Source organism: Carex rostrata, chromosome 31 (assembly GCF_964058835.1).
Source record: "Carex rostrata chromosome 31, lpCarRost1.2, whole genome shotgun sequence".
Taxonomy (NCBI): Eukaryota; Viridiplantae; Streptophyta; class Magnoliopsida; order Poales; family Cyperaceae; genus Carex; species Carex rostrata.
In genome coordinates, this window is record NC_135948.1 from 4,391,431 (window position 1) to 4,454,071 (window position 62,641).

Genomic DNA, 62,641 nt, shown 5'->3' on the forward strand with positions numbered 1-62,641 from the left:
ATTTCAATTTATATAACACTAACTCCAAAACTTACTGAATCGACTACAAACAGTGAATCTAAACCGTTCAAACTGACCCACTTCATTAGTTGTGTGTTTACATGTAAAATTTATAACTTTTTGAATTTATTTGATATCAAGTCAAGCGGTCAAATATGTGAGTTTTTAAGTTAATTTTAATACATTTATTTTACAACATTTTTCCTGCTCGATTTGATACTAAAATAACTCGAAAATATAAAAAAATTGCATGTAAACGCATTACTCATAAAGTAAATTAGTTTGAACGATTTGGATTAGTCGTTTGAAGTCTATTCAATTAATTTTTTAGTAAATTTCTGCAGCATTGAAATCAGCGGTTTTCAAACCAGCTTAATAAATAGTAAAAAAATTCCAAAAAATGTAAAATTTGGTCTCCAAGTAGATTATAATATAGATTAAACATCTAATGGTTTGAATTTGTTGTTTGGACATCACACGGCTAAATATAGCTCCGGCAGCACTTGGGCAGAACTGCTGCCAGTGCTGCCAGCAGCAATTTAGCCGGACTATATATATATATATATATAGAGAGAGAGAGAGAGAGTTAGGCTGGGGTGCTATGGATAGCATAGTGGCCTCTATGCTACGGCTCAATATTTGAGTTTTCAAAATTCAAACGGTCGATCCGAACCGTTCATCTTATTCTCCATATTAATATCTGCTTGGAGACCAAATTTTATAATTTTCTGAATTTTTTTACTATTTATTAAGCCACTTTGAAAATCGCTAATCCAACGGTTTTACTGTTTTGTGCAGTCACCGTTGGATCAACAATTTTGTAAAATACTTAATAAATAGTAAAAAAATTCAGAAAAATGTAAAATTTAGTCTCCAAGCAGATATTAATATGGAGAATAAGATGAACGGTTCGGATCGACCGTTTGAATTTTGAAAACTCGAATATTGAGCCGTAGCATAGAGGCCACTATGCTATCCATAGCACCCAAGCCAAACTCTATATATATATATTCAAAAAGTAGATTGATCAAATTCTCTGTATTTGACTGTCAGATCCTGCGTTCCTTGTTTCCATTGGTTATCATATCGAATTACACATTTTTTTAGAACAATTGGGAGACTGAATTGAGGGGGAGTCGGTTAACAAATCTATACATATATTTATATAATGTGAAAGTATACTGTTAGATGCACAAAAGTTATATTGTTAGAACTTAGAAGTTGATAGTGAAAATTATAGTATTCTTTTTTTGAAGGTTAGAAAATTATAGTATTCGTATACATAAATTTTTTAAACTTGTAGTGTGCAGTATTTTTCTATTTATGTACGGTTGTAGCCATGGTATTTATAGCTAGTGATATGTAAGCACATATACTTGAGTTTTACCTTCAAGCATTTAATTATATATTTTTTAGGGGTTTATAATCAGTCAAGTATATCATATACAGATATTAAGCTGCACCATAAAGGGTTTAATTTTATACTGCTTGGTTTTTTTTTAATGTTTCTATATATTAAATGACAAGTTTTTAAATTCAACCTGGAAACAAAAATATACAACCAATGAGATTATTTATTTTGATTCGCAAATTAGTCTACAATCGGGGGGTTTTTTTTATATAAAAAACACCTATTAGCAAAAAGAAAAAAAAATGATAACAATTTTGCAGAGAATATCTATGAATATGTTTATTTTTATTTCAATGTCACTATTTGAAATTTCGTTTTATCACTTGTTTTGATATTACTTTGCAATAATTTGGTACTTGCAAGAGAATTAGCACCAAAACCGAAATTTGTATTTCTAATATAAAAAAAAAAACCAAATCACTTTAGTTCTGGGAGAATTCGAAAAATACCCGGGCCACATAGGCGTTATGCGACTTCAATTACTGAGGTCTGGAATCTGCAAAGTGGTTCTGCGCCCCAACATTTAAATGAGAGAGAGAGCGCAGATTGATTTAGAAAGCTACGGTAAAGGAATTTTTTATTTAAGGCAGTGTGGGAGATGAAGTGCGTGAGAAAACCGTTGCCGTTAATGTCAGTTGAAACCACGTAAAAATGGTAGGCGGGGATTTTCCGGGGACTGAACGTCGGGGGACGTTACCTTTTCTCTTAAATATAGGTCCGTTTGATAAGCTAGAAAATAACGAATGAAATAGTTTTCCGGAAGAAAAGTTCCTCTGCTTCTTCAAACTTTCTAAGAAAAAAGTCTTCGTGAGTAATGGATCGATTCAATTGGTCCTCGTTTATTTTTAAAAAATTTGTACTTGTTATATTATTGACTCTTAAAATTTATAATTTTTTTCTTTTTTCCTCCTAATTAAGGGGCTCCTTTTTCTGGAGTTCCTTAAATCTGACATCTCTTTTTCACAGATATAGAATTACAAACTTTAGATTGAAGAGTTAAAATTTAAAATGTATAATATATATAAAAACATAATATTATTATTGAGATTTAAACTCAAGTCTTCATAATTATAAAATTCCAATTACTTAACTATAAACATATATTTTATATTTCATAAGGATAACTAAATTACATAAAATTATAAAAATTAAAATTTCAATTAAATTTGTATACACATAATAAAAAAAATGGAGTGGCTTGTGCTTCTCTTCCTTCGTCGCCCCAGAATAGCTCCAGGGCTTAATGGACAGTATAGTTTCTCCTGCATCGCTCCTTCAATGTATCTCTTTTATTTTATTTTTTAATTTGGGAAGAAAACTTAAATTGTGAAGGATTTTTTTTGTATTTCTCTCTCTATTCTCTTTCGCTATCTTTGTTAATACAAAAACGAACGAAAAGAGATATCATCTATATCCCAACAATTCAAATGAGTTTCTAAATAACTGTTAATCATTTTTAAGAAATTTAGTTTCTAACTCTCACATCCGTGAAACTCATTTTAGAGTTTCTATTAAGCCACATCAGCAACAAATTAAAAAGGAGAAACAATTTGAGTCAATCATTTGACCAACGTAGAGTTTATAAACAGTTTTTTAATAAGAAACTTTTCTGCATAGTTTCTAAATAAGAAACTCTCTCACATCTCTGAAACTGAATTAGAAACTGCCACATCAAATTAGAAAATCTAATAATTTCAGGAATGTAGATGCTCTTACTGATAAGAAATTGAGGTGTTGAGAAACAAGGTTCGTCAATTTTCTCATATTGGTCTGTCTAATAATCCAATTAATCAGACAATTTGGGATATACAGAAAATTAGAGACGATACTACTAGATTTAGATGTGATAATCGAATTTTATATGGCAAGCTTGTGATTGAAATGAATAATCTGATAAGATCAAGCTATCACATAGTCTCTCTAATTTCTGATCTGTCTCATCAGTACAAGTTAACACATGTAAATTAGTCAACAAAATTCTTATTGGAATTTAGTTTTGAATATTAATGATAAAAAATGAAAGACTAATGGAAGACTGCGAGATTTATTCTGGAAATTATTATACAGATCTATAAATTAATTGTAGTCAACTGCATCTAGGATCAATCTAAATCTATTAAATAATTCTGACCAGGTCATGAGCTCATTATTTTTCATAGCCAGCGCTGATAGTACTAAACAAAATTCCCAAGCTCTGGTAACATGATAAATGGGATTTTTGTTTATCCCAAAACCTGATTGCATACTCTGAAAGACTGGAAATATAAAGTTCAACTACACTAGATTACATTAGCATAAACATAAACCCACTAACAGAAAGTTCAATTAATGGAAGTCAGACTTAAGAAAATCAATTTTCTTTTTGAAATTCACATGTGTACGTATTTTAATAATTTGCTTAGTCAAATAATTGAAGTTTTTTTTTTTTTTTTGAAATTGAAATAATTGAAGTTTTTACATCATGCTGTTTACTAAATGTTCTTTTTTCTTAATGAAATTTGATTGCTTCACGAACACTTTCGAATTGTACATTTTTTCTCTGTGTTCTATGAATTCGTGATGGAGATTTTTCTCTATTTTATAGGATGCATTTTGAAAATGTTCAAATTTTGAAATATTCATTTTGAAAACGAAATTGACTAATATACTAAGCTCATTTATAGGCTTATGCTAGCCTCTATATTAATGTCCATTAACGAAGATGAGTTAATGAAATTAATGGCAAGCTGTTTTTTTGTATTCCAGTTTATTTTTTTGAATTGGAAATCTAGATTTCGTATTGATTTCTAATTCAAAGTTTTTAATCGCATATTTTTTTATTATAATGATTATAACCTTTATTTTTAAGATAATCAAAAACTTTTTTGATAAGTGAGAAAATCTTTTTGGAATAAACTATGATATGATAAATAATAAGATTTCGAGTATTTTTATATCCCTAAAACTAGTAAATAAGACTCATAGTTTTGGTGATGGAACTAGGGGCGGAGGGAAGAAGAGGGAATGGGTTCAATTGATCTCCATTTCTATTTTTATATATTTCTGTATGATTTTTATATAATTTAGAATAAAATAATATAGTATTGTAAAATTGATCCTCATTCTTCACAAAAAAATTTATATGATTGACTTCCATATGTGTTTGACCCCATAATTTGAAAATCTAGTTTCGGTTTCGCCATTGCGGCCATGGTAACCATGAAGATTAAGTAAATTTGCATTGAAGCTTCTTACAACTACCTTGGTCAGAAATGTGTGGAATTTTAATACAAATTTGTGGAACTTTCTATTTACATATGACCCAGTATTACTATGATGCTAATTTTTAGTTTCTTGTGGTACTAAAAATGTTAGTTGCTTGTGGTGGTAGTTTTTTTTTATTATTTATATATACACACACATATATATATACATGATGGTGGTAGAACTGTTGAATGTGTTAAACTGAACCGATTACATGTTCCCTTCCAACTTCCTTTAGATTTTATATTTCTATCATATCAAAAATCATAAAGTATTTTCTAGGAATTCTAGGTCTTAGATAATAAATCTAAAAAAAAAAAAATTACAACCATGTATATAGAAGATCGCAATTTCAAAATCTCAATAGAAGAGTGTTTTGTATATTAAATAGATGTGTAGTTTAACCTCAAACCCTTAAAAAAAAAATACAAGAATGCTAGAAAGTAGAAACTCAGTTTTAGTATTTTTCCGGGAATCCTTCCCATACACATCAAACGGGTCGATAAGGCCACAAGTGATAAAAAGTTTTCTGGCCGACATTGAAAACTCCGCTCCATACTTTGTAAACTCCGCTGGCCGATTAAAAAGAGATTTTGAGAGTCGTCTGTGCTCTCGGCTCCTCCGCCTCACCTCGTCTCCCTCCTTCTCTGTCCGGTTCATTTCGTCTCACTTCATTCAAGCAGATGCTTTCGTCTAATGGATCTGGTTACTGCTTGTTGCTTCGTTTCATCGTTACTCGTTTCGTCTCGACTCTTCGGATTTGAATGAAGGTGTTGTAAATTCGCTCCACATCTACCGTAGTATCTACTATATCTACGTATAAATAAGATATGTTATGGTTAATGATGATGATGATGATGTGTTGATGTTGACTCCTTTCCTCCTCTCTCTTTCCTTTCTTCTTCTTCTTCTTTCTCTGTGTTTTATTTTAAAATAATCCAGGCACAAACTTCATCTGAGCACAAAGGCTCTCCTCGATATCCCGATCTCACTTTGATTACAATAACGTTGTATTGTGCTAATGACAAGAAGTTATGCAGGCTCACAATCTACCAATCTGAGCATGAGCACAGAAAATCCTGCAAGCTCAATATTTATCTATCGACCTGAGTGCAGAAACCTCTGGTTCTGCTTTTATTTTCTGTTTTTTCTTGTCTACTTTTGTAAATGGGTTCAGTTGAAATATTTTATGTACTAGTATAGATGTTGTATGTACTGGTACAAAATTATGTAACTAGTTTGTTCTTATTAATGAAAATACTTACGGGTTTTTAACCAAAAAAAAAAAAAAGTGTTAGAGCGAATTCAATTTGCAGGAAATCAGATTCCTACTTGACTTGCCTCGTGTAGACCTAACCTGATGAGATATAATAAAGCATCAGTATTTTGGTCTATATAAACACACACATACATATCGGGGAATTTGATAGAATACCCTACCTCCAAAAATTATCAAATAAAATACCCCTCTGCAAAAATTATTGACAAAATGCCCTTGTGGGTCCTACTTTTGCACCCCCTCTCCTCCGCCTCTTGTTTACTCCCATAAACTTTTTTAATGCACATTGAATGCCATATCCGGCAATCAGTTTTGCCATTATTAATTTATTTATTTAGGCAAATCATCACTTTGTCGATGTGGCAGGTTCATTTTGTCAATGCAGCATTCATAGAAAGTAATTATGTAAATTATTTAACGAAATTTAGGGCCATGAGTAATATTTTTTTATTATCTAGTAATTGATCTTTCTATAGCAGATTCGCTCATGAATTAATTAGTATTGATGTAAACATTTCTTGTTAAATTTGGATCAGCTCTTTGTTGATTTATTGAATTCCTATAATGACGTCTCTTTTTCTTACTCAACCTAGCTAGTATTCAGAATAATTATATTATATTTTTTGAGGAAAAATATAGACCTCCCTCTCATTGAATTTCATTAATTAGAATAGTTACAAGGGTTTTATAACAAACAAACAAACAAAAAATTGGCTCAATTAGAGCTTTTAAAAGAGAAACAAAAAAAGTTTTGTCATGAAAGTAGGGCACACGGTACTAGTGTTGTATCATGCAAGATGTGATCCCTACTTTTTTATCAGACCGAAACCCATTCATAATATTTATTCTCCTACAATTGAGGTTAGTCTGGGTTGCACATATTTGAGCTGTATTAGTACTTCTTGTGCAAGGTCGATCCTTTATGTCCTTCGTTACCTCTCTGAATATCTGCAAGCACCTCTCTCTCCACACCACAGTGACAAATGAATAGTTCGGGTTAGGTTCGGCGGGCTGTATCAGTGGCCGTATGCTCCACACTACAAATTGTGTTATGTGATTGTTGCCTCCTTCTAGGTATCTGTATCGTGCATAATTGCCATAGAGGGCTGTATCAGTGGCCGTACTAGCTTTGTTGTGTTGTCAGTGAGGGCTTCAATACGGTTGTACAAGGCCAAGGTGTATATGCATTCATTGAAGAGGTGATTAACACTCTCAGAATCAGTTCTGCATAGTATGCATATATTAATCAAGCATATGGCTCTTTTCATCAAGTTTTGAATCGTCATAATTTTGTCTAGAGTCATCAACGACCCAAAGAATTTTACTCTATATGGCACCTGCAACGACCATATATACCTTGTGTTTGTGTAACTTAATTTGGTATGGGGTCGTTCTTCATCGTAAAGTAAGCACTCTTGACAGTGAACTTGACTGAGGCAGTCCATTTCCATGATGCATCATCCAGTATTCTAGGTGTGAGTGATAATTGTGCCAGTATCGTTTGTATATCCTGTGTAACTCTAGCTAGTTGTGCTGATTCAGATAGCGTAGGTCTAAAAAGCAATGTAATTTGGTTTGTCTTTTTTGTACGCATATATAAATTAATAAAGGCAGAAATGGTTGCCAATTATGGGTCATATGGAATTCAATGTGCATTAAAAAGGTTTATGGGAGTAAACTAGAGGTAAAGGAGAGGAAGGGGAAAAGTAGGGCCCACAAGGGCATTTTGTCAATGATTTTAAGAGGAGGGTATTTTGTTTGATAATTTTTGGAGGTAGGGCATTCTATCAAATTTCCCTCCTATATTATTGCAACTCAGATCCCTCAGGAACGGTAGGAGAATTCATTGCAATTTACTTCAGCTAGTTAGGCCTTGGGCCTCAGTTCATTTATTCCTGGCTTCAATTTTTATTGGAGGCGGCCCAGGAAGGAGATGCATTGTGACCATTGTGTAACTGAAATGTGGGCCCAGTCCAACAGATTGGTGGGTGACGCAGGAACCACAATTGAAATCTCGTTTGATTTTTTTATTTTCTTTTAATAAAAATATTGTTAGCAAAGAAAGAGTAAAGCAGGCGAACTAACAGCGAACTCTTCCCTCCGAATCCATCTCTATCTCATCTCTTCCTACTTCGTAACTGATTTCTCCTAAGCTTGCGAATCTCTTTATTCATCGGTGTTGCTTGAATTTCTTTATTAGTTTTCCTAGATTACCCAATAGGATCTTTGTTAAAACCGTCGATCTCCACCGTTTCCTAAAGAAAAAGGGGAATCCTCGATTTGGTAACTAAAAAGCTATGAGCGAGGTATTCGAAGGGTACGAGCGCCAGTTCTCGGAGATCTTGGCTTCTCTTTCCCAGAAATGCACCTCGGCGGCTGCTTCAGATGGAGGTATTCACTTTTCGCGGAAACCACGCTTCCAGGAATTTTCTATTTTAATCCGCTTTTTAGTTAATGATTATTTGACGTAATTTGTAGAGCAAAGGAGGCAGAAGGTTTCAGAAATAAAATCCGAAATTGAGGATGCTGAGTTGCTGGTATGTTTTTGTAGAAATTACTAAATTTACAAGCTCGATTTAGAGAGTATTATAGTAACTTCATTCTTTGAGATTGAAATTGGATATAAATCAGATAAGGAAGATGGATCTAGAGGCTAGAAGCTTGCAGCCAAGTGTGAAGGCTGGATTGCTTGTGAAATTGAGAGAATACAAATCAGATTTAAATAATATAAAGAATGAGGCAAAGAGAATTACAAGCAGTAATTCGAAGCAGGTTACAAGAGAGGAGTTGCTTGAGTCAGGGATGGCTGATTCTCTTGCTGTGAGCTCAATATTTTTTTTAAATCATATCCAAAAGCATCAAAATATTTCTCTTTTTTCTTCTTCACTCTGACAATTACTGACTTCTAAACCTGTATGGACCCAAATTGACCTAGTAAGATAACCAGACCATCCTTTCTTCTTACATTCTTACATTAATATTACCCCTTTGCCATGAAGTTTTGAACCGTATAACTATTCTTTTGATACAAAAACTGTTACTCTGGTGTATTGTTGTCATTAAAATTTGGATTGGGCTGTAGGTGACGTCGGATCAGAGAGGAAGGGTCCTGATGTCCACGGAGAGACTAGCACAGTCGAGTGATAGAATAACAGAGACCAGAAGAGTTGCCCTAGAAACAGAAGAACTCGGCAGTTCCATCCTACAAGACCTTCATAACCAGCGCCAATCTCTTTTGCACGCTCATAATTCTGTACGTTCATCTTTAGCTCTGTTCTCTTTTGCTGACTGGACTGATTTTTGAGTGGGTCTGACAGGAAAATAAATTGCCTGAAGGCCAAACCTATTATACAGACCAAGAACATATGTATCATTTTTCTGAAAAACGAGTGGGTAAAGAGTTCTCTTTGCATTCTTTCTGGTAAAAAATAAAACAAGTACCTGAGTAAGGATATTGGATTATATAAAAATATAGTAAGGAAATCAGACCTAACCTATATTAATTTCGCTATTAGTTGGGCTTATTTTTTAGCCAAAATTTGGTTGACTGGCATGATCTCCCCTGGGTCATGACTTGTTCTTATCCTGGATCTCTATTAACACCTTGTTTGGATGGAGAGTAGAGAAAGGGAGAGAATGGAAAGGAACAAAAACTTTCCGTTGAATCGTGTTTGGTTGTTAAAATTATGTCGGAGGTGAAGGGTATAGGAGGTAAAAGGTTTAACCTTGTATCATTATAATTAATATAACCGGGTTCCCTCCCAAATTGGGGTGTAACGGATGGAAAGAAATTTTGTTACAAATATTTTTAGAAAAAATAATACAAATGCCCAACCCTATATTTTACATGTATAATTCTTATACAAGATTTTTTTCCTCAAACTTACAACAGTCACCGAATTTCTCATTAATCTCTTAAATTTTAATCAACCAAACAAGAAATAAGACGGAAAGGAAAGTTAAATTTATTTTCTCTCATTAATCATCCAAACACGAAGAGGTTAAATATGTTAATCTTCCCTTCTATTCCATTCCATTCCATTCCCTTCTATTCTTAACCTCCCATTCCTCTCTCTACTCTCCATCCAAACATGGTGTAAATTGTTGGGTATGAGTTATTTGTTTTAAAGGCAAAAATTTCTCTAATATAGCTTCATGGAGTTGACGAGAATGTTGGGAAGAGCAAGAAGATATTGGCAGCCATGTCAAAGAGAATAGACCGCAACAAGTGGATAATAGGAGGTGTGATTGCTGCACTTGCATTTGCCATTATTGTCATACTTTATTTCAAGATATCTCATTAGCCAGTTGTTAGTAAACATCAGGTGCATCAAGGGGTGATGACTTTCCAGCCAATATGTAAATCTCTGCTTTGATATTGGTTTACCTATAGAATATATTATTGTTATCGGTTGTACAACTCAGATATCATATTTCTCATATAATACTGTTATTATCTTATAGTTGTTATGCTGGTTCATTGATTGCTCAATTTACTCATTTATTACATTTAATTGAAATGAAGTAGCATGCATCGCTGTAGTATATTCCCCTGAAGAATACAGCTGAATCTTGGCTTGGTATACTGTGCAGATAAATTGGTACCATCCTTGTGTGGATTTGTACCGTGTACAAAGCAATACCAAGTTTATACCAGTCTGTCGGTACACTGATTGGTCTATGTTTGTACAATCGGAAAAGCTTACTTGTCAATCTTCGTTATACTGTGGGGGGACTTGCCGTCTTGGGTTAGGTCCATAGGCAGATATAGGTGTAGCGAATGGGGTTCAATGCCCCTCGTTCTTTTTTCTGATCATGCACGTATATGTAGTATTGTAGTATATTAAATGTTTTTATAAGAAATGTCATATGTGACCTCCATAAGTATGCAAGAAGCGTTTTATTTTTTACCCTCACGGAGTCACGGTTACAAAATTATGCTTTTAATACGGCCAACCCCTGGCGAGGTGGAATGAGTGGGATATATGTGTTAGCCTGGATGTATTTCTACTTGGTTCTTCTCTGTACTATCAGTGCCTTCTTTTTCTTGGGTTTGAAGGTGAGTTGGCAAAGTTGCAACTAAGAGTGTCAGTACTAAAAAAAGGAAGTTTCAATCCTGCAGTTTACTCAATCAGGTAAGAGCCATTTTCTTGTTATTTTTGTAGATTTCACTTGGGCATCCTCCCAAATAAGGCAACTATGTTGTGTTTCTCAATGGTCCATGGTCATTTCAATCAAATGTTACTAGATAAATTCCACTTGGCTCCAGGCTTTGTCCCCACCTTGGGTGATGACTAAAATCCACGACAGGTGTTTTGACCTATCCCTGGACATGTGGGGATCCTATTGGAACATAGTATCAATCCCCTCCGAAGTGGAGAGAGATAGAGAGAAGAGCAGAGAAAGAATAACACCGGATCTCATTCCTGCTGCAGTGGGTTGAAAATTGCTGCGGTGTGACATTGTACACTGTAGAACACAGTACCAAGTCTGTACCAGGTTTCTGGTACTGGTGGGTTTCTTCATTGTGAACATTTAAAAAAAAAAAACCACAAGTTAGTTCTTGTTGTACCTTGAGAAAATTGGGTAAGATTGGAAGGGTTTGGGTAGATTAGTGTATAGATAGATTTCTACATGGCTCTCTTTCTTTTGCTATTAGTACTTTTTTTTTTTTGGGTTTGAAGATTAGTTGGTAAAATATGCTTATTGGCAAAACGTGCATTATTAGTACTAAAACTAAAATATGCTTCGGTACTGCACTGTTTCAATCAGGTAAGAGGCTTTCTCTTCTTCTTTTTTTCAAATAATTCATTTAAATGTCCTCCTAAATAAGGCCAACCATATTGCTATTGCTCAATGGTCCATGGTCGTTTCAATCAAACGTTACTACCAAAAATGTACTTGTCCCCCACCTCCAGGTGTCAAGTAAAATCCAAGCCAAGTGTTATGTGACCAGACCCAGCGCATGGTGGGGGCTAACCTTGGAACAATGTATCAAACCCCTCAGAATAGGAAATGACGAGGTCAATACAGCACAAGATGCAGTTGTGATTTGAAAAATGCATTGAAGCAGGAGTTCTCACAAGAAAAAGTGATACTTTTTAACTGTTCAACTAATGTACGCCAATTGGGATGGGCCGTTGGTGGATGCTTGACAATCTAACAATCCAACCATTAATGACTATTTAAGCCCAATATGGCAAAGGCAATAGTCCCCACTAAGCACTAATTCATTTGACAGTCTCGAGCTGTTAAATAGGCACACTTGTGAGATATGTCAAAACCTTAGCTTGATTACACAGTTGCTCTGTGCCTATTTGCATAGTATTCATTCGCATTAACTTTATGAGGGTTCTTTGTTTGCTGCTTCTTGAATTGAAAGAGGAGCACATCTTAAACTTAGATTTTTACATCTCAGAAGTGGTGAGGCTCAAATTTATGTAATAGAACGGGACCTTGAGAGACAGATGTGATATATCCTCTCAGTCTCAGGGGCTTAAGCGAGATTAGTTATTACTAGTGGGAAAGGATCATATATTCAGAGGTGAGACAATTAGGGGATATTTTCTTCATTTTGTTGTCTATACCCTGTTTTTCAAGCATATTGCGATTAAGTCTGCTCGTTATCTCAATGCCTACTCCAAATGGTCAAGTCTCATTGGGATCACTTTAGTCAAATCTGATTGCAACCACAATGGTATAAACTGAGAATGACGTTCATGTCAGAAAGACCAGTCCCTTCTTTGGGCTGTTATACTTTGAATGACGAACGAAACTAAAATGTGAGCCTATATTGACCATGCATGTTCGGTGTCACCAATCGGATACATTTCTAATCGTTTATTTTGAAGACTGGTAAATTAAATATATATAAAATAAGTTATGCTTGACTGATCAGATAGTTATAACAATTGCTATATTGAAAGAACATAGCTTATGTTTCGTTTGATCCGTCTGATCAACTTTTTGGGTAAGAGGTTGTGTTTTTACTAATATCCCCGATAACTTTGCAAATACCGGAGAAGAGCTGAACTTTGTTAGGTTGATTGGTAGTCTTTCCACCATGCGTTTATCAAATTGCACCCCAAAAGCCGTGAAATTGTTAGGTAGCTAGGTCAGTATATTGAAATCTCTTTATTATCTCAATCGAATGTCCACTTTTTCCAAAGTAGATAAGACTGCATCCTGCTAGTAGCAGTCAGAATAATATCCTAGTTGGATTTAATATCTTGCTATACATATCCAAACCACTAAATTGAATTTTTAATGTTAACATACCCAAGTAATAATTGTGTTGATTTGCTCTGGCAAATGATTGTTCTCAGACAATTACATCGATAGAAAGATCGAAATTGGAGTGTACAAAACAAACAAGCAACCTAGAAATCAATACGCTGGCATAAAACAGTAAATCCAAGCAAGAAATCCGCGCCGGGTCTCCTCAATCATGAGAAAAAACAGCAACCAACTCTAACCGTAAATAAGCATTAAATGCAATACAGTATGATGCACAAATGGGTTATTACATCTTTTGCAATGATACAACAAACCCTTTCTGGCTTTCACTCGTCATTCACTGGAAAAAAGGAGCACATGACCAAAAGCAAATTAAACAAGTCCTACTTGTATATTATATATTATATAATTCATCAATCAAAATGGCTGCTCGTTTACATCATTTCTTTGCCAGCTCCGTTACACATTACAAAAACATATCCAATTCATAACCCTTTTTCTTTCTTGGTCAAACCCCTCACCCCCCCTTTCCATGACATCACTGTTTGTTACATTTTACAAAGTTAACTTCTGAGATAGGAACAGAGATAGAGAGAGAAAAAGGGAGAGATGGAGAGAGACAGGCCAGGTTGTGATCTTTAAGCATGTGAAGAGCAACGAGGGTAGCTTTTGGTGGATTTCTCAAGAGCACGCTTGGCTTGAATTAAAGGGAACATTTGCATATAGTGGTCTCTGCCACACATGGGTCAGTCCCAAAGGAATGGCTTTTGGCATTGGGGCTGCCCCAAAGAGGTTCCGTTTTCGCCATTGGAAGGCATCCACCTGGACTCTAATTGCTCAGAAAAAAGATTTCTGGTACACCACCCAAGAACCCAATAGGGGACCCAACTATTCTAACAAGGCATCTCTCATGTCTCAAGAGTCAAGACTCAAGAGGTTGATGCTTTTCATTCAGGATTGATTAATTAATTCATTCATTACACGTGGACTGATTCCCATACAGTGATTCTCGGTTAATGAGTCCATGCCATGCTTCCCAATTTGCATCAAAGCAAAATAGTCATGATGAAGCCTATGATATGAGAAGGTTTTTGGGTTTAGGGTTTCTCTTCTATTTTTGCATGGCAAAAGGTGGTGCCTCAAAAGAAAAGGAGCTTTAGACAATGGCCTAAAGTTTATGATGATGAAAAGGTTTGTTGAGTACTGATCTTGGACCTAGCTTCCTTTATGGAGGTGAAAAGAGGTTTTTGCGTCGTCAAAAAGTTGGCTAAAAAAAATGAAAAGAAGGGAAGATAACGCTGGTACCGGACCCTTTGATCAAAAGTCTCAATCTTTTCATACCCTCCTTTTACTCATTGGGGTCTTGGAATTAGGATTTGGTTAGCAAAAAGTGTATCTAAATGAGAAAGAACTAATGATCAAAAGCATCACAAGTACGCTTAAAAACCAACCTAATGATGCATGAAATGATATGGCTTGTGGGTTTTTTTAGGAGACCTTTTTGAGTAGTTTTTTTAGGGTTTTGGGTGGGGCAAAGGTGTTTGCATGGCAGCAAAACCATTGTTGATGGCAACAAAACCATCATTTCTACCTAAGGCTTCTAAAGCTCTAACCTGAGACTTCAGAAACTTCAGATAATTTGCTGCTTCATCAAGCATGGTTGCAGTATCCATCTTGCTCCCACCTGGTACCAGGCGCTGTAAAACCCTCAATCTTTCACTAACTCTCTCTCTTCTCAGCCTCGCCGCAACTGTCTGCGGATCACTTGATATTTTCACATTCTTTCTTTTAGGTTTTTCAGCCATCTCCTCTGCACCGAGGTTTACCGGCCTCATGGCCGCTGCCCGGTATATCATTTCCTTTACTTGCGCCATTGCCTCAGTATCCGGCTCAAACTCTCCATCATGACCACCAAAGTTTATACTCGAATAACATGCCGAGTTCTTCTCAGATCGTTGCCTCTTTTGCTTGCTTGTACTCGCAAACGATATTTCGTACCCCTTTCTATTGATAAGAGGACCACTTTTTGCCTGTTGGAGAAGGTTATATGAGTGGTGCTCATCCTCTTCTAGTTTTCTCTTGTTCTTCCTTGGGTTTAACTTATATTCAGACGTGTGCGGCGGCTCTGGGTTTGACGAGCTCTGCGAGGCCGTCTCATCACGGTTTGAGAATTGGTTCCCATCAAAGGAACCACAGTTATTATCTGATTCCCCAGATATGATGTTACTGCTGTAACTTAGGTTGCAAGGGTTTTCACTGCTTGAGAATATGGGTTCAAATAAATTACCATGCTGGTTTACCATGGCGACGGCAGCATTGGTGCATGGTAGGAGGGAAGGTAAATTTTGAGGAGGTAGATCACTTGATCCCCATGTGCTTGTCTCATGGAGGTTCTGTAACGAGTTAAGATCTGATATGGAACCCAAGTTGTGAGTAAGAACCATACTCTCAATTTGAGTATTTCTTTCTAGGTTGGAGCTTGCCGTCTCGCATGGCTGAATGCTGTGCACTTCTAAGCTTGTGGTGATTAGAGTTTCTTCAAGAGCCGCTTTCCCGCATATGTCACCACTGTAAAAGTATGCATTCGATTCAGAGAAGTTGTCGTATTGAATGCTCGACAGACATTCTGGAATCGTTGGATTTATCTCGCTTTGCATGTATATCGAATTAGGCCAATCCATGGTGCTTTTGAAATGCTATAAAAGCCCAAAATAGAAAATATAGATAATCACGATTAGAATGAACAGTATACATCAAACAAATTTATAAAAATTATTATTGCTTAACAAAAATTATATAATTATTTAGTAGCTGATGGCCAAATGCTAAATTTGTCTTAATATGTTGGCATGTTCATAAATTCCAACTTTTATTACATCATTAATAATTGGAAGTAGTGTTCTAATGTTCAGCCTTATGCATAGTGAGTATATCATTACGGATATATATATTGAAGTTTTTAACCATTGGTTTGGAACAAACAAGAGTACGTCTCAATGAAAAAGAGAAGCTAACAAATACACTCATTGAAAAAAATTGAGAAAATAACTGCAAAAAAGGTATTTCGACCAAGGTATATAAAGTTGGTATATATATAGAAATTAAAAGATTTTATAAAGAAAGATCTAAAACATCGATCCAAAGTATACGCACTAGTAAAAATTAAGATCATACCTTGTTTTTGTAAGAATGGATCTTGCTTTTAGAGTCTCTGAACTTGCCTCACGGGTTAAAATTGCTTGAAGAGTAATGAAGCAAGAGAAACCAAAAGAGACATAGGCTAGCGTCAGAACTGCAACCAAATCTATCTCTCAACTCGGTCGGAAGAGACAAGGAATATTAAATTCTCATGAGCATCATCATGATCTCAAACCCAATGTCGCATGCGAACAGATAAACTCGTCAAACCAAAATTGGAATGGAAAACAAAATTTGAGCTTCTTTTCTTTGCAATTGATTATACTCCTAGCTAGAAGTTGAGAGAGTAAGAAAAAGAAAGAAAGCTACAACACTTGGTAGCTGCTGCCATTATTTTCATAAAAAGAAAGAGAAAAAGAAAGCTACAAGATGGTCCTCACTGAAGGTTGTACAACGCTCTTTTTCAAATTTTCTCTGTTCGGCTACTTCGAAAGAGAAACTCATATACAACTTGCCTTTAGGAGGAGGGGACAGTTTGATGGGAAGAAGAGCTAGGGAACTTGAGAGAGAGAGAGAGAGAGAGAGGGAAGGAGAGAGAGAAGATGGGCAGCATATGAGAGTTCTAAACAGGCGGTATATGAAATAGATTTATATATCTACAAGCTAGGAAAATATGCAATAATTGTTTAATATGTAAGGTATGAAAAGGACTGCTACTATCTTTTGTTTTTTTCTGTTTATTCCTTGGGTAGTATGCTATTTTTTTTCCCAAGGCTATAACAGTAGGAAAAAGAGGTCTCAGAGTTTGAGCACCACCATTTTTTGTCAACAGCGTTCTTCAACCGAATAGTATTTTCTGTGGTACCCGACCGTTTTAAGATTCGTACCAGGATAAAACAGACGACTCAGATCTCATTCTACACCTTTCAGTACCGTATTGGATTTGAATTCTCTTCAAAACTTTTTTTTTTGGTTCGGGCTTAATTAAGGTCAAGCAATATTTGTGTTATTCCTCGTTCTGTAATCTGTAGGGCTTTTGGATTTGTGTCGAGATTCGTGTAGACGGTTTAGATTTACATATTAATCGGTTGAAGTTAGTGTAGATTTAAATTTGTTTGCATGAATCTCAATACGGATCGGATGAGGGATTTCAGTCCGGTCCCTGTTGGGAACTGTCTTCCAGTTGAAATGAACTGATGATCTCATGATCGATCATCATCACCGTACATCTACTGTATACATGAGATGGATGGTGCCAATTAATCAGTGTCTTCCTGCCGACAATATTACTCGGTACTGATTGATTGAATGTGAGACTTCATAAACAAACATTAAAATCAAACAAACAAGTACTGTGCATAATGCCCAACGCACAGGAATGAAGCTACATTTATTTCTTTTCTGAGAGGAATACATGTGGGGTAGTCACTTTCTTTAATAGTACTTAACAAGAGTAGTTCTAATATACATGCATCTATTAAGTACAACAGTATATATATATATATCATACTTTTTACTATGAATGTGTCACCATTTGAATACGCTGCATATAAATCTGGTCTTAATGCAGGAAATATTGCAATAATAGTTGGTAGAGTTATAACGGTACATTAGTGTGCTATAACCTCTATAACCGTTAAACAGAGATCAAAATATTGCAGTTCGTTTCAGAGAAGATAAAACAGCCGAAACTGTCTTGGTTCCAGCTAATTATTTAAATTCTTTTAGTGATCCACTAAAAATAGTTAATATTCAACTGTTATTTTTTTTTTAATTAAGCCGAATACACAGTGTATATTGAGCTGAAGAAAAAGGCATCTATTATTTTTTTTATTTAGATATATATAGCTTTTGACAGCAATTGTTTTTTTTTAGGGTAAGGTGGCAAGTTGCCATCTTACGATTTTCATTGATAAGAAAAGTTATGCAACCCAAATGAACTTAAAGTTTGAAACTTAATTATAATTAATTACATTATCTCAAACAAACCTCAAATTCCATCTACCAACTAGTCTATCATTGTACCAATTAATCTCGTCATCTAACTGTGGTTAATCCATTGCCTAATATCGCCTCTCGTTTCTCTCGTGAGTATTTCCTAATATTTCAATCTCAGGCTAAAGATTCTATTATTCCTCTCGCGCCATAGAGCCCATAGCCCTGCCGACCAAACCGTATCCCAGGTCCTCCTCCTGACCTCATCCAATTGCCGAGCTATGGCTATCCATAGTTGCACAAGTGACCTGGCATTTATCGGTCACCGATCATTGTAGGACGTCAGAAGTATACGCCAGTATATAGCCGTATAGGCACATTCCCAGAAAAGGTGCACATCTATTTCCGTTATCGTGTCTCCACACAATACACAATCTCCAGGCACTTGACATTCTCTGCGTAAAATAAATGTTTCGTAAAATCAATTAAACTAAAGTCAAGATTTTCTTTTCCACAGAAATCAAGTTTTGTGGGGTTTTATAGAAAAATTAAGAGGTTCATAAGACAACAAGAATAAACTGCTAGACAATTGAAGGTGTATAATTGCTCATCCGCAATCCGATCTGCACGAATTCTGACATAGATCGAAGAGTGCAAAATACGAATTTTAGAAAAAATAATAAAAAAACCTTTCATGAAGATGAAGCACATAACCATCCATATATATACACGTCTATATATCATGGCTAATAATCATGACCTTTGTATTCAGGAAATATTGCGGCTCATCTTTGACCTAAACAGTTGGTAACAAAAGACTCCTAATTAAGGCTATGTTTGGATCAAAAAAGAATAGAGGTTATTATATTTTAAAATAGTAATTAACTATTCGGAATAGCAATGTACATTCAAACAACATTTTTTCTATTTAGAATAGCTAAAATAATTGCTATTCTCTATTCCTTGTAAATGTTGAAATAGTTACTATTTGAAAAAGTAAAGAGAGAGACAATATGTTTTTTTTTTAGATTTTCGCCAATACAGTTCTGAAATGACAAATTTGACACCACTTCCGCTATCTTCATGTTGTGACAATTTGTTTGAGATCACACTTGCTTATCTTTCCCCTTAATTAGTACATTATTAACACTATTTTTTATTGGTTACAGCTAGCTATTCACTATTCCACATGTACAATCTAAACAACATTTTTACTAAACCAAATAGCATCATTTTTACACTAATATGAAAATCAATATTTTTCACTGCTATTATTTATTATTTTCAAATTTCACTATTCTAGCTATTCCAGCTCCCATCCAAACTTACCAAAATGAACTTGTTATGAAAAGAGAGAAAAAAGGATCAAAATAACAGATCATTAATAAATGTGAAGAAAAAGACAAGGAACAATATTTGGCTATATCATCATTTGCATATATCATTTTTCTCATTGGTGGAAAGCCACAATCAAACAAGAAGTATAAACAAAAAAGGACACATGGCTAAGGCTATATAATGATGATATATATATGTTCAATCCACAAGAATACAAACAATATCAATTCGGTTTCAATTTTGCTTAATTATTTTACATATGTGTGTTTGTCTTTTTCTAGGTATGTTGAGTTGATCTCCAATGAATAGCTAGATTGTTTTTTCTTAAAACAAGAATAGCTAGTATAAAGAAACAGGAGTATGGCACGTTTGAAGAACTGTGGCATGAGATAGATTTTTGAGCAGATGGATATATTAATAATAAATGATATTTTTTTCAGCACGTTTGAAGAACTGTTACAAGTTATGTATGATTAGATTTGGTAATTAACAAGCTGATGTATCTCCTGTTTTAAGGAGAGGTCATGACTGACAACTAATAAGCGCCAATTTGCTAAGGGATATATTAATTTAATTTGTAATGCAATGCCACCCCCAATTCTCCAACCATATTATTTCTAAGAGAAAAGGTTTTTGTCCACTGGGTTTTGTCCACCATTTGTCCACAACCTTATCCATTCTCATCTAACTGTCTTTTTACAGTATACAAGATTCAATTGAAAATTTACAGTATTATTTGAAAAGTTTACAGTATACGAGATTCAATTATACAGTATGCAAGATTCAATTGAAAATTCTACTGTATACAAGATTTAATTTTTACAGTATACAAGATTCAATTGAAAATTCTACTGTATATAAGATTCAATTTTACAGTTCTGCTGATTCAATTTTACAGTATACAAGATTTAATTTGTAAATTTTACTGTGTAGAAGATTCAATTTTACAGTATACAAGATTCAACCCAGTGCGGATGCTAATAATTAACTCTAACTGCCAATAACTTTCTATAACTGTAATTTCTGAAAGTATAGTTTGAAAGTACATTTATTTTGTCTTGTTGTGCAAGTTGCAATCTTTTTTCTAACTATCATGGGACCACTTCAAATAGTTGCTGGATGTTTTTGTGATTAACTAATATATTTTATGTGATATATTGTATACTTATACAGCATGTAAAAGTAATTTTACAGTATTCGCGCAAGTCAAAGCTGTGGACAATTAGACGCTTCCTATTTCTAAGGCAAGACTTGCTAGGACAGCTACTTATATACCTTTATGAAATATTGAAATCTAAGAGATCCTTTGGTATAATAAGTGAGTATTTTCTGCGGTACCACAAGAGATATATATAGTAATTAAGTCACAGGCGAATCGTAAGAATTTCAAACTCTTTTGTAATATGGGGGAGATTCACTTTAAGATCCGTGCACCACTAATTTATTAATTTTCAAGCTGAAAAAAAAAATAATGCATCCATAGATAATCACATATGACAACTTTCTAGGATATATTACGGCTTCAGTTGTAATATTAATTTTTCTAAGATAAAATAAAATTACATTTTTCAATTTTCAATTTTAAATATTCAAGATCTTTCAACTAATTTACGAACTTGAAACCTTCAACACAAAATTAAAACATTGTATTAAAATAGATTTTTGAGAACCAGTATTTGATCTAGTGACAAAAATAATACTCTCCATATAGAGTTTGAAATCTAAAACGAACAATCTTTTGTATAGATGTTAAATAGTTTGGTAGCTTGACTTCCAATCTTTATAAAATACAAATAAAGTGGATTCTTAAACTTGATAATTGAATGCATGTACAAGATTGGAGTGGTATCCAGATATGGTTGGGACTTTCATTTTCACATGCTTAGCACTTAATTAAACTATGGCTAACACTTTCACTTTGTTACTTTTACTACTAGCTACAATCCAAACGAGCAAGAGGCTGTATGCCCTTTTCAGATCATACTCTGGCACACCGTTTTTTTTTTCTTTTATTTTTTGTAATTATCGTCGATCCGAAAGGTTGCAACATGCCTACATTCACTGTTTCTAATTGCTTTATCTTTTTTTATTAGTAAATTAATTGAGGTCGTAGCTTTTAAGAGCTAGCTAGCGCCGTAGCTTTGGCATACATACATACATTTCCAGCTATATATAAACAAATTGATAGCAAAATATGATCTAATAGATAACATTCAAATGCTTCGTAGATAATATGTATCATCTCAGTTCATTAAATAAAAAATAAAAATAAATAAAAAAAGGAAGACGCCAACATGGAAGAAAAAGTCAAATGCTTTAAATGCCCTGTTACAATAGCCAACAAGTTGTACAATTTGGCATTTTCTTCCGATCACTGTCCCTGTTTTCTGTTTGAGTTTTGACATTCTTTTTGGAGATGCACATTTCATCCTCTACTCAATGCACAAAATTTTTTTTAGGAAACAATGCACAATTCTTTTTAATTGTAGATGCATATATACCAATTTTTTGTAATATTGTTATTTTTCACAATTATGGTTTGCATTAATAGATTAAATCTTTTTAGCTAGATAGGTGGGGGTTTTGTCCAAAACATTTTGGACAAAGCTTCATACAAAATCGTGTCTAAATTGTTTAATTTGTGTCAAAATTCACACAGACAATTGAGATTTACATGATTATTTAAATTTATTAAGTTCTAAATCCGTTCACAAGAATCTCAATGTATATCGGACAGTTCAAGTCCAACTTTGAATCTCAATGTATTTGGGCAAAACCCAATTCATTTACACACACACATACACACACACACAGAATGGCTAATATACAAACGTTTGTTCCTGAACTCAGGAACAAACGGTTCAGTTCTCCGATTTTTAAAGTCCAAATAGTCAATCCAAACCGTTAGATATTCAATCTATATTAAAATGTGCTTGGATATCAAATTTTACATTTTTTGGAATTTTTTTACTATTTATTAAGATGGTTTGAAAATTGTTGTTTTTATTAAAATTTTGCACCATTTAAAAACAATAATTTTCAAATTAGCTTAATAAATAGTAAAAAAATTCCAAAAAATGTAAAATTTGATATCCAAGCACATTTTAATATAGATTGAATATCTAATGGTTTGGATTGACTATTTGGAGTTTAAAAATCGGAGAACTGAACCGTTTGTTCCTGAGCTCAGGAACAAACGTTTGTATATTAGCCATTCTCTCTCTCTCTCTCTCTGTATATATATATATATATACAGAGAGAGAGAGATAGGCTAATATGCTTTCGGTAGCATATGGGCCAAAATACACACAGTCCAAATTTGAAATTTCAAAATTCAAAAAGTCGATATGAACCGTTCATCTTGTTCTCCATATTAATATGTGCTTGGAGACCAAATTTTACATTTTTCTGAATTTTTTTACTATTTATTAAGTCACTTTGAAAATTGCTGATCCAACGGTGGCTTAACAAAACAGTAAAACCGTTGGATCAATGATTTTCAAAGTGACTTAATAAATAGTAAAAAAAAAATTAGAGCCGAAAGCACATAGCCCCTCTCTCTCTCTATATATATATATATATATATATATAGCGCTAAAAGCTCCACTAGATAAAAGATTAACGATGCCAGTTATTTCAAAACACTTTTGTTGAATCCAAAGGCATCCAATTGTTCATGAGCCGGATAAACTGATCTCATCACCTTAATCTGTAAGCTTAATTTAAATAACTTCGATACAATGCTGCCTACATTTCGTTAGAACTTATTGATGTGTTGGCAAAGAGAAAAAAATATTATGTGGGACACAAAATATAATATATATATCAATCGCCACTAAATTTTATGCAAGTGCTCACAGTTTTGGATGGTAAAATTTTCTACTTTAAACAAATGACACTTTTTTTTTCATACATAAGGCGCATATGTTACTAAGTAAGAATAAGATAGCCTGAAAATTAATGATAATTTGAGGAATAATATCATACTTTTCCTTATAATAAGTAGGATTATCTTAAATAAGTTAACTGAGATTCAAACCAAAATTGTTACTCTGTTTGATGGCTACAGAGAAAGGGACAGGCGAAGTACCTACACATGGGCCTCTCTGAAAGCCCTAATAGATTTTATGAGGCAAGTTAAAATGTAACCTACACTGCATGCTGCATTAACAAAATAAATGTTTTTGTAATTTCACATTTACGGAAAGTAGCGCAAAGACTCAAGGGCGGACCAGGATTTTTGTCGTGGGGACAAAAAAATATTGATTCGGATTTAAATAGCTTATCGAATTTAAACCCATTAATTAATTGGATACTGGATAAAAAAATAATATTTTGACTTATATTTTCCAATACTCTGACTTGTAATTTATGATATTATAATTTATAATTAATATTTCCAATCATAATTCAAGAAATTTATTTTGATTTTAACACTAAATTTAACCTGAATTATAAATCAAACATCCAAATAGGGGCAAAGTTGATCAGTACAAATAGATCACCACAAAAACTCAAAATCTAGAGGGGACGACTGCCCCCCTATGCTACAGTAGATCCGCCTCTGTGAAGACTTGTGCAAGTGAAAGCAACTTAGAAAAATTAAAGGTGAAAAAGCATCATAGTTAGATAATTAGTATCCTAAATTTACTCTAAAAAGGAAAAAAGAAAAAAAAAAGTTAGATAATCAGTTTTAGAATTGGTATATATTGTGATTATGTTGTACTGATGAAACCATGTTTCTGTTGATTGTTAAATGAAACATCTTATCAATTCAAAACTTATAAAAAAAAATTAAAAAAATGGATTATTTATTGTTTTCAACTGCAATTTTGAAGAATTATATGGCCTTGTACTAGTGTTACTGTAGATGATTTTCAATATCTTGTTATTGGAAAAATATGAATCTTGAATTCTGTTCAAAACGATCCTCATAATTATTAATAGAGTGAGGCTATGGTACTTTGCAATGTTTAGATTGTTTCGTGCATTGGATTCATATTTCTGTTTTTAAAGTCTAAATAGTCGATTCGAACCGCTCAACATTATTATCATATGAAAATATACTTGAAGACTAAATTTTATATTTTTTTAGAAATTATTTACTATTTTTTTAGACAATTAAAAAATTACTTGATCTAAAAATTCTGAATCATCCGAAAGTAGTTATTTTCTACCTACCAAAGAAAATATTAAAAAAAGTTTCAAAGAATATTAAATTTGGTCTCCAAATATATTTTGTTGGAACTTTATTTGAAAACTCAAAATTCCAACTCAATATATTATATTTGATTAAAATATCCATTTGTAATATTTACAAATTTGAGGGATTAAAATGTAAATCTCATATCTAATAAATTTGAATTCCGTTTGTTTTTAAGCCAAAAAGGCGTTACTTGAGAATCATCTTTAATTGATCTCATTAATCTCATTTTTAATGTCTTAATTAGTGCTCCAGTTACTAATGTTTGAATATTATAAATGGTGCATTCCTTCTCTTGGTTAAAGGAGTATCGGAGAAATAAAACAAATAAGAAACCAAATACGTTTCTTGAGTGTTCAAATCAAATGCCTTCATTTTTTGTGCCTTCATCATACTTCTATTTTCAAAAATATAAATAACTCTAAGTTTAAAACTTAAACGTCAAAATAAAATCATTAGATGCGATCTATGTTATTTTCTCTATGTGCCCATAAAAAATTATCACATTTTGATTTTGTTTTTATGTGAATCAATAAGTTAAAAAATCAATGTCCAGAAATTATCCACATTAATATGCATTTTTACAAGCTCAAGACGACAACCAAAACAAAGTTAAAATGCCATAATTTTTTACACGCATAGATAAAATGATGTAGTTCATATCCAATGGTTTTATTTTGAATTTTAAGATTTAAATTTTGAGTTATTAAATTTTTTAAAAGTGGAGGTATGATGGAGGCACAAAAAATAGAGGCATTTGAACCCTCCTCATGTTTCTTTGATTAGCTCCCACAAAAAATGTCATTTGATTTATCCTCCATTTGTATTTTATCTCAATTAATCAAATTCTGATCTATGCTGGATATTGTGGAGTTATTATCAGTTACTTCCATGGTGTGTCTAAGGAGTAACAACTCCGGATTATCTTGGTTGCGTTTCCATCTTGCATGATGAGACAAAATACGCTTAAGGAAAGTGTTTCGCACAATCCAAGTAACTCTATTTCAATTTGATTTATTTTAATTAATTTATAACTATTCGAATATTCTGAAAATTTATACCAACATATTTTTATATGATAATAATATTGAGCGGCTCGGATTAACTATTTGAACTTTGAAAACGGAGATATAAATTCAATACACAAAACGATCTGTGCATTACAAAGTACCATATCCTCACTCTTATTATTATTCATAAACAAATATAACTTTGTAGATAAAACAAACCGAAGTTTTTAAATATACCATACCCCCAAAAAAAAAAATCAAATAACCACGTTTTCTAAAAAATTCGAATTTTGATACGGCCGCATCCCTTAGATGTAGACCCCCTTTTATGGGGGCCGCATCCCCTAGATCCCCCCCACCCCTTTTTTTTTTCTTTTTCCTTCAGTTCAATGAACCCGGCCGAAATGTTTGACCTTGATACCGCAGTTCAATATAAAAACCAAAGTTTGACCTGTTGTCTAACAGAGAGAAAGGAAAGGAAAAAAAAAAAAAAGAGGGGCCACATCTAGGGGATGCGGCCAAGATATTTTTTTTTCAAATTTTCAGGATTTCGTAGTGATTTGATTTTTTTTTTTATATGGTATTTTTAAAAATTTCGGTAAAACAAATTCATAGGAGTGATGCTGGTATCATTACATACTTTTGACACAAAAAATATTTTACAAACCTCGATGCGCAAAAAAGAGATCTAACTTTAAAATGAAAAGGCAAAGAGTCGACAATTATAAAGTCTATATGCTTTACCAGTTTCCAAAAAAAGAACACAGGTATTTTTACAGTCCTCAATTTAGTTTTTAAAATTTTCATGATTTTTATTTGGCAAACTCAGACCCTGCCCAATTAATTAACCGATATATGGTGCTCGGTTTAATTTGGGCAAAAAAAAAAATAGAAATTAAATATATATTTGTCAGAAAATATTTTGATAGTATTTTTTTTTTCAAACATAACAAGGATTGGATCAATAATTTGATCCAAATTGTGGGTGATTGAATCAGATGAGAGAAGGAAGAAGGAAAGGGAAGTAGGGGTGTTCATCGGTTCGGTTCGGTTGAAACCGAATCGAACTTGGCAAACCAAAGTTATAATTCGGTTTTAAAAATAGAACCAAACCGAACCGAAGTTTTATTTCGGTCTGTTCGGTTCAAACCGAAATATATTAATTTTTTTATTTAAAACAATTGATTTATAATAAACCGAAGTATATTAAGAAATAAACCGGAGTATTAAGAAATAAACTAAGATATTTAGAAATAAACCAAGTATTTAAAGCAATTGATTAAGAAATAAACCAGAGTATTAAAAAATAAACCGGGGTGGTTCCGATCAAATTCATATTATATGAAAGTTCGGTCGGTTCGGTTATTTCGGTTTTAAAATTTTTCAAACCGAACCGAACCGAAGTTATAATTTGGTTTTGAAAAGCCAACCGAACCGATCCAATAAACCGAAATAACCGAACCGTTTAAACCGAACTAATTCGGTTCGGTCCAAAACCGATTAAACCGAACCGTTTGAACACCCCTAAAGGGAAGAGTCTCAAATTTTGGATGGACCGAAATAATAGTTTGACAAAGAGTGGATCGAATTATTAATTCAGTTCAGATAGAGGCATAGTAATAAATGAATACTTCGAGTTTGGTTCGGCAGGATCAAAAGTTCATCATTTGAAAATAATTAAGTATAATTCGGTAACATAAGGAAGCAAAAAAAAAAAATCAATTATTTGCATTTTTTTTGCATATAATTCGTAATTTGTGTTTCATTCACAAATAAAATATAAAATACATTTTTTGTGTGTTTTATTTAGTGTTCAGTTTGAAAATGTAAAAAAAAAAAAAAGAAATTACATGCGAATGATGCATTATGTTAATATGGATCGAGGTGATCCAACCATTGTTTTGATATAAATCGATTTTTTTTGAAGCGCAACATAGCAAATGTTATAGAAAAACGAGAAAGTAAAAGGGGACCCACTTCTGTTGCAGGCGTGTGGGACCCGCCCATGATGAATGATTGGTGGGGATCCCTCCCAAACCGTCCCGTAGCGCGGGTCCCGCAATTTCGGCTTCAATTTCCATTTCTGTTTGATCTACTGACGTCACTCGCGGCCAGAACCGGCTCGCATTTAATGCGGAAAGTGAACCGAACGAGCGGTTCGTCTCGACCCGGCCCGTGGTCCCAACCCGGTCCGTTGTGGCAGCTAGTGGGGTTCGGTTCTGGTGGGGACTGGGGAGACTCGTGGGTTGGGATCGAGGTTGCCAATGTGTCTAACGCTCATTGGTTCTCACCAGCGGTTATCGTATTGTCTCACATGGGATCGGGTCATCGGGCTCATTTCTGGGACCATTTGCATTACTTTCTACTTTCTACTATTTATTCTATTTTGATGGCTGGTTGTTTCTTGGTAATAGTTTTTCTTTTTCTCGTGCTATTTATTAGAGAATTAGTCGGATTGCACGCAATTTGTGAATTAAACAGTGCTACTGGTACAGTCGGGAAATGAAAGGATCTCTGCCAGTGTCACTGATATATCCAACAGTGCTAGATCTGGATTGGAGTGTTTGTACTTTGTACATTGTACAGAACAGATATACAGAACAGATATAGATGTCAGTTACATGCAATGCATAATATGCATTACGCCCCTTCAAGTCAACCTTCAACTAAAAATTAAAAACCAAGTTCACATTTCAAAATCAGAATAAATACTACTTTAAAAATATTTTAATTGAAAGACTTATATTAATTAATAATTATAGTTTTGCATAACATTGTTGGGAGGTGATAAAATTTGCTTTATATATATTAAAATGAGAATGTTTGGTTTTTGATGTTTCTATTGTATATCAACACGCCAAATTGAATGGTTTAATTTTTTTTTTACTAATTTCAGTTTCTTATTTCATCTATAATTTTGTCTCGAAAGATTTTGATAAGCTCCGCCGGATCTTCACGAAAGATTGAGGTGAAGTCTTCAAATTTCATACATTTATTATTACAACAAAAGATTTTCTCTATCTAAGTTTCAAATCAATGATTTTCCATATCAGTGAACATATATTTTTGTCAATAGATCAAAAATTAGTTCTTAAATCAAATATCATTAAGATAATTTACAGATTAGATGTTACATGATGATATGTTAGTATGTTCACATTAATATAACTTAGTGTATATATATATATATATATATATATATATATATATATATATATATGTCATGGGTACAACATTTCAATAAGGATATAAAATCTTTAGACCAAGAGATTAAAATTTTAGTAGGGATAAGCTAAAAGGTGAACTTAATATACGGCCAGTGAATGCAATAATGTGATGGCTACATGTCATGAATTTTTTTGCCTTATCCTTCTGTCCCCTGGTGAGAACAAAAACACCATATATTTCGAAATCTCCCTATTGAGATTAAAATATAAAAAAAAAAAAATTCTCTTTCTTTTAAATATCTCTCTATTTTTAATGCTAATAAATTATGTTTAGAAATGGAACAGAATAAAAGGAGAATAAGAGAATAATCCTTATCCTACAAACGTGATCCGTGTAAACATGCACCTAGCTAGATTATATGCCTAGCTTGCTTTAACATTCAAGTCATATGTATTATTTTATAAAATTCTTCTTTTCTTAACTTATGTCCGGTATGTTTAGGTCCTGTTTGGCCACGTTACTGTTTCCGTGTAAACATGAACTGAATTTTTTTTTTCCACAGGAATAAGACTTTTCAGTTCAATTCATGTACCCATGCTCATTCTCAATTGAAGACCGAACAGGCCTTAATGTTTAATTTAAATAATTTAGTGCTCAGATTAAAAGCTATTTTAAATAAATAAAAATAAAACAATATCTTTGTGCAAGCTAGATACTTTTAAGTCATTACTACATGTCCGTATTTACATTCAGTGTAACTAAAGATTTTAGATGACTCAGTTGTACGATCAAGTAGCTAACTGTTTAAGTTCAACGGTTGAAGGAGTCTACTGGTAAATACCAGTGGTGGATTTGCCGGAGTTAGAGATGGAAAGGTTTTCTTCTTCTTTTTTAAATTTGAAGGATTTTTGGAAAAAAAAATTTTCAAATTCTGATTTAAATCGTCCGATCTGTGTTAAAATTTACATGAATGATTTTAATTCATGGAACTATATAAATTTATTATGTTCTAAATGCGTCGCACCAATTTCGACACAGATGATTTAGACCTGACTTTAATTTAGATAAAAATCTGTACAAAGTCCTTTGAACAAAATCCTATTCCTTTTTTCTTTTCTTTTTATATGATTCTTTATGGATATTATGAGATGACAGCTTTAATACTGAAGATAACAATTTATTTGCGACCCATTTGAATCAGCCATTGAGCGTAAAGTCTGTATGTTCCTCATAATCATTGGATTTTTTGTTTGCTCTAATCAATATGCCCCATTTATAAAAAAGAAAAGAAAATAATGATGGTGTGATGATATTGATATTTTTTTGGTTGATGTTGACCGTTTTTTTAACTAACGCGGACGGTGATGTCAACGGATCTTTAGATTTTAGATGAAAAAAATATAATTAAGTTACCTAATTTGAAAAAAATGAGGATTAATTATAGTAACCATCAAAGGGCTATATCAAAAATCTAACACTATTATCAGTGTAGAGCCTAGATGACCCTGTTTTTGTCTTAATTAGTATTAGAATAATGCTGATTCAATTTTCACAGGAGACACCAAAAAATATATAAAAATATAGATATTAGAGTTTACTTTATTTATTTATTTATTTTAAATTAAAAATATCAATGTAACCTCAGTTGTGCTCTCTGTTTCAGAAAACCTCAGGCAAAGATGCTCAAGGTTTAACACTGAAACTTCATATAAGCAGTGGCTTTTCACTAGGCTAACTCTTGATCAAGTATTGTGTGTGATGTCATATATGAATGGGACAACAGAGGAGAGATATTTCCAATTATCTAGTATTCATGTATTCAATTTTAACCTTCTTAACAAGGCATATACCTAGTAGAGGTGCCTGTGCATCTACACAGCTCAATCTGTGTAAAGAAGAGTAAAGACTAAAGCAAGGATATTACAATGACAATGCATCTATATTCCTAGGACTAGTCGTTTTTGCATATATAGCCTCTTGCAAGTACTGTTTCTATGAGAGGTACATCACTGCTGTTGCACTACTTGTTTTCTGTTTTTCACGCGTTGAGCTCGGCTAATTGCCGAGTTATTGAAACATTAATTTATCAAGAGACTTCTTCCTTTCACCACATTATTATTGGACCACCGGCTTCTATCACCGTCGCCATCACACTGTCTCTCTAGCCCTTCGGCACGGGTCTCTGTTAATGCTCACTAGTCATTATCCCCCTTGTATCCTCTCCAACTCTCCTGTCATAATTGGAGACAATCAGACAAGCGAGCCCTTAATTTTGTTAAATAAAATTATTTAGAATTGTGCATCGTATGTCGAAATTGTCCAATTTAAAAAAAAAAAAAATCAAAACAAATGTATATATATTTCGATTTGATATAGATAATCCAGACACACAATCATTTGTCTACAGTTGGAGAGTAGCAGAAAACTTGCCAGCTCCCCTCCTTTTCCTGTTGTCCCATTCAACAATGTCACCTTCTTTATTTCTCTCTATAGGATATTATATATAATTTAACAATATTAGATACATTATTAATAATGCTGTTGTATGATACAAATAAAATATAGAATGGATCGATACATCCACATCAAGATGAGGTTAATAGATCCACCAACCTCCAACCATCTTAATATGATGTGAAAGTACATTGGCACCATCCTAGGAATGAAGGGGATTAGATTGGTATCCTACCAAAATTCCTGCCTTCTCAAAACTAGAATGATCACATTATACAACCAATACAGACTATAAAGTGAAGGCAATTTGTCTCACCACAACAATACCACATTCAAAGTATACACAACAAAGTTACTATCTTTATGTATGCAAGTTATTTTTGGCATGTAAGATTTTTAGGAGGTTGGTTGACCTATCAATTGGCAAGTCAAATGTTCACTTTAATAATGGCTAGGCTATATGAAGTAAACTTCTCAGTTATTGTATGTATGCATTGTTTGTGTCAATTTGAGTGATCTGGGAGAAAGATTTGTTGAAAGAGAGAGAAATGGAGGTGGTCCATGATAAGAGGGGCATCCAATAAGAGAGGGGCCACATAGTAGGTGTCAAGTCAAGAGATTTGGAGGTCTGATTCTGATCAGGTCAGATCAGCTCAAATCTATGCTAATTTGGGCTTAGCCCCACATCTTGCTCCGACCATTAATGAGTTCTAAGCTCCTCTCCAATTGTAAGAGTTCATAAGACAGTTAACTGAAAATGAACGGTTCACATTACTCTTCGAGCTAGTGATGTCAACGTGGGTCGTTTGGTCTAAAGATGGACGGTCCAGATTTGTCTCCAACAATTCAACAAGTCCCTACAATTGGAGAGCAGCCAAGCCACCGTTGAAACTTTCAACAAAATTGGTCGTCACTCGTTACCCTGCCAACTTAGTCTGAAACTTCACATGCACTGTTTTTTTAAAGAAAATTCCGAGTTTCGGTCTCGAACTTTCTTTAAAAAAAAAGTAAATCAGTTCCTCAATTTTAATTTGTACTAAAATAGATCCACGGTCTCAATGCAATAGCATAATCTTTCTCTCTTCTTAAAAGCGTATATTTAATTCTTACATTTAAAAGATACTTGAGAAATACCGAGGCCCATTAATAACAAAAAAATCTGTACTTAAATAATCGTTCAATATTTTTGAAAAATCGAGTTGGCTCCTGAAATTTCGAAAGCACAAAATTTTCTCTGAACTTCGGAAAAAGAAAAAAAGTTGGATCTTCTAATCTCTTTCAAATTAAACAAATTAGTCCTTCCAACTTGGCTCTTTTTTAAAATCTTAAAAGACTAATTATATTTAAATAAAAAATTTGAGGACGAATTTTGTCATCTTTTCAGAGTTCAAACAGTTTAACTTTTATATTAAAAGTTAAAGGACTGATGTTTTGAACTAATTCAGGAACCAAAACCTAACTTTTCCATTTTACAAATCTATTTCTTGAAAAAATCAGGATGTAAGATGGAACAAACCAAGTCATTGCAAAAGAGAGGGACAGAACTTATAATTGTTATTAGATACAACAAATTTTATCATAAATGCAAAGTTGTCATCATAAATATCATCCCTAACAGCAGCTCTACAAACCCAAACAAAGTAAAAAGAAACTACCAGGGCACAAGCTCATGTACAAAATGTGTACCACTCAGGCCTACTAATTCAAATGCTAACAGGTTAAGAGCCAACTTCCTTTGTTCCCTGAGTTTTAATAAGCTATAGTGAATACTTCTCCTCTTGAACCTGCATCCATAGCATCATATACAACTCTAGTTTTTCAAAATTCTTGAAATGGCTATTTTTTAAAAAAAATTAAAATCATGTGGGAGAGAGCTGAATCAGGTGGGATTAAAATTAAGATAACTTACAAACAGCCGTCTGACCTTTCTCATATTATTAAGTGGTTTGAACTATTACCAAATGACTTTCAAATGTTTAAGCAACTGAAAGAATACCAAAATCTAGATATGAACATCATTGCCTTTTAAGTTGGTGATTACAAAAAAATTTAGGTAATTTGAAAAGATGAAAAAGAGAAAAACAGAGCAACTCCCCACCACTTCCCTGAAAATTCTAACAATTTCCTGTTTGGGTCCCTGAAGATTGGAGTACACATTTTGGTCTTGTGATCACCTTTCCTTTCAAAAAGGTAACAGAAATACTAGTCCATGTTTATGTTGAAAAATCACACTATGGCAGCCAAAAACTTATTAATTAAAAAAGTTAATATCCCTAATCATTTTGATAAAAATGGGGTCCAAAAAGAAATCCTTTACATAAATTACGGGGTCAAATTAGATTATCTAACAATGCCTTCTTTTAATCACAACAAAAAAAATTATTGCAAATCAATTAAATTTTGTTACTTGCATGTACACAATCACCTGTATGCATCAGATTTTGTCATTATGCACTAACTTAGTGCAAATTGAAATGTCCAGGATCAGATTTATCGAAGGGGCATTCTGCAATCTACTTGAATACTACTAATTATGTAAAAGAAAGACATACATCGGTCGTAGATTTCTTTGGCAAGGGAAAGGAAGGCCTCGGCATCCTCTGCCATTTTGGAGATTCGCTCAGCATTTTTTGCGGCCTCTAAAGCGAAATAGCACTTGGCCTCGGCATCGGCTATCCTGCTAGCCGCATTTTTTGCCTCTTCTTCAATGGGATCCACCACACCCCCATGTACTCTTGACAGGCTATTGTTGGATTGTCTGCTGATGTTGTTTTGTAGCTTTCGGTGTTGCTGAGTTGGGTCCTTTTGCTTTGGGACCGGCGTTTTTACCCCAAAGGACACTTCTTTCAGTCGATAAGCCTTGCCGATCTGCTTTGTTTTGAGTTAATCATTATCTAGTGTTCTAAGTTCTGGAACATGATGTACCAGTTTATCAATGTATTGGATGGTTCAAAACCTTACTTTTTCAATTTTATTCTGTTGAATGAGTCGTCTTAATTTGGAACTGAGAAGCCGCCTAAAGTTTTCCGGTACCTCATGTTTTAACTGCATAAAGGAAAAAGTAAGAAAACAAAAATGGACCCGTAAAATTTTATAGTCAGAGAGGGGGTTATTAAAAGTGCACCTCAATGAAATTACAGATGGTACCAATTTCTGATCCATTTGGTTCAGTCGACTTCAGCGAGGAAAGAGCATCCATGATTATGGAATTATACCTGATGTTGACCAAATTAGATATTCCACATCAACAATAGTAATTTATTTACTATGACATATTGAAATTCTACTGGTAACCTCTCTCCAGTATAATGCTTCTACTCTCCTCCCTTTTACTTTTTTTTTTTTAAATGGCACAAGGCCACTTCTTTCCATCAATCCAAGTAATGTAGCAAATTTATAAGCACCTCATCAGCTAGCAAGGTATTAATCAAATAGAAAATAGATTCAAAAAACAAACTTCTCAGATGAACCCTATTTCCCAAGCTAGCATACCTCAGCATCAACCAATCAAGCCACAATGCGCCAATTATGCATCATTCAATAAAGGTAATTTTGTAAAAAAGAGAAAAAGAGAAGGACAAACAAACTTAGGTTTCTTGGCAGGGTCAGTGACTTCACTTCTTTGGAGAGGGGAAGGAAGAGAGAGGATTGGCATATTGCCTTGGCCACTGCTGCCAGCACCTGATGATGGCCTCTGGGGAGATAATGGTAATTTCGATTTTGGTGTTCTTACCTTCTCTCTTGAACCTAATCCACTGAAGCTTACACTCATATTCCTCCATTTATCCTGATCAAGTTCACTACCGCATATTAAGTATTCGATTTTAGCACAAAAATAGAAAAGCATTCTTATTTGGTAACAAGATCTAAGATCAGACAAAATCTATACAACGAACCTCAGTGATTAATAAATTAAATCTTTACAGACTTGTAAGGTTGCAATTACTTCCCTAATTATTTCCATCAATCTGTCTGGTATACATTATCTAAATTTTGAAATTGTAAACACCTATTGAACTGTAATTAAGTTCTCTCTAAAACCCAATAGAAACTTCAATCCTCTAACAACCTAGAACTCGGCAATTTGGTTGAAAATCTTCAATAATCAATCGCATGCAGCTGGACTAACAAATTATTCCCCAATAGCGAGTCAAAAGAATGATTGCTAGACTAATTATAAGAAAGTAGAAATCTTGAGATTTTATGATGATTAAACCTTGAGATCAATGTTAGATCGAGAGGCAAGCAAGTGAGAGAACTCGGGGTCTTTCTGTATGTTGCGCCACTTCCCTGCACCATGTTTATTTACGCCAGCCTTGAGTGCTTCTTCCTCCTCTGACGTCCACTTTTGCTTTGGAGCTCCCATTTCCACCTCGAGATTCTCTCTTTCGAGCTTTCTTTCCCTCTCTTTTGTTTTCTACTCTTGCTATGAAAACCCTAACCCTAATTTGGCGTAAGAGGAAACCAATATTTGAAGTTTTAACGGAATTCCATCTATACCCTTCTACAATTTTTAATTTCCGGATTTTTCTTTTTAATTTCAATCCAATATCGTCAGAAACTTCATCCTCGAAAAACCCTACAACTAGGGTGTCAACGAGCTGTGGTCCGAGCTTGACTCAGCTTGTTAATTTTGAATCAAGTTACAGCCGACCGAGTTGGATTTAGGACATTCGAGCTAAAACCTCAGCTTGAACTCATGACAAGCCAGTTCGAGCTAACGAGCTGGCTCACTGGGTTTGACTGGATCTTGTTTTAAGAAAAAACAATTTTTTATAAACTTTTTGGATCGAGCTGAACCGAGCTAGACAGTATAAAATGCACGCAAATTCATAAAAATTCACAAATTAATACCTAGTCGAGCAAGTTTGGCCCCAGCTTGAACTCGTTAATTATGGACCGAGCTAGTGGCGAGTTGGCTCGTTAATAGCTCGATCCAGTAACAAACGAGCTGTTAGTAACCAAGTCAGATGCGAATCACGATCAAGCCACGAGCTACGAGCTTTTTTTGCCACCCCTACCTACAACATGTAACCAATCAATCAAGATTAATATAACATAAAGACACGATTGTTATTATCCTAAACAAATATTTTTCTATTTTTTTCAATCATGCCTTATAATTTTATTAACAGATTACATCTAGCAATATTAGTTCTACGTACAGATTTTTAAAGAGTTAGGTTAATATGACACTAGTGTTATATCAAACTAAATAACACCACATCTTAAACCCTTAGATCTGCTTTAAGATTCGTACAAAATGAAGTGCTTGAACAGTAAAAGCGGATAATACGAATCTTAAAGCAGATCTAAGGATTTAAGATGTGGTGTTATTTAGTTTGATATAACACTAGTGTCATATTAGCCTAACTCAAATTGTTCTCCCCTATCCAGATTTGCCAATTTGTGGATCAAACAATTTCTTTCTCATGCCCTTATACTTTCATTAAAACATCAACATATTACATTCAGCTATAATAGTGACAGAGTATTCTTCATAATCAAATTGTTCCTGAGTTCAAGGCAATTATTGTTTTTTTTTTTTTTTAATGGCGGTTTCAATCTTTTGGAGCAAAATGAGTCAATTGTAGATTTTTTTTTTTTTTGTGACCATGCATGATCGTGTCTTTCTTTTTTGAATAGGACTAAAAACATATGCAAAATTACGCTCATGTCCAAAATTGGATGAAATTAAGCGTATATTTGTACTTAAATATTGATCATATGTAATGAGATAAATATTGTTAGATAGATATTGCTTGCGTTTTAGCATAACCAAATCTCTTGCACTTCTGGAGCAGGAAATTTATGTCTCTAGAGTCACTGGCGGTGGATCCGAGGTGAACCCCAGATCAAATATTTAAATTTTAAAAGTGACCCCGGCCCCATCTGGCAATAGCTCTAGTTGCAGAAATTTTCTCGTTCCCATTTTAGCATTGCTTACATGGTAAAAACAGATAATGTACCCGTGAACATTTTTATTTTGAAGTTTCCAGAATAAAGATTTTTTTTTTGTTGTTACTAATACTATGTATTATGATGTAAACTAGATAGTATTTGTAATACCACGTATTTTAAATACTAAACTAAAATAATGATATAATTAAGTTACTCATCAAAATACAAGATCCGATTTAACATATTGTTTTGATAAATCCAAAATCCATATAATTATAATAATTACTGAAATTAAAACAATAACTTACAAAATATGTCTACCATTATACTTGGGTCTCTTTTTACACTACATGGTATATTTTAAATATAGCTTCATGCTTTGTAACTTTATATAACAAGGTCACAATTGTTATGCATGTTTACTAAACCATAATAATTCGTAATATGTTAACTGACTTTTATATTGTATTTCCGAAAGTTTGAATTATATATATCTTCTCATATAAATAACCGTAGCCTGTATGCGCCCCCTTGAATATTTATTTCCCCTGTCATCTTAATAAAATTACTAAGTTCTAATTTAACATATTGTATTAAGCAGATTACAATCCATATAATTAAAACAAAAACTTTCGAATAACCACTTTGAGAAGGCGTCTTCTCATTACAGATAGCAACTCAACTGCTGCTATATTTAATTTACCAATCTGTCTACTCTCTCTTTCTCTCTCCGCTTCTTCAGAACAATTCACAACAATTAGAATGGAGACCCTATTTAATTAATTGCTCTTTCCTTCGTAGCACCCATAGGAGATCCAAGCCGCATCTCTTTCTTGCAAAATCAAATTCTAAAATTAAGGTATTCCAATTTTATATTAATTTTATATTAAATTACTTATTGTTTATATTGACTTATGATCCGATTTATGAAAATTATATGCTTATCGAATTAGTTAAACTATTTCTTGAATAAAAAGATTATTTGATTTCAAATAGTTATTTGGTACTATTATAATATGAATTTATATTCGTAAATAACCCTCGGATTCGATCTCAAGAAACTTGAATTATTCCATGAAGACCAATTGTTCTATTTTTATTGTAAAAGATTATGTTTATTCATTATAGAATTTCTGCATTATATTTGTATTATATTTATAGCATTTTTATTAACATGTCTTACATGTATTTGTATATACTTTTAGCACCTGTTCTAAAGATAATTATGAATTAAACAAATTATTTTCAAAATAATTTATCTAGTGTCGTAATATACATGGATTATACAATTTTATGAACACTGTGAGGTTTATACATGTATCATTAGCAAAATTAGTAGAAATTTATATGTTCGGCAAGAATAATTATTTGAGTTGTCAGATTTTATTTGAATAGTATATATTATATTATTTTATTAAAAGGATAATTTTCACCGAAAATATTGAAAATTTATTCACCGATAACCTTAGAACTATTTTTATTACAAAGAAGTATATTCTAGTTTAAACCCATTCTTCTTGAAAAACAAAATTTATTATAATTGACGGACCATACAGTAGTAAATATAATTATGTTAAATCTTAGGTAGTGTATTCGGAGCAATAACAACTTCTATTATATCGGATCATATGTTAACAAAAATACTTGGTTCATATCTTTGTTTTGAGAAAAAATAGAGGTCAAGCCTCTATTTAATTTCATTAAAACATGTTACAAGAATTATGTAACTAAAAGGATACAAAAGCGATCCAGCTCAAGAATTTTGAACTGTGTGAAAAAATAAAACAGTAACTAAACCTAAAACAGAATATAGAAAAATGATAAACGGAATGTTAAAAATATAAAAAGCATTTAAAGAAATCTAAAAGAAAAAAAGTATGTGGTCTCCCAGTTTGCAGATCCTATTTTATGAACTGTTAACTGACTTCTTCCTTCCTCTTGTCAGGGCGGGTGGTATCGTACCATCGTACCAGTCCCTGTACCAGTGTCTCTGTCTTCTCTCTGTATGACATTTGGATAAGTATATTTAATTAACAACAGTCAAATAGAAACATATATAAATATCAATTAAGAAATTGTGTTACATGATCTAGATCTGAATTTTGAAGTAAGAAGTGTCATAGAGGCAGGAGTGAACTACTCCACGACAACAGGTACGGGTTTCCTGGACATTGTCAAATTGTTACTTACCGTTTTGTTTGAATTTATTTATTTATGGAATTATTCATGTTGAATCGAACGATCCCCTTGGCTTTGTTTAGAATATTAGGATGTGATTATTCATTTGATCAACGGATTTTATAGGATATGTTGTGTTGAGTATGACTCGAGCGTGATTAATGAAACAAATATGGAATGTAATGGATAAGTTAAAGGAAAGGGGCCAATATGCGTTGAACGCATGTTGGAATGTATACATTGGGTCTAGTGTTCGACTGGACCCCTCGTTAACGTGGTGTTGGTTGGACTTCCCGTCACGGGTCAATATCTTGCGGTGGTTCGAGTCCCCGTTGAGTGAGACAGTTGAACTAGTGGTGGTTCGAGTCCCCCTAGTGAGACGCCAATAGCTGGGGTGGTTCGAGTCCCCTTGGTGAGGCAAAGAAGATCTAGCGGTGGTTCGAGTCCCCGTAAATGGCACAGCCAAGATCTAGTGGGGTTTGAGTCCCCCTGGTGAGGCAATTAAAAACATGAAAGATAACTAAAGAAGTGTATGTGTGTGTGTGTGTTTTAAATATGCCTTAGTAAGATAGCATGTGAGGATATAATTTTAATATCTTGTTTGTGTTAATAAGTGAATTTGATAAATTCCGGGACTGGAACTAAATCCCGTACTGAGAGACTGTTCGATCTCTCATCCGTTCCACTTTCATGTGGGTTTCAGGAAATCATGAGGCCGACATGGAGCACGAATAGGAGGGATGCGGACCAGGAAGTCAACGAGCAGAGGGCTCAATTATCTTTTTATTTTCTTTTTAATTAAACTTTAATTCTCTCTTTGAAAGTGGATACATTGACTAACATGACAATTATCGGTTTGTTTGCCATGTTTGTCTTGATCTCATGTTGAATGTGTGTTATGTACTCAAATTAATTGTGGTGTTGGAAGACTTATTTGACTTTTAAATGTTGCATGAGTATTTATTATTGATAATGTATGTGATGTGCACACGCCTTACGTGTAAATACGTGGCGGATTGTCTCGGAGTGTGACAGTATTAAAATGTTCTTCTGTGAATTGTCATAAACTTTTTAGATTGCCAAAAAAAAAAAATTGTTGTTTGATATTTAATTGGATGATAGAAACAAGGACCATATATAATTTCTTATTTTTTTATATCTGTAGAATCAAAAGTTCCTCATTTGATATTAATAAAATGATCTAGAAAAAAATATGGTTATGAAGTTACTTTTTCACCAATAATTTTTTAAACCAAAATAAAATGTATAATATTAACCACATAGTATAGAAAGAACATATTATGCATACATTTTTCAATCTTCAGAAACTTCTTATTCGTGTATCAAATATACATGTTCTATCTATTCCTTAATTGAACGGTCGACAGTACAGTTCGTTTGCTTGGAAAATTGGGGTACACATTTTGACAGGGTTTTTTTTTTTTGAAGAAAAATACAGGTCTAGCCCGTATTTATATATTGAGAATAGGATCCGTTACATGAGGTTGGTAACCACCAAAATGATAAAAGTGTTGCTCAAAACAGTTGAGCGGAATTTTAAAGCAGAATGTTAAATTCAATTAAAGTGACTTAAAGCTATGATTTTAAACAGAAGGTAAATATCTGGAAGTAAAGAAAACAAAATAAAAACAAGTAGCAGAGTCATTAGTAGGCCTTCCTCTTTTTACTGGTAAATCGGCCTCATCCTTTATTTTACCAGTATAGATACCAGTAAAGGTACCGGTACACCGGTACTGGTTCTCCAGATTTTTTGCTTGTTTGCAGTAGCATTTTGGTTAATTTAGGTTCTCGTGCCTGATCTTGTATCACCTCTTCCTGGAGCTTGCGGCCTTGATATCTCATAGAGCTGCATATGCCATTTGATTTCTTCCATTATGTCTTCTATTTGTGTACTCTTATCAGTAAAAGATCTTGCACACCGCTCCCTCCAAACTAAAAACTGCATGATCATCATTGCCGATTGTTGTTCGTGCTTCAAACTGCCTATTTTGTCCCTGTTGGTTACCTCTATTGTCGGCTTTGTTGGCCAGTTCTGTGCTGATTTATACATTCTCAATTTTCTGTATACCCCCAGTGTGTAGGTACAGTCCTCAAATAGGTGCTGCACTGTTTCTATATTCTCATGACATAGTAAACATCTACTGACTATTTCCCAACCCCTCCTTTGTAGATTGTCATGAGTTAGGATCCTATTTTTGATTGCCAGCCATGAAAAAATTCTGATTCTCGGCGGTGCTTTAACTTTCCAAATCTTTGAGATATTATTGTTTAGCCTTGATCCAATTATGAGGGATGTGTAGGCCGTTTTAACTGTAAAGACACCCGTAGTTGTCAGCTTCCATTTTATTTCATCTCGTATCCCTTGCCTTAATGTCAGTCTTGATATGTAAGTAGTCAATTGAACTAACTCCCGCTGTGCCAAGGTAGATAGGTTGGGTCTGAATATGCACTCTAGGTCTAGCTCATTTGCTGCTGCTTGTACCGATATGTCTGGTTTTTTGGTGAATGAGTAGAGGTTAGGTAGTTTAAGGCGCATCTGACCTTCTCCCCAATCATGATCCCATAATTGAATTATTGCCCCATCTCCCGCCTTCCACTGTGTCGATACGTTGAATATCTGTCTCATTTCTTGCGGTAGTGCTGAGAACATACAAGTCAGTGGCATTCCTTGGGATATAACTGCAGTTTGTAGTAACAGTGGCTTCCATAGCTTGTGTCTTGGTGCATGCCATTCCCAAAGCCATTTCATCAGTAAGGCGTAATTGAAGGTTTTGAGGTCCAATATGCCCAGGCCCCCTATTGTTTTTGGTTCGCAAACCTCCTTCCAGTTCACCAGGTTATATCCCTTTTGCTGCTCATTTGCACCATGCCATAAGAACCTTCTCCGGATCTTATCGATTTTCTTTATTACCCACTGTGGCAATTTTAGGACTGTCATGAAATAGATTGGGAGCGAGGACAGAATTGAGTTTATGAGCACCAATCTCCCTGCCATTGATAAGAATCGTGCCGCCCAACTCGCAAGTCTCGAGTTGAGTTTATGGATGAGAGGAAGAAATGTCGTTTTCGGCAGGCGCCTATCAGATAGAGGCAGACCAAGATATGTGAAAGGTAGGTTTGCTACCTTACAGCCCAGAATTCGCACTAGATCTTATTGTTGTTGTTGTTGCACATTTACGGGAATGACCTCTGATTTTTGAAGGTTGATTGCTAGGCCCGAGATTTGCTGAAATACTAACAATCCAATCTTGATTGTCATCGCTTGGTTGGAGTTTGGCTTCAGGAACAGTATGGCATCATCGGCGTATAGCAAACATGGTCTCATGTCCCTATATGGTAACCGAATTGCCCCTGATTCTGTCAGCTTTTGCAAATACCGTGCTAGAAAATCCATCGCAACTATGAATAGAGATGGTGATATTGGATCTCCTTGACGCACACCCCGCTTCAGTTTTATTTTCTTTCCCAGTAAACCGTTTATTAAGACTTGTGAGGTGCCTTGTAATACTGAATTGTTAATCCAAGTAATCCAAGAGTTGGGGAACCCGAGATGAGTCATAACCTGCTCCATGAAGCTCCAACTTACCGTATCAAAGGCCTTCTTGATGTCGAGTTTGAGCAATGCCAAGGGTAGTTGCTCTTTTCGTGCGATGCATAGTAAGTGTTGTGCATATAAGTAGTTCTCCGTGATTTGTCGATTCTTCTGGAATCCAGTTTGCGCATCACTTATAATATGGTGCATGTGTGGCTGCAGTCGGTTGGATAGGATCTTGGAAAAAAATTTCTGAATCCCATGCAACAGGCTAATGGGACGGAAATCTCCTGCTAATTGGGCATTTTCTTTTTTCGGTATCAACACGATGTAAGAAGTATTCAGTGGGGATAGTGTAATGTCGCGGTCCATTATTACTTGAAATACCCTTAGAAGATCAGTTGACATCATGTTCACAAAGTGCTTGTAAAATTCCCCAGAAAACCCGTCTGGACCCGGACTTTTGTTATTCGGCCACTGTGCTATTGCTCCTTTAATTTTTGCCTCGGTTATCGGGTTTGCCAAATCTTTTAAATCAATCTGATTTGGATATAGGTTGGTCCAGTGAATCTGTGGAAATGTTGGTGCTGTGGTACCCATCAAATTTATAAAGAAATCATAAAACACCTTTGCCTTTGTGGCATGATCTGAATATGTACCATTATCCCACTGTACCTGTTGAATGGTATTTCTTCTTTTAGAATTTGATGCAATTGCGTGAAAATAGCTTGTTCCTCGATCACCATGCAACTCCCACTTCACCCTTGCTCTCTGCCGCCATATGGTTTCCTCGAGTAGTGATAGCTCGGTGTGTCTTCGTTTTATTATTGCCGCTATAAATTTCTCCAGTTGGGTTACAGTTCTAACTTCTTTGACTTTATCTAACCAAGCTAGATAGTCCCTGCAGGTGTGAATTTGATCCTTGATATTTCCAGTTTGCGAAGTAGCCCATTCTTTTATTTTCCTTTGCAAATTGTTAAGCTTTATGTGTAACTGTTGCGGTGTGGATGCCACAGGTGTAGATTCCCAGCAAATGCGAACCAATTCATCAAATTTTGGGAATCGTAGCCACTTATTTTCGAATCGAAAGAACCTGGAGCGTTTGAAGGTTGTATCTGCCAAGACAGTGATCGGACAGTGGTCCGAGCTGGTGTTTGGGATAGCCTTCTGCGTCGAATTAGGGAAGGCAATGTTCCATTCCGGAGATATTACGAATCTGTCTAGACGTGCCATGTGTGGTTGCGGCCTTTCATTGCTCCATGTGAAATTGTGGCCCGTCAATGGCAAGTTTAGTAATTCCAGCTCTGATATCAAATCAGCAAATTGCAGTGTTGCACGCCATGTATTTGTATTATTGTTGCGCTCGGCCATCTCGGCCGTAGCATTGAAATCACCCCCTATGATCCATGGTATAGGGGTAGATGGTTTGGAGTTTCTGATTTCTTCAAAAAATAGCAGCCTCTCTTGTTGAGTCGTGGGACCGTAAACCGCCGTGCATGCAAAGGCCTTCCCGTCATAGTTGTGTTTCAAGTGGATTGTGATTGAGAATTGGTTTGTCTGAATCAATTCCTTTGTGAACATGCGTTGATTCCAAGCAACCAATATTCCCCCTCTTGTTCCTTGTGCCGGCAACATCTCAAAAGTTTCCAGTCTTCTTCCACATATTTCTCTAATCATAGCTGTGTCTATAAGTTCAAGCTTTGTCTCTTGAAGTGTGATGAGGTCGGGTTTCTCAAGTAGTACCGCTTGACGGATGGCAAGCCGTTTTGGCCTCTCATTAAGTCCGCGAACATTCCAAGAAAGTAATTTTATTTTGACTTTGTAATTCATTTAAAACAAGTTAACTTCTTCATTGATGAACTGTCGAATACACCAACACCTCTCATTAGTTGGTGCTCTGTCCGGGCTCGTCACGCTCAGGCCCCGCCATCAGCTCCCCAATTTTGTTGGTAAGTTCGGTGGTCAACTCTACTCCAGCCGTGGTGACAACTGCCTCTGCATGGCCTTGGGTTAGCGGGTCATACGACTTGAGATACTCTATTGCCGACTTCGTGACCATCTTTGGCTTAGTCTTCACTCTTTGCATTAAATCATACACATTGATAAATCCCCTTGTTGCTCTTGCTCTGTCCACCACTGAGATGTATTTCCCCGAGTTTTTCTTCTGCAATCTTGGACTACGCCGCGCCTTCTGCCTGTATCTCGGCGGGCCTTCAAAACCGGGCGGGGGACCATCATTACTGGGGTCAGACTGCTCTCCTTCGCTTCCTCCTGTGAGCATTATTTCTCCAGTTGCATTTTCTTCTTCTATATTGTTTTCTACCGGAGCCTTAATCATCTCTGCCTTTTTTGTTTGCTTGATTGCCGCTGGTGCAAATTCCAAGCCCATGTTTGTTATATCAAAAGTCATCTCTTTGTATTGGGCCGAAGCTGCCAAATATAAATCAGCGAGAGAAGTATCTTGATTCAGTTGGACCCGACTTTTTTGATTAAACAAGCCTGCTGCCGGCCTGTGTTGTGTCACTGCCTTTGAGGCTACCTTTGTTTTAGTAGAGCCCAACAGAAAGGGCCCATGAACCTGGTCAATCCGCATATGCTCCATTTCCTTTCTTAAATATGCAAAGCTGTTGGGATTTTGAAGAGTCTGAATGCCAGGTGTAAATGTGAGTTTAACAGAAAAAGGTGTGCTATTTCCATAACTACAATTCAAGTCCGCATTAAAACTCCGCTCCCCACCGTACTTGTTCGTCAGGAGCGTGATACCTATTATCCTTAGAGTTTCCATTTTGTTGCCCGAGATAGCTATCTCTGTAAGCCCTTTTCTATTGTCAGCTAGTAAGTTACCTGCTTGTACCCCTTGACCGTTTTGAATTTCAATTTGAGTTTGAGCAAGTGGAACTTGCGTGAATTCCTCATCTCCATTAAGTTTGTGGTCTCCCTCTCTTGACTTCTCTTTAACCACTGTTCCTGCCTCACCATTTGGTTTTGTAACTTGAGGTGTTGTCACCTTAGCTGCCACCCCTCCATTTGAATTAATTGGTGTCTCCAGTATCTTCCCCAAATTCCAATTATGTCCAAAACCATCCCTATGCTGGCGATCAGTGCCATGAAAGACCCCTCGCCTCTGCCTTCGATACTCCATATCGCACCGATTCTCAATCTGTGGTTTGCTTCGTTCTTCATCATCTCTTGGCCGCCTTAAAGCCGGTGGAGGTGGGTTGCTTTCTGGTTGAAATGGAGTCATAGGCTCAGGCTCGATGTAAATGAAACCTTCTAATTGCACTCTCACCAGTCTCGCGTGCGGATTTGTGGTCATGAGCAGATCTTGCGGAATATTCTTTGGGTCGTGACAAGCTATCAACACTCGTAGAGCTTCGTATCGACCATTCGAAGTGATTGACGCCAATTCTTCAACATATCCTATGCCTGAGATAAGGTGGTTTATCTATTTCTTGTTTCGGTTGTATATTGGCACGTCGTAAAGCTTGACACGGGCTCTATACGGCATCGCATTTTGCACCATACCCAAAGTCGGGGTCCACTGTATCAGCTGGACCTCCGTGCCATTAGCGAGTAAAAGAAGACCCTCTCGTACCGCCTCTCGGCAGAGATCAATATCTGGGAACTCTATTAGCATATCACTGATGATCTTGTCTGGCGAGGTGACCCTGAAATCTCTCGGGTTCATATCATAGCGACCGGCTAGAGCTGTGGAGATTCTTTGAGCTAGGTATGGGTCGGCCTGATGTGGCCCGGCCAAGACTACAGCGGAGTAATCTAAAACTCCGTAAGAGGCGTTGCGCTCTCTAGGTGGCAAATACACCCTCAGGGTGCCGGGTCTGCCTTCAACCAGTGATGCAGGTGAGAGCTCCATTGATTCCCAATCGTTGTTCTGTTGAGACATCTTTGTGTATTGTTGACAAAAAAAATTTCCCTCTGAATGATTGTGTTGGTTTTGTTCCTCTGAATTTTCCCACTTCTCCCTGTTCTTGACTTGAACCATATTTATGGATGGTTTTCCGCTACTTTTAATTGCTTTGCATCTACCCGCTATGTGACCATAGGCTTTGCATTTAAGACATCTTCTAACATTTCTGCATTCTGATATTTGGTGTCCTTTTGAGAGGCATTTAAAACATCTTTTTTCCGCCATTAATAGCTGCTTGTGCTTTGCAAGTTCACGGTGTACTTTTGTCGCTTTCTGTTGCATAATATTCGGTACTCTTTTCCTGCTTACCAGAGTCCAGCTGCCATCTAGTCTCTGTTTGTCGTCCTTCTTCAGAGAATTAAGGTCCTTGCATGCTTGAGGGGTTGTGTGCTGAATGGTTATGTTCTGAGGTGCTGGATTGAGTGCATGGGTTTGAGGTACAGCCCTTTCAGCAGAGTTTTGGATGCCATGTCCTTTCCCGTCGGTTTGGTGGCACACCTTGTAGAGCAGTGTGTCCGCGTATGAGAGACCATCATAGTATCTTGGGCTGTTTTGGAGCTGGTCAGCCGTGGTGGATGCTATTGCCTTCAGGGTGTCTTTTCTCCTTTCCTGTCGCTCTAGGAGAGAGTTCTTCCAAGCGTGCATCCTTCGCAGCCCAGCCCAATTCCACATTTTGACAGGGTTGTAAGGTTGTTTTTGATTCATACAAAATACTACAATAGAGGTTGTTATGTACATGATATATTTGTTCTGCATGAATAAAAAACAACCATGTCAAAATGTGTACCTGAAAATTAATACATTCTTTCTCACATTTTGACATGGTTGTAAGGTTGTTTTAAAAAAAAAAAAAAAAAATATTTTTTTTTATTTTGAGAGTGTCCCTCCGCAGGGGCGACTCCTAGGCGGAAAAAAAAACGGAGCCCAAACCCTAGATCTACCCAGCCGCCTCTTCCCTCCACCTCTCCCTTCTCTATCTGTTGGGTTTTGTGGAACGGTTCAAACTCATTTAATTAGCTTAAGCTGCGGAAAGAGTAAAACAAAATTTTTTACATCTAACTTAAGCTACAGATTAAATGAATCAAGAAGATTCGTTTAATCCTATTTACAGATCTACTCCATAATTGATTTCCTAAAGCATTAAATCTATTTACAAATTAAATAGATTAATATAACAATTTATACCTTGATTCCAAATCTCAGTTGGAATGCAGACCGAGCGAGTAGAGCCTCACCAGGGATGGAATCGACTCGCAGTATCACACGTGTGATACCTCTATTGGTTATGCACCAGGACTAACCGGAGAGCGATTTACTTCTTCTGCCAGAAATACCGTAAACCGCAGAATTCTGCAGAAACACTATTCACCGAGAAAATGATGAAATAAATATATTTGTGTCCCGAAGTAACTCGGTTTTGCTTAAAAGCTAAATCGCAGGATTACACAAAATATATTATTTCCTAATCTCGAAATAACCGAAATCAAGGAAGAGAGAAAAACCGATTAACGAAGTAATCAGATTAACACGTGAATTAGTGAGTCTTTCTCTCTACCCCTACCCCTCTATTTATAGACTTTTGAGGAGGTTTGCAAAAGACCAAAATACCCCTCAAAACAAATCTATTTACCAAAAGCCCTTGACACCTCATCCTTTTATCATGTGAAATGACCAAAATACCCTTGCCACCTCACATGACACATGTCAACACATGGGAAGTCGGCACCAAGGAAAAAAGACCATTTTACCCTTGGCCCATTAAGGCATGAATAGTGTTGGGCTTTGATTTTGGGCTTTGACTTTGGGCCTTTAATTTTAATTAAGGCTTTGATTATTTTGGGCTTTTAAATCCATAATTCAAACCCATAATTAACAATTAAAATTCCAAATCATATATATATAATTGTCATGTACAATTATATTTCTTTTCGGTTATTGTTCGGTAACTTTTATACAACGTAACGTGTATGTTTATAAATTAACCGTTGTTTCTGCTTGTCATTCTAAATGACATTTATAATTTAATTATATCACGTATAATTAATTATAACCATCTTAATATTAATTATAATCAATTTATAATTAATCAGTAAGATTCTCCGAGTAGCTCCTATATGGTGTGACCCAATAGGATCTGTGTTATGTTGGTAAACAGAGTTAAAACTGTTTTAACTTCTGTTAGTCATGGGTGGTATCTGGCAACACATCATGACCATCCAATTACACAGATGATGCTGTACTGTACAATATCACGATCCAGTAAACAATTTACTTGTGTCAGTTCTTCTGCCTCATAGTTATCAGATCAGTTTCAAGGTAGCTGTGTGTCATCCTTGGTAACTGTATCTTTTCTTGATCTTGAGTAGATTATCAAATATAATTACTCTTGTAATTATACCGCATGCAGATAATCTAACTCTATCAAGGGGCCCAGTGATGCTATAGCTTGTATAGAGATACGAGGGACAAATAGTATTCTTGGCAGACTATCACTTCCTCGGCTAAGTTATATATATGGAAATGCTACCGTTATGGCTGCTTTTTACGGACAGCGTTAGATAACACTTACTCATATATATTTCTTAGTGGGAACGATAAATACCTCATACTGTAGAACTTTGACACTGAATGAAAACATAAATGACACGAACACAATTCTATTTAATGTTTCATTCGGGGTCTGTCAAATACCATGTTCCTAGAACATGTATCCATGTGATTAAAATGACATCTCGTGTCAGGTGGTTTGTAAAACTTAACCATCTTTTAATCCACATGCTAACCTTATCGCGGTAATTAGTGTTCCTGCTAATTACCTTGGTCAGTGACTTTTAAGAGTATATATTATCTATATTATGGAGTTTCACAATTTCAGTCATGAACTCGAAATGATCCATAATTTCAATAATACTCAAGGCAACAAAATGATATATAAATAAACATTCAATTCATGAACAAAGCTTTATGATTAACTTATCGTATTATTGACTTCTAGATTATTACAAACTAACACTATCGTCTTTACCTTCTCGAATGAAGAGGAGAATAAGTAAGAGGGGAGGGAGCCAAGCTAACCGGAGCTCGGAGGCGACAGATGCCAAAGCTCTAGCAGCAGAGCTCGGAGGCGGAGGCGGCTGAGGTGAAACCTCGTTGCTAGCGGGGGTTGCTAGTGAGGTTTACTTGCGAGAGGGACAGAGACGTGTTGAGGCGCCGAAAGCCTAGCAGCTAAGGGCGGAGGCGGGTTGAAGGGTTGCTTGCAAGAGGGGCGGAGGCGGTTGAGACGCTGAAATCCTACCAGCGAGGCGAAGCCCTCGGACCGGAGCTCAGAGTCGGCTGAGGCGAAACCCTAGCAGCGAAAGGGGCGAGGTGGCTGAGGCGACAGTGAGGGTTGCTTGTGAGAGGGGTGAAAGCGGGGGAGGCAGCAAGAGTTGCTTGAGAGAGAGGTGCCGTGGGCTCCTCTGTTCTCTTTGACACATATCAAGGGTTAATGCATGCAGCGAGGATTAGAGCAAAATTTTAGATTAAAGACATTGATGAGACGAGGCGAGCATGGATGACATCTGCTGATTTGAGATTTAGTTTATATTAGATTGTAATTAAATTACTGTTTCAATCTATATGAGGAGTTAGGAAGTAATGTAAATAATTTTGTAAATACTTTTTTATCAATGAAAAATGTGAGATGTCACTTGCCAACTCACCCTCAAAAAAAAAAAGGTTGTTTTTTATTCATAGAGAGTACTGTAATACAGGTCAAATGTTCTCTACATGATATATTTGCTCTGCATAAATTAAAAAACAGCCATGTCAAAATGTGTACCTGAAAATTGATACATTCTTTCCTACATTATAATTATAACGTTTTAAAGCTCATCAAACTTCATAGTGAATTTAATTTCAAAATATATTGAATTGACTTCAAATAACAAATTGAAATCAATTTTCACGAGTGAAATATTTATATGCAAAAAATTTAAACTTTTGAATTAATTTAATATAAAGTTAAGCGGTAACAAAAAGTTAAAGTACATTCATTTTTTATATTTTTTTTATCATTTGATTGTATAATTTTTTTTTATTTAATGAAGTATCTTCAAAACATGGCATACTGATATATTTTTTCTATTCGGCAGATTATACTTTTTTAATATTCAGCTGAAACGAAGTAATATACGAAGCATTACACTTACTAAACTAATTAACGCTAACTCTTTATAACTTTATTACGTATAACGTGATGACACATTTTAACTCTCCAAAATGAAACTAATATAGCCACATAATGACTAACAAACGAAACGAAGTTCAACGTTTCCCCATGGTATAAGAAATAAGTTAATTAACACAGATTTTATTTTTAGAGATTCAGAAATTAGAAATTCAAAGGGATTTATGTTCATAACTATTCTACCTTAATATATACCACCGTCTAAAATAATGTGTATGTGAATTTGTGATATTTTATTTTGCAAATTAGAAGTTTTGTTGTCTTTTATTGAACAAAATATCTTTAAGACTTGATTTTGTGATCAGGGGCGGAACCATTGTATACGAGGAGGGCAACTGTATTCTTCAGAATTTTGAAAAGTAATTTTAATTTAATAGATCAGAGTAATTTGTCCCTCATGGAAATTAATTTTGACCTGTATTGTTGTTTTTGTTGTTTTTAATATGTTAAAAAAAACAATTTTGTTGTTTTATTATGTAAAAAGTTATTTTTATTATTTCTTGATTATGTAAGACACTATTTTATTATTTTTTATCTAGTACATGATTAGTTAATGAGTTTGAATCCGATAGGTTATTTGAACTCGATTAGATAATGGATTTGAGCTCAAATTCTGCCTCACTCCTTGCAGAAATCCTAAATTAGCCCTTGTGTTTTTTTTCATATTTTACATATTATATAATTTATTATTTAGCTTTAACTAAATTATATTTGTGATTGTGATTACCCGGCTAACACTAGTACTTTATTCATAAACCATTGTAACGTTTAACTCTCTAATTATTAAAGTATACATAGATATAACATGGTTAAAGAGGGTCGAAGTAATATATGCAAGACTTTGACTTGAATAGTAATGCAACGCTTTTTCTGTACAAATTCATTACTTGTTTGCCTAATAGGGAGATCGAATTTACGATCTAGTTGAGGTTTTTCATTCTGTGTAGCCGTGGATGTTTTTTTTTTTTTTTTGAAAACCAGATAGTAGCTATCAGGTAAAAAAATACAACCTAGTATTGGTACTATACCTCCAAATGTACCAGTATCCATACCGCTCTCAAAATTAAAACTGTCAACAAAAACAAAAAATTCAGAAAAACATCCCTAGAATCTATCACTATTTTGGTACTGTTTTTATTGATTTCCTTCATCACTGCTATAACTATTCAATCCAAACAATATTCACGCTAGCCGGATAGCAAATATTAGCATTGTTTTTGTACTATTTTTACATATATATATATACTAACTTGAACAATTTGAAATCAAGAAGTTCTATGGCATTTTCTATAATAATAATAGAGTATATTGCAAACCTTTTTTTTTTTCTTTTTTTATCATTTGATACTATCTGTTTTCTGAAATTATGTATCTATTGATCATGTACAGTCAGTACAGATCTTGGTATAAATCAAACAACTCAAATGTGTTGAGAATGTTTGATTCTCAACAATTTTTATATAATTAGTTTTAAAATGTCTCATTATTTTTGTTCTCTAATCATGCATCACATGCTTATTTTATTTTCAAAATTCAAATAGTCGTTCTAAATCGCTCAATATGATCTCCATATTAAAATATGCTCGAAGACCGAATTTTATATTTTTTGGAATGTTTTTATACTATTTTTTTTAGATAGGTACAAAATAACATTTTTTTTTCATAAGATTCTCTGGATCATCCAAAATCACTATTTTTTGCAACGAGAATCTATGTACCTTTTTGGGACTACTGATGACACTCCTTATAATTGTATATTTGTATATGCATAATAGTTCTCAGTTGCAATCAATGGACAATGATATTGTGTTCTCCTAAAACACAATGTATTTCTTGTCTTCTATGGATATTATGGCAAAATGATCAAATATAAATTTTGAATTTAGGCCTGAGATTAGTTAAAAATATTGATTGCAAGGTTGTTGGTGGCCAATACCAGTTCACTAGTGGAAATATAGGAATCAGGATCGGTCTATCTGGATCGGTTGTAGAGAAGAACCAATCCGAATACAACTATTTGGATCGGTTCTTTAATCGATCCAGATTATTGGGGAATTAGTATCACCTTGGTCAGGATCGGTTATATTCTGATACTAATATGCGTATATAACCGATCCTGATTTCAGTTTTTCCACTAGTGGTTCCAACTTTGGTACTGATACATTGTACCAGTATAACAAAGTGTGTACCTGTACTGGTAGGCACTTCTGCCTTTGTCTCTTCCTTCTGGCCAAAACTGATATGCACTTCTCCTTTCTTTTCTTCCTTTTTTATCGGTTAGTTGGATTTAGTTTTCAATTTGTTTGAGTTGCAATATTTAATTGCAAGAAGCAAGTTAGGTAATTAGAACCACGAGCTTGTAATCAATTTATTTCTTATGAAGAGACCATTTAGTTGTATTATGGTGCTTGGATGCTTGCCAGTGAATTCAGAATAAAGAAATTACTTGTTCATAATTGGTGCTGTTTTTAAATTTCGGTACATACCAATCTAGGAGGGAGGGAAGAACCAGGGAGATGACACATTTCAGTGGGCTTCATAGTTCATTCAGCTATGGAATCGGAAGTAGAGTTCGTTTCAGTATCATTTTTAATTTCTTGATTGCGGTTATTTTGATGCAATTATCTAAATGCATATCATCTATCTCTTATCATTTATATTATTAAATAAATTATGCCAGGTTTTATTTCTTTATCCTTGAATTGCACTAATTCTTGAGTTCCAATTAACCACATGTTTCTCATTTTGCAATTTTCTTTATGTTAGGTATGTGCATTAATATTTTGAGCCTTAATAGGGCTGAGGGATCTAAGCATTGTATTCAAGCGGTTGAAGGGGGCTTTGGGCTCTGTTAATGTATCTAATCATTGGATTTTTTTTTTTAAAATAGAACAAGGACTGTTTAAGGTAAAATTATAAAAAAAGACTTCACCGATTCTAAGAGGCAAAAAAACATTTTCTCCACCGATCGCCATTATAAATGTGAAATTTTTTGCATCGGTGGAGTCTTTTTTTATAGCTTCTTCACGTATAGTGTTTGTTATATTAAAATTTTTAAAAACAGTTCTATTTTAAAAAAAAATCTAATCATGTAAAAATATTTTGCTAATTCTTCCCTTTTTGGATGTGAAATCTAATTAAAATAGGGTTTGTATTGCTCGTAGGAACAAAATATACATTTTGAACAAATTAACTTGATCTAAAATGTTAGACTGAAACATTTTAGTGATTAATGAATTTACATGGGTCAATGCAAAAATACAAAATGATACTAATACAATAACTTACAACAATTTGACTGAAAATTCACAATATTTATTGTTAGAGAAAATCTTGTTAGAAAGATTATGACAAAATTTGAAAAATTGAAGAGAATTCAAACGTCTCATGAAAGTAGAAGGTAATGTGGTTCTCACTCTGTGGATGAATAAAATTTTATGTCGACTTTTGATGGCATTTTTTACAAGTTTAATATCAAAATTTATTAGATGATAAATCTAAACTGTTGAAAAAAAATCTACTCTACGTATAATGCATTTACTTGTCAAATTTATAGATTTATAAATTAATTAAGTATAAAGTAAAGTGGTTAAGAAATGGTGAAAATTGGAAATATTAAAATTAACTTAAAAATGCATTGCAAAAAAAATTTAACTTAAAAAACTTTTTTTTTTTACTGCTTGATTTTATACTAAATTAATTTAAAATTTTATGATTGACATGTAAACATATCATTCATGAAGTACATCGATTTCAAAATTTCAACGGTTTGAAGTCTACTGAAGAAAATCTTTCAAATTCAAACAATTGAAATTCTAAATAGTCAAGCCCACTCAGCCTGGTTCGTGAACTTATAGGAGAGAAAATCAGGAATTCGCATCCTCTGAGATATCTCAAACTTTGCGTGGATCTGTGCAAAATCTGAACCATTCAAACCTTTCATGCACAAATCTCAAAGCATATTGCTATCCTTTTCAAATAGGCACCGAGAAGATATTGGCGCAACTTTGAATCCACTCAAAGTTTGAAATATCTCATAGGATTCAGACTCGAAAATCAGGGGGGCGGTGGCGAAATATGGACCAAGTATGAGAATTTTTTAATTCAAATCCGCTGAAATTTCAAAGGGAATTTCTTTGGAATTTCAGCAGATCCGGATCCAGAATTTATATGTATACTTGTCAAGTTTGAGATTATTTTATAAAAGATAAATATGACTCGTGAGTCGAAGATTAGTCTCTCTTTTTTGTAGTATATTGAACAGCTATTTGATTTTTTTTTTTTTATTCTACTTTGAACTGCCTATCAGATTCCATAAACAGGGCCAATAAATATGATATGAAATCTAACGCTGTTCTACAACTAGGGAAATCAAGAGAGAAGTGTTCTATCTGACTCTGGTACAAACATGATATACGCCTGTAAATTGTAATACCAGCAACCGATTTTCTTTTTTTTTCTTCATTTTGAAATGATTTCAGCAACCGAATGCTAACACAAGGCAGTAGTGTAGAATAGGGATCAATTGGCTCCTATTTTTTTGTCAAAAACTAGTAATGAAGTAGACTTTAGTTCTATAATTTATAGTAAAATGGAGTGAGTCTATGGTACTATGCATATCACGGGTTGTTACCGTGCTATGGCTCTATATTCGAGTTTTCAAATCCTAACGGTCTATCCGATCCGTTCATCTTGTTCTCCATATTAATATGTGTTTGGAGACCAAATCTGAAAATTCTGGACCATCCAAAACAGTGATTTTCAATAAATCTAAAAAAATAGTAAAAAAATTTCAAAAAATGTAAAATTTGGACTCCAAACACATATTAATATGGAGAACAAGATGAACGGTTCGGATCGACCGTTAGGATTTGAAAACTCGAATATAGAGCCGTAACACAGTGCCAAATCGTAATATGCATAGTACCATAGACTATATGTACAAGAAATCGATCCCTATATTTTTCGTAAAATTTTATACTATTGACCTCTATTCTTTTTAAAAAAGAATGATTTGTGTATAATTTAAGATATTTCTAACATTTTATAAAAAAAATTTAATGAAAAAACAATCAAAAATTCATATATGACACTAGGGGTGGCAACGAACCGAACCGAACCGAACTTACCTTAGGTTTGGGTTTAGTTTGAATTAATTTCGAACCGAACCTGGTTTGATTCGTTTCGAACCGAACCCATTTCGAATTGAATTAATTGCGAACTACACATTTTTCGAATCGAACCCGAATCGAATCACGAACTAAATTATTTTTTAGTAGTCCTAGTTATACCGGTAGTTTATACATTAATTTTTTCTCGCGGGACAATTCACATGGCTTTCTTTTACCGGTATGAACTATGAAATGAGTGTTTTTAAGTTGAAAAATTGTTTATGAAAAAACACATCAGAGACGACTTTCCTGGTATAAACTATGAGAGACGACCGAAGAGAGATAGACATCTAGGCCGGAGAGAGGAGTGACAGCCGGAGAAACGAGAGCGTCGGCTAGATTTTAGAACTAAAAGGAGAGTGAGTTAGGGAGAGGTGGAGAGAGAACTAGGTTATTGAGATTTGAGAGCGAGAGAGTGTTAGCTAAGTTAAATTATGACTCTCTATCTTGGATTTTAATTTCATCAGATAAATGGACGGCCGATGTTATTATGAGATTCGAACCATAAAAATGATCGAACCCATTTCGATCAAACCAGGCTAGGTTTGGGTTTGGTTTGAATTAATTCCGAACCGAACCTGGTTTGGTTCGTTTCAATTCGAACCCATTTCGAATCGAATTAAACTCAAATCAAACCTGAATCAAACCCGAATCGAATCACGAACCTCGAATTTTTTTGCCAGCCCTATATGACACTTCTTATTTTATATTATCTCTTTCACTAACCATTGTTATTAAAATATAAAAAATTGACCCATTCAAAAAATTTCTATCTCCACCCCTAAACACAATAATAACAATTGCAGATATGTTCAGGTCATTTTTTTTTTTTTTTTAAATTTGATCCCTAGTATCAATACCAAATGACAAGCAAAACATCCCTGATTTATCAAACATTAAATTAAGAAAATTACTAGATTAAACTCATAAAACTTAAGAGAAAGGTTAAAACATCAAATGATTGTAAAATTGATAACTCCACGCACCAATCCAAAAACAGAACAAAAAAAGGACTCTGTAAATTATATACTACATGTAACTATGATGATGTAAGTACAAATTTCTGTCCTCAAATGGGGTAAAAAACACACCTTAATTAATAAAACCAAATAGATAAGATATGATTGGCGTCACCACCATCCATACACGACTTTATAGTATCGATCTTTCAGCCATCGAAAGCTATTTGTAACAGACCCCTTCACCTTCCTCTCCATCGTAAACGACTTGTACCTAGCAACCCGTTTCTTTCTCTGAAATTCGGGATCATTCAGCCACCCTTTCTTAGCTTTGCTCTTATCTTTCTTACTATCTCTCGCGAATTCATAATCGTACGAGTACGGCGTGCTGTACGATCGACTGTACACCTCCAATTGCATGTTGCGTCCATCAGCTTGGCTTTGCGATCTGAATTGATCCATGGATCGATCGATGCGCTTCCTCCGTCGAAAGAGGGATAAGAAAGTAAAGGAGAAAGGTGTGAAGAATTTCTAAGTTGACTATGAACAGAGCACCCTTGCCCCTCGGAATGGACTATTACTAGGTGCTGCGATTTGACTAAATAAGAAAGAAAAATAAAATAGATGTGGGGTGGGGGTCCTTATTCAGAGACCATGGATTAGTTACCGTTTGTACTCCTCGCGCTTGCAACATTTTATTTAGCGTGACTAGTATGCGGCTCGGGGAAATGTGATCATCTGAATTTTTGTCAAATTGTGACCAGTGTAGCGGGTTATATTATTACGTGATAATGACCCGGTTTACAGAAAGATATGTAGGAAAGTAAACGGAATATGTTTATAAATGTGATGGGAAGGGAGAACACGAGTCTTACGCTGGGTTGAATTTAACAAAAGATTGGTAGGTACAGGTTCTCTGATGTAATATCGGAATGCGTCAGTACTTGGCGACAGATATTCGCATCGAGGAAATTAGCTGTATGCTAGGATTACTTTGAATTTTTTTATAAACCATAGTTATAAAAAAAAATTCTTATGAAATCAACGTAGTTACTTGTTTTTTACAAAAATTATAAGAGTCGAAATGCTATTTCGGTTTCGAATTTTTTTTAAAGTAATTTATAATTTTTCAAAGAGTTTATTTTCAAAATCTGTAAAAAAAAAAAAAAAAACCGAAATGACATTTCAGTTCTTATAATTTTTGTATAAAAAAAAAGTAATCATGTTAGTTTCATAAAAAACTTTTTTCTAATTATGATTTATAAAAAACAATCGATTACTTTATAAGTTCAGATGGTTGAAACTTAGTTTCAAACTATATACATGTTTGACTTTTGCTAACAGATTTTTTTAAATATATAAATATTTTTTTATTATATATGAATCCTTCTTAAAAAAATTATTGTGCCAATAAAAGATCAAATAAGCCAAGCTGGATGGGAATTCACATCCAGATTCCAGACCCAGTGCAATGAGTGAATCCGGACTGTTCTTTAATTAAGTACGAATCTCAAAACGGACCCCCCCCCCCCCCCCCCCCCAAGTTTTTGTAAGCTTTGATTCAGTTAAGATTAATCTGGACCGCCTGTTTTTTCATTATTCTCCTTCAATATTTGAGGCGACACACACTCTCAGAATGATTTCTCCGTGTTTGGAATAAACATTGCCTAAAAGGGTAAATTCCGCTGTAGGTCACTACACTAGGGCTGTAAACGAGCTGGCTCGGGCCGAGCTGGGCCTCAGCTTAGCTCGTTTATTTTGGCCCAAGTCTGGACCGAGCGAGCTGAACCTAGGTCATCCGAGCCAAAACCCCTAGCTCAGCTTGTGACAAGCCAGCCCGAGCTAGCTCGCGAGCTGACGAGCTGGCTCGTTGGGCTTTATTGGGCTGTTATTATACAAATTCAAAAATAAAAAAAATAAGAAATCTCATTCAAAAAATTTAAGAAATTGTCCGGCAGGCACATCTTCAAGCAACTAAAGCCATATCATTTCTTCTCAAACCGAAAATACATCAATTTTGCATAATTGCGCCTTTAAAAATGGGACTGGACTTAAAATTATACGGGACTAAACCCTAAATTCATTGTAGCTTAACGAGCCGAGCTGGCCCCTGGCTCAGCTCGTTTATTTTGGCCCGAGCCTGAGCCGAGCTGGCTCGTTAACAGCTCGGTCCACTACCGAGCGAGCTGTTAGCGAGCGAGCTAGAGGCGAGCCACGAGCGAGCCACAAGCCGCGAGCTTTTTTGACAGCCCTAGTCACTAAACTTTGTTATTTGTCACGAATTGATCACTCAAGTTTGATTTGTCCATTTTGAGTCACTCAACTTTGTTATTTGTCCCAATCAAGTCCCTTTATACTTTTTTATCCAAAATATTAACGAAATGAGCATATTCCATCCAAAATACTAACGGAATTAGCATATTTCGTTAAAATTTTGGATGGAAAAATATAGAGGGACTTGATTAGGACAAATAACAAAGTTGAGTGACTCAAAAAGGACAAATAAAACTTGAGTGATCACAAATAACAAAGTTTAGTGACCTACAGCGAAATTTACCCTTGCCTAAAATGTCAACTCCTAACTAAGATGAAAATTATGATACCGGGAGGAATGACAATTGCTGATGAAGACACTATAAAAGTCTTATTAGATACAAAATTCAACAAAGAAGAAAGATTGGTTATGCTAATAATTATATTTATTACATAGAGAGAATGTTGTAACAGAATTTTCAGAGAAACATTATGCAACCTACTTGAGCTCATAACACAGATTGAAACTCAATAGAGACACAATTCATCATCAGACCATTGAGAAGAATATTGAGATGTTACAACATTAGTAGAATATTTTTACTATTTCATTGATTTATTTTATATTTCCGCTTGTCTATTTTTTTTTTTTATGCTCAATTATCTTGAGCAACATTGTTTTGTTTTACTCTTTAGTAGTGTTTTAAAATGCGGCTGTATATGCTTATGTAGTACTTTTTCATATACAGAATCTCATGCAGTCAAGTTCATGCAGTTTTGAATAAACGGGCACATATACAGTTCATGCGAACTTGAAAAAAGTTTAAAAATTATTTTGCGGTGAAAAAGATTAGAATCTATAATCTTTATAATATGGTAAAGAGCACAAATCACTAGATTAAACAAGTCTTTAGATATAAATTAGTTTTATTTTATCTATATTTCTTTAATAAAGCATAGTAAAATCGCATATGTACTTCCGCATATGTGGCCGCCCTTCCACATGCATGAACAAAACCGTGTTTTAAAACAATGCCCTTTGATTGTAACTACAAAATGACTAATGGAATGAGGACTAGACCCTCTTTTCTTTTTCAAAAAATGTCAACTCCTAATTAGCTCAAATTATACAGCTTCCATATTTTCTAATACGCAACTATACAATTAATTTTGTGAGTTAAGTAATTTACTATTGTAAGATAATACTTTTCTTGTAGAAAACACGCATCCAAAATTAGTTAGATGATTTGGTTGAATATTAACACTAAAAAGCGTGTCCTTAACTTTAATAGCAATCGCTTTTCACAAAATTTAATACGGCCAAGACATAGTCAAGATTTTACTATTCTTTTTCTTTGAGCAATCAAAGTATATTCCAGCTCATTGGCGATTTGGTGTCCGTGTACCGTGTCCGTGTGTAATCATTATTTTATACCTTTTCCTTTTTTCTTTTTTCTTTTCCTTTTTTTTCATTTTTTAAATTTCATTTTTATTTTATCGCTTTATGTCCGTGTGGCAAATTCATGAGTTATGTTAGAGTAATTTTACAAAGTGTCATTCTTTTTTTAAAACATAGCTATGGAAATAAGGAATGAAAATAATTTTTGACAATGATATAATTAAATTAAATTAATTAATAATGGAGCATTTGTTCTATTTTTAAAAATTTAATGTACATACATCCATCATAAATTAAAACTAGATTGATGGTTTTAATTCGATGATTGATTTTGAAATTTATAAATACCATTGCAAAACCATTTGGCATGAGATTCCTCCTTACTATTTAATTACTGTTATTTTTCATTAATTTGATAGTTGATAATTTAATGCGATTCATGACATGATCAGCTGACATGATAATGATAGAATAAAAAAATACTAAATAATATGGACATTGAATCCTTCCTCAAGGTGAAATAATATATTATTAAGATCATTAGACTCAAATAATTTTGTTTAGTAAGTTCATTTATCTTACAGTAATTAGGAACATATGTATCACGGCTTGCATTAATAAGGGTAAAGATATTAAGAAATTAATTTTGGCTTCGTGCAGTGCACAAATAATATCCAGTGCTGCTTTGACTATACTATCCGTACGCTGCATGAAGATAAAATTGCGCTGTCAACAACGTTTGGAAGAGCAACTAGTCAAACCTCCAGATTTTTTTAATTAGTTTAGTTTGACTAGTTGCTTTCGGCCTTCGCAAGTACCTGGGCTATCGTTGATTTTAATGGGCTAAATGTAAGCCCAACTAAGAGTTATATGTTACAATGTTGATTCAGCTTGTAAACAGGTGAGATAGGTGTTTATCCGGCCCGGAAACTTATCGAATCGGAAAACTCAAAGCCCAATCCAGCAGCAGTTGAGGCGAACTTTTAGAACAACCAACATTGTGGGTGATGAGCCCACGTGTCATCCAGCGTGAAAGGGAATATTTTATAATTACTGGATCTGGACTGTTCTTTTTAACTGCGCAAGTCCAAATTCCAAAGCGGGCTGAAAGTTAATAAAGGGAATCTTTTATAGTAACGAAGAACATACTTGTCCCGTGAAAGGGTCATCCAGCTCTTTCACGCGACGAGGGTATTGATTTTTTTTTTTTTTTTTTTTTTTTTTTTTTTTTTTTTGAGGTGACGAGGGTATGATCTAATATTCCAAATTCGGTAGTGAAACCTTTGGAAATTGGAACCAGCAATTTAAGACTAGACGTTTCAACAAATATCGTACGGATCTGATTACATTTTTTTTTTTTTTTGGACAAAAGTGATATTTTATCATCGGTTTCATTATGAAACGAAAGAGTTCATACAACATGTCCAAAATAAAGCGCTAGCATACAATTCATCGACACCTAACAACCAAAAAAAGTCCAACCAAAAATCAAAATAACAGTACCAAAATAACATCTAACACCACAGGCTAACAACGAAAACATACTAGCATACAATGAAATAGTAATACTAAATTGAATCATAAATGGCTATAATACTAGAAGATGAGACACTAGCTGATGAAGATGAAATACTAGGCAGAAGGCCAGCAACACGA

At 34.5% G+C, this 62,641-nt stretch overlaps 3 protein-coding genes across 4 annotated transcripts; 1 reads left to right on the plus strand and 2 right to left on the minus strand.

Annotated features, from left to right (window-relative positions):
* The first annotated feature begins 7,962 nt into the window (after positions 1-7,962).
* On the plus strand, positions 7,963-10,396 carry LOC144547533 (vesicle transport v-SNARE 13-like). The gene is made up of 5 exons (XM_078296203.1): positions 7,963-8,324; positions 8,412-8,470; positions 8,565-8,753; positions 9,016-9,186; positions 10,085-10,396. Exons 1-5 carry the CDS (start codon positions 8,231-8,233, stop codon positions 10,235-10,237), a joined length of 666 nt encoding a protein of 221 aa, XP_078152329.1. The 5' UTR covers positions 7,963-8,230; the 3' UTR covers positions 10,238-10,396.
* A 3,145-nt stretch (positions 10,397-13,541) lies between these two features.
* On the minus strand, positions 13,542-15,870 carry LOC144547154 (uncharacterized). The gene has a single exon (XM_078295746.1). It carries the CDS (start codon positions 15,848-15,850, stop codon positions 14,684-14,686), a length of 1,167 nt encoding a protein of 388 aa, XP_078151872.1. The 5' UTR covers positions 15,851-15,870; the 3' UTR covers positions 13,542-14,683.
* A 17,047-nt stretch (positions 15,871-32,917) lies between these two features.
* LOC144547155 (single myb histone 4-like) lies at positions 32,918-35,888 on the minus strand. 2 transcript variants are annotated; one of them, XM_078295747.1, is made up of 6 exons: positions 35,632-35,888; positions 35,003-35,202; positions 34,540-34,630; positions 34,377-34,460; positions 33,968-34,283; positions 32,918-33,199 (listed from the first exon to the last, which is right to left on the minus strand). In XM_078295747.1, exons 1-6 carry the CDS (start codon positions 35,779-35,781, stop codon positions 33,165-33,167), a joined length of 876 nt encoding a protein of 291 aa, XP_078151873.1. In that variant the 5' UTR covers positions 35,782-35,888; the 3' UTR covers positions 32,918-33,164. The 2 variants fall into 2 exon arrangements, with proteins under 2 accessions (XP_078151873.1, XP_078151874.1); XM_078295748.1 differs by lacking the exon at positions 34,377-34,460 and having other exon boundaries at positions 35,632-35,875.
* Between the last annotated feature and the right edge of the window lie 26,753 nt (positions 35,889-62,641).

Excerpts from the sequence above, each read along its gene's own strand:
- LOC144547154 (XM_078295746.1), bottom strand. The coding sequence starts at position 15,850 with ATGGATTGGCCTAATTCGATATACATGCAAAGCGAGATAAATCCAACG.
- LOC144547155 (XM_078295747.1), bottom strand. The coding sequence starts at position 35,781 with ATGGGAGCTCCAAAGCAAAAGTGGACGTCAGAGGAGGAAGAAGCACTC. Across the intron at positions 34,284-34,376 it reads AACAGAATAAAATTGAAAAA|ATCGGCAAGGCTTATCGACT; the intron begins GTAAGGTTTTGA and ends AAAACAAAGCAG. Across the intron at positions 33,200-33,967 it reads CAAAGAAATCTACGACCGAT|GTTCAAGAGGAGAAGTATTC; the intron begins GTATGTCTTTCT and ends CTATGGATGCAG.
- LOC144547533 (XM_078296203.1), top strand. The coding sequence starts at position 8,231 with ATGAGCGAGGTATTCGAAGGGTACGAGCGCCAGTTCTCGGAGATCTTG. Across the intron at positions 8,325-8,411 it reads GGCGGCTGCTTCAGATGGAG|AGCAAAGGAGGCAGAAGGTT; the intron begins GTATTCACTTTT and ends CGTAATTTGTAG. Across the intron at positions 8,471-8,564 it reads TTGAGGATGCTGAGTTGCTG|ATAAGGAAGATGGATCTAGA; the intron begins GTATGTTTTTGT and ends GATATAAATCAG.